This window comes from Sphaeramia orbicularis, chromosome 6 (assembly GCF_902148855.1).
Source record: "Sphaeramia orbicularis chromosome 6, fSphaOr1.1, whole genome shotgun sequence".
NCBI lineage: Eukaryota > Metazoa > Chordata > Actinopteri > Kurtiformes > Apogonidae > Sphaeramia > Sphaeramia orbicularis.
Genome location: NC_043962.1, coordinates 8,245,607 through 8,301,512, shown reverse-complemented (window position 1 = coordinate 8,301,512; position 55,906 = coordinate 8,245,607). Strand labels below are relative to the sequence as shown.

At 35.9% G+C, this 55,906-nt stretch overlaps 2 protein-coding genes and 4 non-coding genes across 6 annotated transcripts; 2 read left to right on the top strand and 4 right to left on the bottom strand.

The window, feature by feature from the left end:
- Positions 1-2,375: 2,375 nt before the first annotated feature.
- Positions 2,376-18,969, bottom strand: LOC115420758 (aminopeptidase N-like). The gene is made up of 23 exons (XM_030136259.1): positions 18,827-18,969; positions 17,368-17,465; positions 15,195-15,311; positions 13,059-13,245; positions 12,834-12,976; positions 12,629-12,765; positions 12,076-12,202; positions 11,464-11,618; positions 11,276-11,389; positions 11,043-11,186; positions 9,508-9,573; positions 9,351-9,416; positions 9,033-9,205; positions 8,591-8,670; positions 8,361-8,491; positions 8,128-8,183; positions 5,055-5,202; positions 4,870-4,961; positions 4,213-4,323; positions 3,966-4,133; positions 3,739-3,879; positions 3,364-3,445; positions 2,376-2,546 (listed from the first exon to the last, which is right to left on the bottom strand). Exons 1-23 carry the CDS (start codon positions 18,967-18,969, stop codon positions 2,397-2,399), a joined length of 2,829 nt encoding a protein of 942 aa, XP_029992119.1. The 3' UTR covers positions 2,376-2,396.
- On the bottom strand, positions 14,025-14,098 carry trnan-guu (transfer RNA asparagine (anticodon GUU)). The gene has a single exon. It is a non-coding gene; the product is annotated as a tRNA-Asn (tRNA).
- trnan-guu (transfer RNA asparagine (anticodon GUU)) lies at positions 15,609-15,682 on the bottom strand. Its single transcript has one exon. It is a non-coding gene; the product is annotated as a tRNA-Asn (tRNA).
- Positions 18,970-25,635: 6,666 nt separating the features above from the next.
- trnan-guu (transfer RNA asparagine (anticodon GUU)) lies at positions 25,636-25,709 on the top strand. The gene has a single exon. It is a non-coding gene; the product is annotated as a tRNA-Asn (tRNA).
- A 3,100-nt stretch (positions 25,710-28,809) lies between these two features.
- On the top strand, positions 28,810-28,883 carry trnan-guu (transfer RNA asparagine (anticodon GUU)). Its single transcript has one exon. It is a non-coding gene; the product is annotated as a tRNA-Asn (tRNA).
- Positions 28,884-31,017: 2,134 nt separating this feature from the next.
- On the bottom strand, positions 31,018-51,972 carry LOC115420733 (aminopeptidase Ey-like). Its single transcript, XM_030136214.1, has 21 exons — positions 51,639-51,972; positions 50,023-50,329; positions 48,872-49,020; positions 48,143-48,273; positions 45,185-45,311; positions 43,821-43,975; positions 42,554-42,667; positions 42,318-42,461; positions 42,134-42,199; positions 41,536-41,601; positions 41,230-41,396; positions 40,135-40,211; positions 38,628-38,761; positions 37,006-37,061; positions 36,778-36,925; positions 36,102-36,193; positions 35,140-35,247; positions 34,900-35,067; positions 33,516-33,656; positions 31,553-31,634; positions 31,018-31,173 (listed from the first exon to the last, which is right to left on the bottom strand). The coding sequence occupies exons 1-21, from the start codon at positions 51,970-51,972 to the stop codon at positions 31,018-31,020; spliced, it is 2,922 nt and encodes a 973-aa protein (XP_029992074.1).
- Between the last annotated feature and the right edge of the window lie 3,934 nt (positions 51,973-55,906).

The following is a 55,906-nucleotide window of genomic DNA, read 5'->3' as shown; positions in this document are numbered from 1 at the left end:
ACAGTAGAGTATTAATGTCAGAATGTTTTTCATAGTTTGTTTTTAACTTTTTTTTTTTTTTAATTTCAACAGTATTTAATTAATAATTTCATCAACTTTTCAACAAATACTCAATAACTGTCATATTTTTAACCCTTTAAATGCCATATTTGCAATGTAAACAAACCATTTTCTCCCCATATTCTACATAAAAATTGTATTGGTTTTTATTTTTTCATCCTGGCATATGTCAATGATTAACACCAACATTGGTTAACATATGTTATTATTTTTTTGTTCTAGGTCAAAGGTTAAATGCTAAAATGTGTCAGTGTGTATTTTGTACTCACTTGGTAGAAGGTGTTAGTGTAGGAATTTAATACTGTTAACAAGGTGATGATTTTAGTGGATGGGTCAGAATTTTAAAAAATCATGTAAAAAATCAACAACTTTTGAATACTGACCTAAAACAAATTGTGAAATGTAATTTGTCGTTTAATAACATGAAGTGTGAAGTGTGCATAATATGCTCACCTGGATGGCAGAGGGTTAAGAATCCAACAGCTCTGCTTTATCACATTTTAACTGCACTGTTAAAGTTATCTGTGTTATAATAGAAGAAACTGTATTCAACAGCCAGTATTTAATGTTCTTTCACCACATTATTTCAATAATAATAATACTAATAATATTATTATTCTCAGTCTCAGTTTGTCGCATTTGAACACATCACAGCATCTTTTCTAAATGTGTGGGATGGTCCTGAAGACGTTATGGTTTAATAAGATTTAGACACAAAAAAACACTTAAATTATAGTTAAGGTTAAAGGTTGAGGGAAAAGGCCAAAACAAGAAACACAAAAAAAATAAATAAAAACAGCATGAAATGGCTCAAAAAAGATTTCTCATGTGTAAAACCATAAAACCTGGTGTTCAGCCAACAAACCTACAGTGTTTTTTTTTTTTTTCAGTTGTAAATTAGAAACAGGAAATGGATAAAATCATTCAGATAAAAGTGATTTTAATTTTTAAGTGATAAACGGACTGGGTTGAACTAATGGAGGAAGGTTTTTGTGGTTTGTTTTCCTTCCATTATGAGTTGATTTTTGACCATTTTACCATTTATTCGACCCCCAGTAAGAAATATATAAACCAAAAATAAAAACAGATTCAGATTGGGTCAGATCTCCCATTTTATATAAATGATGTTAACATCATTTTAGGTCAGGTTCCACATTCAGACCAGTATGATCGATTATAAAATAACAGAATAAACTATAAATGACAAATACAAATAATCTCTTTGTTTTAGTGTAAAAAAGTAAAATCAAACAAAAATGTTTACATTTACAAATTATACAGATAATGTTCATTTTGTTGATTATTTTGTTAATTTTTGTTCAATTCTTTGATTACTTTGTTTTTGTTAAATTTGTTGATTATTTTGTAAATTGTGGTGATGTTTTTGTTAAGTTTGTTGATCATTTTGTAAATTTTTTGTTCATTTTGTTGATGTTTTTGTACATTTTGTTGATGTTTTTATACATTTTGTTTTTGTTCACTTTTGCTTCTTTTTGCTCATACTCTGGATCATGATTCAAGTACTCCAGCTTTACTCTCTTAAGACATTTCAGGTTATTCACATTTTTGCTAAATAGTTTGTAAATGTAAATAATTTCATGTAATTTTATCTTTTTACCCTAAATCAAAAAGAAACATTTGTTGTCATTATTTATACATCATTGTGTTATTATTTTACTCGTCTGATCCATTTTAGATCATATTGGTCTAAATGTGGAACCTGAACTAAAATGATTTTAACATTGTTAATTTCTTCAGTGTAATTTTTGTATTTTGGTCCGGATTGGACCCTTTGCCGGCCGGTTTTGGTCCATGGGCCGCATGTTTGACACCCCTGCTTTAATACTGATCCTCTCTAATGGTCTAAATGATCCTGTGTATTTTAACGTCATCTGTCAAAGCCTTCGCTTGTTTGAATATGTTCCAGTGGCTCCTGAATACAGTCAGTTTCTATTGGTTTCTTTGTTATTTTATTTTGTTTTATTTTTTGGATTTGTTGTCTGTGATGTTACTGTAAAACTGAAACAAAAAGCCATAATCTGTTCTGTCTAAATTATTTTATTGTATTTAAACGATTGTGTTTGTTGGTGATGAATGAGGAAAACGTCTGTGAAAACATGTTTCTGGTTCTGTTTCTGTTAAAATGTGTTTTTGTGGCTGACTCAGACCAAATAAAATGGTTTCATCAATGCACCGAGTTCATGTCACAGCCTTTGGTTCCTTATTCAGTCACTAAGATGACAACGACTACAACTATTACTACTACTACTAATAATAATAATAATACTAAAACTACCCTCTGTGTGTTTTCTAATACTAAACCCACTGGATCCTATTTAAATTGTCTTCTGGAGCCACTCGTGGATCTCCTGTTGGTTCTGATCCAACCACTTGATGTTGACTTTAGTTTTCTCCAGAGCCTGATCCACAGCTGCGGAGGCGGAGCCAAAGCCAGAGCCTTTATGCGCCTCCACAAACTCCTGCAGCTGCAACAACGAAAACAGACATGAGTTCCATGTATGTAGGTGACGCAGGGTTAGGGTTAACCCTGGGAACATGGGTACGGTAGGGTCAACCCTGGGAACATGGGTACGGTAGGGTTAACCCTGGGAACATGGGTACATTAGGGTTAACCCTGGGAACATGGGTACGTTAGGGTTAACCCTGGGAACATGGGTACGGTAGGGTCAACCCTGGGAACATGGATACGATAGGGTTAACCCAGGGAACATGGGTACGGTAGGGTTAACCCTGGGAACATGGATACGTTAGGGTTAACCCTGGGAACATGGGTACGTTAGGGTTAACCCTGGGAACATGGATACGTTAGGGTTAACCCTGGGAACATGGGTACGTTAGGGTTAACCCTGGGAACATGGGTACGTTAGGGTTAACCCTGGGAACATGGAAACGTTAAGGTTAACCCTGGGAACGTGGAAACGTTAGGGTTAACCCTGGGAACATGGGTACGTTAGGGTTAACCCTGGGAACATGGGTACGGTAGGGTTAACCCTGGGAACATGGAAACGTTAGGGTTAACCCTGGGAACATGGGTACGTTAGGGTTAACCCTGGGAACATGGAAACGTTAGGGTTAAACCTGGGAACATGGGTACGGTAGGGTTAACCCTGGGAACATGGGTACGGTAGGGTTAACCCTGGGAACATGGGTACGGTAGGGTTAACCCTGGGAACATGGGTACGGTAGGGTTAACCCAGGGAACATGGGTACGGTAGGGTTAACCCTGGGAACATGGGTACGGTAGGGTTAGGGTTAACCCTACATGTGTTAACTTAGACATACCTGTTGGAGGTCGGTGGGCGTGGAAAACCTCGCTGTGACGCCACTGATTAAGGATGCGAAGGAGAATGAGCCCACACCATATCTATACATAGAAACAAGTCACCGTAAGGCGTTTCCATAGCAACATGGAATGAAATGTTGACAAACAATGAAACTGGAATGTGTAATGGAGTAAAGAGACACCTGAAACAGTATGAAAAATACTACTACGACCAGTAATACTATCACTAGTACTACTACTACTGCAATTATATGCTACTACTACTACGACTACTATTTCTAAAATCCATGACTTTACTACATGACTGTGTCGATTAGTTGTGTTTGGTGTTTAGTGTCAGGTTTCTGGACACCGGAGGGTTAATTATGACTCACTCTGTGAACATGTACGTCCACTGGTCCCTGACGAAGTCCCACGCCAGACTCTGTCCCACTCGGTTTCCAGCCACAGACGTGATGACGGCGGTGGCGTCCTGTTTTCGGATCAGAGTTGGGTTCAACGTGTACGACAGATACCTGAAACAGAATCACATGACCAGTTCAACACCACACACCCAGGTGTTATCCAGGTGGGTGGGGTCCATATGGGGGTGGGGCCACACCTCTGCAGCAGCTCTGTGTTACTGGTACAGGCTAACGCAGACATGAGTTTATCAGCTTCACTGGCCACAGTCGCAGACTTGAACTGGACCCAGGTGAAATTCCACTCCGCGTGCCCTCCGGTCGCCATGGCGCTGCAGTAAACCGCCGACCGCAGGTTCGGATGGATCCTGGACAATGAGACAGTCAGGGTTCAATAAAAATATGGAAAAAGAATCAGAACTTACAGACAATAATCAAAGCACTGACGGGTTGTGTTGAGGGTCGTCCATCCACTGTCGGAACCAAGTGGACGTCAAGTTCTGACATTCAGCGAGTCCGGTTCTACAGGCAGTTCGGACAGCATTCACCTGGTTGTACCTGCAGGAAAACAAACACATGATAAACTAATGACAAAGAATAAAACTTGTCTGAAATTGGCCTTTTTACAGAAAATTTTAAATGTCTGATTGTTTTCTCACAGATCTATCTATCTATCTATCTATCTATCTATCTATCTATCTATCTATCTATCTATCTATCTATCTATCTATCTATCGACTGAACATAAGAACAAGTGTATTCAACCTGTTGCCTATTTTAATATTTTTTTTCTTCACTTCTGTTCAGTTTGTGGCTTATTTTGTTCATGTTACTTTTTATTTTATTGATTTATTAATACATTTTAGTTCATTTAATCAATCACTTTGGCTGTTTTTGTTAATTTCGTTGCTTATTTTATTCTTTTTTTTTTTTTTTTACTTTGTTTTAGTTCATTTTTTCCACGTTATTTATCAGTTTGTACTTTTTTTTTTTTTTATTCTTTTTTTTTATGGGTTGAATCACTCACCTTCATCCTGGTACAAGTCCTCCGTCCTACTTTTTTATGTGGGTTTGTGTGTGTCCAGATGTGTGTACTATACTCACTGGTCAGTATGTCCGTCTGGAACTTGAGTCCAGTTTCCCGTCATATTCTTGAAATACATGAAGAGCGGAGTCACCAGTTTCTTCATATAATCCTACAGAGAAGTGGACATGACCAGCAGCATGTGAAGATCAGTCCTGTTATTACAGATCCCACGTGGTTCCTGTCCACATGTACTTTTATTCACCTGCAGAGGCTGGTACACTTCAGTCCGGTCCAACATGAGGTAGTAGTACTGCATATTGTCCAGGGCTGACTGCCAGGGCATGTACTCGGTCTCTGCACTAAGGTACAGGGTTGTCCTCAGAGCTAAGGTGGTGGAGATGAGCTGAGCCCTGCACAAACACAACATATTCATTGTTTCATATCATCTTTACGCACCACTAGAGAGTTGTGTCTTTTAATTCCGTTGTATGTATGTGTAATGACAATAAAGGCATTCTATTCTATTCTATTCTATTCTATTCTATTCTATTCTATTCTATTCTATTCTATATTTAAGTGTCATTCCACTATATTCACTAAACATATATACATTTCTATATTGTAGTGATGTGACGTTCATGAACAAATTGAATCTTTTGAACGGCTCTTTGAAATGAACGATGGGAACTGAGTCTTTGTAAAGAGCTGTTCTTTTTTTTTCTTTCTTTTTTTTTTTTTTTAAGGAGGGAGTGTCTGATTGCCTGTCAATTTAGCGTCACTGGGGAAAATGCACTACAGTTGTTAAGGTATTTAAGTACAGTCTACTCTCGTTATACCGCCAACTTCCGTTCACGGCCAAATTGGCGGTATAACGAAAATGGCGTTACAACGGGTTGCGTCCATAATGTGCATGTCTTTACTATATGATGTCTATGCTGCCTCCGTTAACCCGTTCTAATTGCGTTTCTAAATAAATCTTTATTCTGTTATGTTGTAAGGGATCATTTAAAGTGGGGACACATTTTAAGCATTATTATACTGTGTCGGGAAATGACACCCCATCATCTTGAGGCTTTGGCTTAATCCCACGTCCTCTTCCCGACATCCTGACCTACTGAGTGTTCTGCGATAAATGAACGGTGGCCGTTCCGTAGACCTACTCATAGCTTGTCGCGATCAGCGTCTGGCGCATTTGTTTCAGTGCATTGTTAAAATTTATGTGTACTCGATGGCAATCACGCTGGCGGTATAACGGTCGGGAAATCAATGGTATAAGTGTTGTTTGTGCATGGAACTGGGCTGGCGGATGGCGATAGGCGGAAATGGCGGTAGCTAATGGAATAATGCATTGGGGATTTTTGTGCAATGGTTTTGGTCGGCGGTGAGCGAAAATGGCGGTATAACGGCGGGTGGTTTAACGAGAGTAGACTGTAACTGCAATGATAGATTGCTTCTGTGTTTTGAGCATTTTTTCTGTATGTTTACCAACATACTGTTCTTGTTCTGAGAATTACACTGTAGTTCAGGTATTTAAGTAACTGCAGTGATTAATCACTGTTGTGTTTTGTGCAATTTTTTCCATATGTTTACGCACATTTATTGCTCTTGTTTTGAGGAGAATAAAATGTTATTTCATAAGAAAATGTTTTATTTTATTCTTCATTTTTAGGCTACAGACTAGTCCACATAATGTACTGTGATGTTTTTTGTCAAATTCCAGCATTTGCCTAATGTCACCTCTCATGTCATGTATTTAGCCCACACATTTGAACTAACTATTCTTTTTTACAGTAAGATAGTATTTACTGCCACACCAATTAAACACCTTTAAAATGTAATGTCAATCATCACATGTAGCCTATTTAGTCATTAAAACATTGGTGTTTCAAAATAATGCTAAAAACACAAAAAGAGACAGTCTTTTCAACGGCTCTTTTCAGTGAACGGCTCCTGATTGAACGGCTCCCTTCAAAGAGCCAAAAGTCCCATCACTACTATATTGAACAGGTGATGCATTAATATCTTTTTTTTTTTCTTTTGAACAATTAACATTGAACAGTAAATATACATAATAGTATACAACAACAAGGGTAGAAAGTTCCATAATTCACAAAATCTTTTACATTATATAGAGAAATACATGTAAGTACAAACATTAGGAAAGAAAAAATAAATAAATAAAAATAATAAAATAAAATAAATAAAATTAATGTCCATATTAAACGTTCAAAATGGTACCTACTACCATGATTGTTTTTATTTTACATACTATTGGTTGTTGGTCAAGCCTGTTAATTAACTGTAGAATCTGATTGGCTGGTGGGCGGTTCTTAGAAAAGGAAGGCGAGATGTTGGAGTTTGAGAGACGATCGTGGGGCGAAGCGAACGAAAATGAGAGAGAAAATGGATTAAATTCCGAATAAACTTGGATTTTGCAGTCGTTTGTGAGTTTCACGCTGTGTGACATTAGAACAAAGAGGATGTGGACTTTCACATTGTAAGAGACTGTTAAGTTTAAGGTATGGTTGGTGCGTTAGCGGCGCTAGCTTAACCAGCTAACTAGCCTAGCTTACCCCGGGGATCCACGTAAGGGGTGATGCCGGTGTCCCCACGTCGGAACGCAGACCACCACCAGCAACGCCCCCCCCCCTCCTACCAACCCCCGAGGAGGTACAATACTGGAACTGAGTGACTCTGACCGTGGATTTGTGAGTATTCACCTTCACCTACTTCTGCTGTTTGGAGAAAACTGTACTGTACTGTTGACGTCATCAGGGGTAGGGTTAGGGTTTTTGGCTCATGCGGGTATATATCATTATTAACACTTAAATAATTTTAATACTTTTCTTTTAAGTCTTTAGCTTGTTACAGCCACCATTCTAAGTCTGACTGCCTGACAGGACTAACCCTAGTCCACATTGTTATGAATAACATTATCTAATGCTATAAATTGTTTTACACGTTATACCATCTAGTCTAACAATAATACTTTAACGGTGAGTTGAATTTAGCCGACGGTGTTTAATGTATCACTGTTAGTGTCAGGTTATGGAGTTCCACCCCCACTCCTTAGCAACTCCAAGTTCTTGTGCAAGTATTGTCACTTCAGGCTCCAAAATATGTCTGTTGTAAAATAGCAGTTTTGAGACATCACCAGGAGGTGAAGTATTGGGTGATATTGTAGAACTATTCTTTTTACAGCCTGTCTTGTCAACAGGTGATAAGACAAGGATTTTCTTTATTTATTTTAACTGTAACTCATCATCTAGCACATTAATGTGAAATAAATATGATTAAAGTATTGTAAAACCTCTACACTAAGCAGCTAAACTGACCTGGCAAGGTTGAAAGCATCATCCAAAAGCTGGACTCTGTTTATCAGTGGAATCACCTGGAAAATAGATTTAAATGTGTGTAAAAACATGGTAAACAATGGAATTACATTTAAACAATAATACTTGCAAATGCAAAAAGTTACAGAAACAGGAATAACAAAGAAAGCAGAATATCAACTGTCAAACAGAAGGAGAAAACACATCCTTTCTTTTCCTAAAGTCTGTCTTTGTACCTGATGTTCTGAATGAAGTTGATTGAGGAGTCTTTCCCAGTTTCCCAGGTCATAGTTGACCCGGTAATAACCAGTCACATTGATGTTTCCCAGAACCCACGAAGCACCGCTCCTCATCCCCAAATTCACCTCTGAACAAGAACAAATACGACTAATAAACCACAAAACTAAACATCGTTTCCACCACAGATATGAGTCTCTAATCTACAGCATCAGCATATATTCAATACCTGTCTGTTTTTTCAGCCACCACACGTCTGTCTGAACCTCACCAGACTTCATCCATCTGACTGGAACCACCCATTCATACCTGCTCAGAGGACAAAATATTTATTTATGACTGTATCAGGCGGGAATGGACACAAAACAGCAAAACAAAACTGACTCCTCTTCTCTTGTGACTGTTATTAATTCCTAATAAATATCCAAGCCATTAGAGGGTGGTTGCGTGTCTCATGCAAGCACAGATTTGCTCCATTGAGCTTTTTCCATACAAAACTTGATGTTTTTTTACTGTCTTTACCACAAACAGAGACCTTCTTGGCTCATACAGTTACCTTCAATTTGATAAAACATTATGTGTAAATGGTGACACATTGATTTATCTCATCACTTGAGGAGGTGGAACTTCGGCTCTTTTCTGTTTATGTGTTGAGAAATATATTTACATACTCATAGGGTGATATAACTGTAACGTTAGATTCTGGATCCAGCAGAAAGTGCTTCTGGGATACAGTTCCTGTGGCTGTGTCAATGGTAACTACCGGAAAACCCATCTGAAGGACCCAACGGTTCATGATGTCACGAACTGGACAAGGAAGGGACACATTATTGTCCATCACTGCCTGTAGATGAAGAAAATACCTACATTAATATAAGTTCAATAAATAATTTAGGCAACGGCAGTTAATAATATTACACCATTGTTAGTTTTGTGTGTATGAAACTGATACAGGTGTGAAAATACATTAAGGTTAGTCTTCAGCTCACCATTTGTAGATGGTGCCACAATTCATTCCCTACTGTATTACTGTAGGCAAAGGAATTGAGGTATGTCTACAAGGAAAAACAACAAATTTTAACATCAGGTCAAAACCGTTTTTGACCATAATGTGAATAATGCATTTAGAGAAATGAACAAACATACACTGAGGCCCTGGACAAAGACCGGCTCTGAGAGGAAGTCAGATAACATCCTCAACACTGCCGCACCCTGAGGACAAAGACAGGACTGTTAGCATTGGACGATCGTAACATGAGAACTAGAAACATATCAGTCCACATTTTCACCACCGTCACCCCTGGTCCAGAGACCTCATAGACATCCACCACTCAGCTATAACCATGTGACCAGTGACATCAGTAATACTGAAAATCTGATTACAATGGGACCGACCAGGCACCAAGTGAATATTTAGTCCTTGAAGATGTGTTGAAAGCAGCAAAAATTGGCAGTGTAAAGATCTTAATGACTCTAACAAGCTTCACTGGGTCAGAGCATCTCCACAACTACAGGTCTTGTTGGGTATTGCCAATCTGTGCTGGTTAACACAGATCAATCGTGTTTTAAGGAAGGAAAACTGGACCTCAATCTGATCAGGCATCTGTGGGAGGTGCTGGACAAACAAATCCAATCCATTGAGATCCACCTCTCTACCACCAGGACTTTGGGAATCTGCTAGCATCTTGGTCCAGGTATGACAGGACACCTTCAGAGATCTGTTGGAGTCCAGGCCTTGGGTGTTTTAGGTTCAAAAGAGGACCTACACAGTATGAGACTGGTGAGGGGCAGCTAATATGATGTTCCCACAGATGGTAGGTACTCATCACTGGAGACTGGGAACACCCAACAAGACCTGCCGTGGTGGAGAAACACTTGATATGTCAACTTGGTGTTTTTTGAAATCCCTCACATCCTCACACTCAGTACGTTTACATGCATAGCTTACTGAACCACTTAATTGTTCGGTTGTCTTTGTCCCAGTCTACCTGCACAGGAGTGTATTCAATTTATTGATGAAATCATGTCTTCTCCAGTACAGTAGGTGGTAATATTCACTCTTTTAGCTTGTTAACGTATGCCGTCACAGACACAATAGTCAATAGTGAGTTATCAATCATTAACCCAAAGGTAAACTGGAACCACAATGGACAGCATTGTAAATTTATACATAGTGTACTTTTTGTTAACTGTACTTCTTGTGCAAATGAGATGCATGATGTTGTCTTTCCAGGTTAGGATTTGGGTCAGAACACCTGGTCCCAGTTCCAGTCCAACTGGTCTGTTTATATGCAGGAGTAGATCTACTTTCAATCACAATATCTAAGTGTATTAATCTGAGTATTAGAACTTCAATTTCAGTCGAGCTAACACATTTATATGCACAAGTCCAGTTATAGTTGGACCAACACAATAATTAAGTCTTGTGAGCGTCATATAAATGTACTGACTGTTCTGCTGCTTCCAACACACCAACTTCAAGGTCTAGTTGCCTAATGTATCAATGCCACTGGAACCATAAAATCATCATTTTCACCACTTCACTGGTAAATAGCAACAATCATGTGGTTCATTGGTATAAATTGCAATGCAGAGTTTATGCTTACATTTCTGATTTTCTGCTCTTTGTGAATATTTATCATGAACTACAGCAAATTCAAACCTGGTCTTAGCCTCCATACCTTGCTGTATGAGATGGCATCAAACTGCTCAAGGATCTGGTTTGGTAGGATGATACTGTCCTCATCAGAAGACAGAGGATGAGAGGAGGCCAAGGCATCAACAGCAAATACTCTGTGCACGTCATCAAGGACGATCAAGTCTTTCTGGATCAGACAGGCAGGCAAATGGATGTTTGTAGACTTGAGGGAAGACACTTATAGGCCAAGAAGGTCTATGACAAATTTATCCTCACCACATTCCATGTAGGCTCAGCATAGTCGGCTCCAAGGTAAGAGACATAGGAAGCAAAGCCCTCATTGAGCCAGACCTCATTAAACCATCTGAGAGTGACCAGGTTCCCAAACCACTGTGACAACAACAGACCTGTTACTCATCGACTCATTTAGTCAGAATGTAGAAGACAAACATCGCCTCACCAACCATATGGGCCAGTTCATGGGCAATGATGGTGGCAGTGGTTTCTTTATTCCTGTTGGATGAAGTCACAGGGTCATAAAGCAGGTGGGTTTCTCGATACGTCACTAAACCCCAGTTTTCCATCGCACCAAAGTAAAAGTCTGGCAGAGCAATTTGGTCTGTGAAGCAGAGAACAGGTTTAATGGAAGGTAATGGAGCAGTGCAGTGTTTCCTGTGGAACTGATCTGTTGGTGCGGCGGTGTGTAATGGGTGTGCCGTGCCGCCCGCAGAAGTGAAAATTAAACTTAACACTCATTTATCTTTTCCCTACCTCCTGAAGCTTCGCAAACTTTCATTTGAGGGGGCAGGATGTCTGTCCTGTCCTATTATATATTATACACATGTATAATAAGTCTAATACGATGGTGATGATTGTTTTGCATGAAATGTATGGTGTTGTGGCAAGGATTTTGCCGTTGTGCAGCACCACAGCAAAACCTTTGTAGTGGAAGCGATGCAGTGGTTTGAAAGTGAAAACAAACGTGATCCAGTGTCATCATACAGACAAAATACAAACATGTTGAGTAATGTTTTGTACTTCTGCTGAGTCAAATTGTTCTTCAGGACAAGCCTCACCTGACTTGCTCAGAGGGTAAGAGATGTTGTAATAGTCCTGGAAGAAGTCCAGTATAGGTCCAGTAACATTGAGGGCGTAGTTTCCTTGCCCGGACTCTATGGCCTTCCTCCGAGCCCAAATACGGATCTGAACCAAACAAATGAGTCAGTCAGTTACCATGTAGTCAACACACAAATAGGCCAAGATATAGCATGATTGCAGTTAAATTTCAGTATAAATCTCATATTCCCACAGCAGGTAAGCGCAATTCAACACCCAGACCCTCAACTATAGGGAGATGGTGTTGGGGTTTTGTTTAGCTCAGGCCAGTATAAATGTATTCAACTGCATTTGAGAGGGAATGCCTGCTTTCTGTATTTAACCCATAAAGCTCCAAACATCCACCGTCGACCAAAACCATCTACTGATGTAACTGTTCAATACCTGTTGATCCACTAATCCAACCCAATAAATGGGAACCATGGACTCTTAGTATAACCTGAACTGAACTCTATCAGTGCTTCTGTTTGTTGTATTGGTTCTTCTTCATCCTACAGTTATAGACTCAGTTACCAGCTTGTCTCCTTGTGTCGCGCTGATCGATGTGTAGTCACAGACTATGACGGCCAGTAGGTAGGAGGACATTTTCTTGGTGGGTTCAAACATGGTCTGTGTCACAGCGACTCCATCAACGGTGGTGTTGAGGACGTCTAAAAGGACAATGACAGACTCAGATGGATCCTACAGTAGAATGGAGAATAGTACTGGTCTACCATACCGATCTCCATGCCGTTGGACAGGGCCACGGTTCCAGGAGGATGGATCAGGGTGATGTGGAAAACTGCCTTCATAGCGGGTTCATCGAAACAGGGGAAGGTCTTCCGGGCATGAGTTGGATGCATCTGAGACGTGGCAACGACCCTGAGAAAGAACATGACATTCAGAATCGAACCACTGACCCAGAGCACAGATGGGAAAAAAAAGAGGGGGAGTGGGGGTGTACTTCTTCATCCCGTCTTCTACATATTCACTCCTGTAGAATCCTGCCAAGTCATCAGCCAGTTCCCCGGTGAACTCCGTGTACAGATGATATTTCTGTCCATGATGTAACCTCCCATTCAGCTGCAGAACCAGATACTGGGTCTGCAGCTGAAACCAGGATGACTTGATACTTGGAGCAGGATCTTTACCTGGAGGCACATCAGGAAAAAACACTGAAGGAACACTGGTTCAAACTGAGATAGTCAGTAAAATATATATATCATGTATGTTAAATGATAACATTAGTTTGCACCTGCATTTTACTGAGACAGTTTAAGTTCTTTAACCCTTAATGACCTAGAATTATAAGTGTGACAACTTCCAAAAGCATTTTCCTTACATTTAACTTTTCGTAAATGATTATTATTATCATTATTACCGTGTGCTTGCATTTAATGCAAGGCACAAGGTACTATTGTTCGTCATATTTTATTTGTTGTTGTTAATAATAATATTATTATTATTATTATTATACAAAAACTTTTTTTTGGGGGGGGGGCATTGGAAATAGACCCAAACATAAATGAAATAGTTTGTCCTTTTTATTTAAAATTTTCCTTAAAATGGTTCGTTTTCTCAGTTAAAACATGTTTTTTTATGTTCTGTCGTGATTAGAACATGTGACCATGAAAAGATACAGTTCAAGTAGAAGCATAAAGAGTCAGTGCAGCTTAAATAGTAAATAAATCCAAGAATAAAAACAGAGTAAACCCAGTGTTATCAGCTTCAGTGGTGTTTGGACTGTGGACCATGGGATAAACTCTAGTCTGGTTAATAAATGTCAAAGATACACAATAAAAACACTATTAAATTATTAAAGTATTGAATGAAAAGGATGGACTGTTATGATATAATTGAATGTATTCAACTTAAGTCCATGTTTAGGCGAAATTCTACTATTTTTAATGAGAAAACCCAACTAAATGACCGTCCCTGGGTGGGCTCGAACCACCAACCTTTCGGTTAACAGCCGAACGCGCTAACCGATTGCGCCACAGAGACTTGGCTCGGGTTGCCAGGTCTGACGTTTTTTAGCAAAATCAGTACCTGGTTGGAACTGATAGAAAATGGGATTTAGTAATTATTAAACAGATCAGATTTATGTGTGATTTAATAAACTGAATATTTCAACACTTTTTAAACTCAGAGCAACTTATTTTACCCTTGTTTATCAGGATAAATACACCAAACTGGCAACCCACTGTGACCCCTTCAATAACAATAGTATAATCATTTTAAAAAATAGTACTAATAATAGTAATAGTAGTCAAAATACTGTTATGATGTGTAAATTATAATAGGCATCTGAAAAACCAAAAGTCATAATACTCAAAATGAGTAGTAGTTCTAATAATAGTAAAGATCAGGGTTCTCACTAGGATTTTTTCACGAGTTTTGTAGGGGGGTCCGGGAGCGTAAGGCAAGTGGTGTTGCCGGGCAGCCGTCAGACAATACCAAAGCCCACAAAGGAGTGATGATTATATTGTTCTCATTTCCTGTCTGCAGCGCTTTGCGCCAAGATAAAGGAAAATATTTTTTCAAATTCAAATCTCGTTATCATTATGCTGGACGATCACACACAAAAAAAAAACACCGCTATGCTGGTTGAAAGACAGCGCCGCAGGTCAAATCTCAGCATCGGGGCCCCCCAGGGACAGCATTGGGGGCCCCGACGTTCAATGACGCTAGCGAGAACCCTGAAGATGATAATAATAATAATGATTATAGTAATGACGATAATGGTAATAATAATAATGCATTTTATTTATAGTGAACTTATTTCAGCATTAACAGAAAACGTAAAGAAATAGGGAGCAGTTCTTTAACCCAGGTATTAAACAGTTCCATCAGTAGATGGTTTTGGTCACCAGCTGGTTAATAAAGGGTTAACATTTACAGCTGACTGGTCAAAATCCCATTCTGTATTTTGTGCTTTAATGGTTTTATTGTAAAGCCTGAAATACGTGAGATGTGGTCAATAACATTAAGGGGCATTATGGGTAAATAAACATCTACTAACCGTAATAATAAATGTACAGTAGATGGTGCATGTGTTCAGATGGAACTCTTCCTCCTGTTTCTATGTGAATTCATTTACCTGATGTAAAGAGCTGGGCTACATGGTTATTGTCCAGGCGGGTGTAGTTCAGTTTATTGGAGTGAATCAGGATCAAACTAGTGTCGCTGACACACTCAAACTCCACTGTGGATTTACCTGAAGGATAGAAAACAACAACAAAACAATCAGTTACAGTTAGTTCATAGTAAACAGTGTGTAACACTAAAAAGCAAATAACAAATTATACACTTAGTTTTATTTAAATCAATATTACACTAAAACGTACAAAGAATTAAATGCTTTGAGTATTTATAAAAGTGAAGTTTGTATTATAGATAATGATCTCTTCTAATGTAAATGTATTATTTTAATTGTAATAAGTGTACACTCAGCTTAAGGCCATGTTTTGGGTGAAATTCTGCTGTTAATGATGAGGAAACCTAAATAATTATCCGTCCCTGGGTGGGCTCGAACCACCAACCTTTCGGTTAACAGCCGAACGCGCTAACCGATTGCGCCACAGAGACTTGGAGAGGGTTGCCAGGTCTGATGTTTATACGCAAAACCAGTATCCAGTCAGAACTGATAAAAAATATGATTTAATAATAATTAAACAGATCTGTCTTTACGTGTGATTTAATAAACAGAATATTTAAACTCTTTTTAAACTGAGAATGGCTTATTTTACCCTTCTTTATCAGGATAAATGCACCAAACTGGCAACCCACTGTGACCCATTCAGTAACAATGGTAATAGTAAAAGTATATAGTAATAGTATAATAATAATAGTAATAGTAGTCATAATACTTTCATGATGTGTAAATAACACTAAAATTGTATGAATAATTTATTTTGTATGACAGGATAAATTTCCTTTTTTTGTTTTTCTTGTTTTCTGTTGATAATTTTTTTCAGGTGTCTGAAAAAATAAAACCGATAATACTCAAAATTATAGTAGTAGTAGTTATAATAACAGTAATGATGATAATAGTAATAATGCATTTTATTTATTGTGAACTTATCTGATCAGAAAACAGAAATAAACAGGCAGCAGTTATTTAACTCTTACAGGCTCAGATCTAGTTTTCTTGTGACTTCCAAATTATTATTTTTTTCTCTATATTTAACCTTTACTACATGATTTATCACGTTCTTATAATATTATCCTCTGTATTTTTAATTTTTCAGTGTAAATCTTTTACTTTCTATATTTAATTCTCTGATCATGTAGATCTTCATTAACTTTCAGAGTAAATTCAAACTATTACATCAGAAAAGTGACTTTTTCAGTCAAATTGATCATTAACTGAACATAAACCCAGTGTGTCATCAGTGAGTCCATTTACATGACCATAAAAATTTAATAACTGGGAGTAATCCGATAATTGCCGTAATTAGATGTGACGTGTTTACATGCACTTCAGAAATGTGATAATCAAAAAACCCTGGTTTACATATTTCAGTCCATTATTTGATTTCTTTCGGAGTATGTACACAAGTTATGATGTAAAACGAACACTTCCTGTCATTTTCAAAACATCCAGTCTTGTGTTGTCTCCATGGCAACACTTATGGCGTCAGCTGTCCTAATGTGGGAGCTAATAAGACTACAAAATAGGTCAGATGTTGCTGCTATCCTTCATTTCATTTCATTGTTTGTTTACCTTTTTTCTTAGGCTCACGTTGTTGCTGCGTAACTTCCGTTTATGTAGAATTTTTCTTTTTTGTTTTTTTTTGTTTTTTTTTTTACAAATATGCAGATTTAAAAAAACGAAAGAAGTCCAATTAACCTGTATACATACATGAAGACATCGGAATATTGGGGAGAAATCTAGGTGTGTTAATCCGGTTTCTCATAATCAGATAACTACCAATATTGGATAAAGCCTATCAGATTATCCTGTTTACACTTGAATATGATCACTTGAATAGGCTGATAACTCCAGAAATCAGATAATGAGTGGAATATTGGTGTGCATGTAAATGGGCTCAATGTCGTAGAAGATGATGGTGTTTCCATGGTAACCTCTAAACGTCCAAATGGCTCAGATCTGATGACCATAAAAAGATGACAAACTGAAATCAGAGGTGTCTAGTGTTAATGGGACTTCCTGTTTAAATAAAGACAGTGTGAATGGTGATGTCAGTGTGTAGTTATGGCCTTGGACAGTGATTAGACTGTGATAAGAGTGTTAAATGTGTTTGAGTCACCTGTGAAAATGTAGAGTCCAGTGTTGTTGTCAGGGCTGAGACGAGGCCATAGGGTGACATTATAGGACAACGGGGACAAAGACGTAGGAAGACGATACCTGACAAACAAACACACAAGTCATATAAAGGACTGGACCAATGAAGGACTGGACCAATAAAGGACCGGACCAATAAAGGACTGGACCAGTTACCTCCCAGACCCAGAACAGGAAAAGGTAGGGATGTTTTTACATTAAATAATTGTCCTGATTGGAAACACCAGAAAGCAACTGTGTTTTTCAGATATTTTTTTTATTTTGTTTTATGGAATAATGTCCTTTTTAGTGAACATTTTTCTTTTCCTTTTTTTTTGTCTTCTAAATTAAAGCTGTAAAACTCATGTCATCTACATAGGACAAAAATACATTGCTGGGTTTCAAGAAGATATGGAAAATATGAGAAACATTGCCTATAATATCATGGTACATTTAATTAATTCAGTCTCTGTCATACTTCATTTGATCACCAGAGGTCAGTATTGAACTGTACTGTCAGTGTTAGAACTAATCACAATACTTTAGTCCCAAGGGAAATGATTGTGTGTTACAGTTGTGTGTGTGTGTGTGTGTGTGTGTGTATATATATGAGCAAATATACATAAATGAATGTGCATAAATATAATGATAAGTCCTATAGACTAATATGCCTTTGTGTTTTATATTCTAACTGTGTTTTGTCATATATTTAACAGTTTTTATTATGCTTCTGTTATTTGCTGCTCTAGTTTTATTGTGAAGTCCTTTGTGACCATTGTGTGTATAAACAAATCTTACATATATAATGTGAGTTTTAGTTACATGAACAGAAACAGCTGATTGGGATACATTTTAAATCAACTCTGTTTACTTTAACTTTAGTAAAATTCCTTGTAGTTTACTCTAGTGTTAGTATTTCTACTGGATGGTTCAGACTTTTGACATCCCTGAACAAACAGCGACTCATGCTGCCTTCATGTGCTGTAGGGATTTTGAAAAACACTAGTTACAAACTCTAAAGTTCCACTTGAACACCCCCTCATGTTGCATTTTCCACTGGAGAACTGGGAAAACTGTAGATCCATGAGATGAAAATAACCTATGACCTTTTCAACATGGCAGAGATCAATGAGGCATTCTAATGATAAACAATGGTTTTATTAACATTCTGCTGCTGTTAGCCGATGACTTTACACAATTATAGTATACACAATTTAAAAATTTAAATTAATAATGCTTTAATATGTCCAAAACTGTTTTACCAAGTGTCAGGTACCTATAATTTGTGTTTCAGTCATTTTTTTTTTAGACAACAAAAGCACTTGAACACAACACACTGGTAATTTTGAATTCAGAGTGGAAAGCTCATGTTCCCAACAGCACCTGAAGGTTTCATCAGAGGTGATGATCCCAGACACTTCCACTTCCTGTTCAAGTGTTCTTACCTGTCCCAAGGAGCTGTGGTGTCGCCGCTGCCACCTCCCCCCGTCAGGGCAAGGGTCCACAGCGTGACAATGGTTGCCACGGAGACCAGGGCTAACACCATGAGTATGATGCACAGTTTACTGACCAGACAGCGTACTCCCATGTCCAGTGGCTAACATAGAGTCTAGGTCTGTGTGCAGTCAGTGGTTAAATACTTGTGTGGTTGGATCAGTCTGATTAAATCATCCTGACAGACACTGAGTACACATGCCTCAACCCCCCCCCCCCCCCCCCCATTGGCTGATGTACAGGGACAACATTCCAGGTGTCACAGGGCCACAGTAAAGCGTTGATAACAGTCTGTGATAAGGCTCCAATGACATCGATGAACGACTGTTTTACGGTTTCAGACTATGTTCACATGATCATAAAACCACGGAAACCGCTGATGGAGGTTTGTGTCGTCATTGTGTTCATGGGTCATGACGACAGTGTTTGTTAAAGGGTGTGAACATTTTAAGGTCTTGTCCTTAACCCATAAAGACCCAAACATCCACCTTTATCCAGAACCATCTAGTGATGTAACTGTGTAATACCCATTGATCTACTAATCCTATCAATCCATGTAAATAATTGGTGTAAAATACAGTTTGTCATCTTTTCATGGTCATCAGATATGACCATTTTGGACATTCAGAGGCTCCGTAGTGAACGTGGAAACACCATCATCTGCTACAACATTGATTCACTAGTAAAACCCTTTATTGGTTTTACCTCTTTTCATGGTTTTTATGCAGTTTTGTTGCTTTCCCAATTTGCGACCTCTGTCCATGAATTGAGGTTTTGTGGAAAGGAAGGTGGAAGAAGGTGGAGAAGCACCTCAGTGGGTTTAAAACAGCTGGGTAAATTTTGTTATAAAAATTGAAAGGCAACAAAACTAATGTAGTGTCAGATATCAATTTAATTATGATACCGGTGTATTTGGACGGGGACCCTCTACAACCATAAGTGATCAGGACCACACCCCCTTTGTGTCTGTCTCCATATAGAGCTGGACCCCGGAACATCCTGGATGCACTTCACATGGTGCTTCTGCGCACACCAGATATGCTCAATGTGCACCTGTTCCAGAGGTATCACCCTCTTAAGATCCCACCCACTTGTCTTTCCCAGTTCCTGCAGCAGCCGCTCAGTGATTTGGATGGTCGCTTCTTCGCCATGTGTCCTCTGTCTCTTTGCCCAGAGTGAGGTCGCCTGCATCCCATTCGAAAATGCAAGTGGACAAACAACCCCTGAAGGTAGAGTACAGGGGATGGGCGTCTGTTGTACTGCCAGCCTCCTCATAGAATGCTGAATGTCCAGTCCTATGTGGAGGTCTGGCCACTCCCCAGACCTAATCTTGAGCTGGTTGCTGCCCCCCCCCCCCCCCCCCCCCCCCACACACACACACACACACACACTGCAGCCACAGTCCACATACTAGAACTGGTAGTACAACTGCTCCCTGGCAATAACATGCCATCACACCAGCCACCATCCTGTCCAGTCCTAGACCCTCCTGCACCGTTACTGTTACACTGGTGAGAACTGACGCCGATCCCTCTACCGTGACCAGACAGTTGTTGACTAATCTGGAATTTGACAACAGTCATGTTAAAATTTCAACATTTGAACACACAACAGTATATGAAATAATTAAAATGAATTATTACTTATGCCTTCAGAATGTTTTGATTGACCAGATTTGTAGAATGGCATTTATATGGGGTACATTTATATCAGTTACAGAATATTTCTTACCTTTTTGGTTCGATCCATTTTTAATTTGAAGTGATGCTGGCCTTGATGTCCTGATTGCACACTGACAGCAGCTGGTGACTGGTGGGCACATCAGTGGGCTCTGGAGGCTCCAGACACCGCAAGGAAGAGGTGAGGCTGATCCACAAAGTTAGCATTCACCCAGATAGTGTACCAACCAGGACCATTCCTCCACGTGGTTTTCTTTAAGCTGTGATGGGATGGACTGGTGCCAAGACTGTGGTTGTGAAACAGTCAATTGATACTGATGTCATAAGCATACCTGATAAAGCATATCATTGATGTGATTAGTTACACATTAAGAGAAGTCATTTAAATGGGTTATGTCATCACAGTCAAGGATTTAAGAATATTTTATTGTCACATAATTACTGATGTAAAATATGTTGTGAAATTTCTGTGGTCACTTGCTTTGTGTGTGTGTGTGTTGTGAGAGTTTTGTGTCATAATATGCCACTACATATGTATCAGTAATGATAGTATTCTAATAGTATAGAGGGTAGTCACTGACGTCACACATCCTGGGCACTATGTCAGTCTCCACTAGGGCTGCTCGATTATAGAAAAAAAAAAAAAATCACGATTATTTTAGCAATAATTGAAATCACGATTATTAAAAACGATTATTTGTTAACCTTAAAGTTGTTTATTTTTTTCTTGCAAAGCAATGTAAAATATGCTCTTTAAACATAAATAAAGCTTTTAACCACTAAAACAAAGTATTTTCACTTTTGTACGAAACAAAAAAATCTTTGAAATCAAATAAGTGTACTGTAAATTACTGTAAAGTATGTTTCCTTTTGTAAACAAATAGTGCACTGTAATTAAACTGCTATAGACTTGCCATAGAACTGTAGCAATAAAAAAAAAAAAAAACCTCACGTAAAGTGCAAATTATAAATTCAAGTATGTTCAATGTAGTATGAAACATAGTAAATTCAGTGGCGTGCTGTGAGGTTTCAGTTAAGGCCTTCTGTATACATCAGCCATCTACAGGGTGTCCTATAAGTCTCCATACATAGGGGACATACAGGGGTTGGACAAAATAATGGAAACACCTAACATTGTGGCATCATAGAAGGTGTTTCCATTATTTTGTCCAACCCCTGTAATACATATGGTTCTAACATGTATTTCTTTATATTTCTTTATAGTTCTTCAGCAGTGGAGGACACGCATTGAAATGTGTTCCTGACAAAATGGCAGTCATATAGAGCATATTATATTAAAAAAAATGGTTTATGTCAAGAAACGTTTATTTTTCCTATGTATGGAGACTTATGGGACACCCTGTAGAATACGCACGTTAGGGTTATACGGGTTAGGGTTAGGTTAATACGGGAGTTGCAGCGTAAAGAGATTCGGAGACTGAAGATTGCATTGCGGACGAAGTTGTTTTTATGCGTTTTAGTTTTTCATAAGATAAAGAATATGATAAAGGTGGCAGTGGTTAAACTTTAGATGGTTCAAAAGGTTTGTTGTGTTAGCGGTCGGTGCGGACACAACTACGAAACACTTTTTGCACGTGATGTGTTTTTGCTCTTCGTCTTCTTCATCAAACCCAAAGTGATTCCATACAATTGAATTTGACTTGCCTTTTTTGTTTACTAAGCACTTCTGCTGTGATTCTCCTGCCATTTTTCCAGACCGCTAGGTACAACTTTCCTCTTGGGGTGGACCTGCCGGCTAGCAGGCAGCTGTAGCTTAGAGGGGGGCGGGGCAGAGCAGCTCATGGTAGCTTGCGTGCGTGTGAATTAAAACAACTCAAAAGTAATAATCGTTTTTTCTCGATTACATAATTTTTGTAATCGTTGCGTGTAATAATCGAAATCGTAATTGAATTTCGATTAATTGCACAGCCCTAGTCTCCACCATGTTGAGGGGCAAACAAATGCAAAGTTGACTGTGTATGTACATGTGCTTTGTTCAAACTGCGACCCGTGGCTGCTCCACTGCACAGAAGGACAATGGTTCACACCTGGGCCATTCAGGAGAGCAGGTCTTTTCGGACCCTGGATGTTTCACATGAGACAGTTCACACCCGGCCTGGACATTTCGAACCCTGGGATAAAGGCGTTTCGGACCAGACTTAGCTCAGTGATATACATGTGAATACAAGAAATATGTAGATGTGTACAACAGAGAGATTGTTTGACATTGTCAGTCTTAGGAGGATTTCATGTGTCAGTCTTTAGATCATTTGTATATTTCAAAATAAAATTAAAGTGTTTTGTCTGAACTAATAATGACTTTTATCTTCTTCTTTTTTTTTTTTTTTTTTTTTACCTTAGATTATTATGGTAATATCTTCTTCGAAACTAATTAATGTAACCATCTTAATAATTATAGAAGTGCACGTTAGGTTTCTGACCAATTCCTTATTCATACCCAGGATAAACAGGAAAAACTTTGAGCCAACCAAACACACAAGGATTTGTTGTGATCATTTTGTACAAGGTACTGTATTTAATTCTTCTGAATAATATTGTACAGTCTGTTGATGATACCCTTTGTAAGATAGGGTATGTATGTGGTTGTTGTGATTTTTGTAAGTAAAAATAAAAAGGATTTAAAAGAAATAGAACAAAGGATATGTACGTGGTCAGATATAGGTCAGCAGAAAAGCAGTAAGTGCTGTTTGACCCCCAAAATGGCGACCTGGGCGGGGTCCCGAGGGTGGTGACGTCAATGATCGCCTCTGACGGTTTAAATGGGTAGAAGGTAACACATGACCAGGTTATGGAAAATGAAATTTACTGCAAATATTTTGTACCTGCTTTATTAACAAGGGTTCTGTGTCTACTTAAACAGAGGGAAATAGCAAATGTGTTATTATTATTATTATTATTATTACTAATACACATGCAGTGTAATGTAGGTGAGAATGGTGTTACTTGACCTGGATGTGACAGACAGTACAGGTTAGTTTATCCCTTACTTTACCTAAAAGTTCGGCTCCTGCTACTCAGTTTGATTACATACACAAATAGAATGTTATCATGTCTATAAAGAACCTATGATATGAGATAAACTCCCTGGTTTCTGTTCAACTTCTGCACAACGTCACAGAGAAGGCGACTAGCATTAGGTGAGTTAGCATTAGCAACTTTAGGTAATGTGACTGAACATGTTTCATAGCAAAAAGTAATAGTTCACGACATGATGATGCTTTGTGTGAAAGGTTACAATAATCAGCACGTGCCTCTAATTGTAAAAAATATCTACTCAAAATGTTCTTACTTTGAGATGCGTTGAATCCGTCCCTAATAGCCGTCTGACCGGAAACAATACAGTATGGTCTCCATGGAAACGCCATGGATTTGTACAGTGCGTCTTCCAATCCGCAATGGAAACTAGCGCTGTGATTGGCTATGCCGAGTGTCATGTCACTACGTGATTGGATGGAATTCAATCTTACATTGGACAGGAACGTACGTGATAGGCGGAAAGATTTAATATAAACGGAGGTTGCCAGGTCTGACCTTTGAAAATGTGAAATATGAAGATAGTTGCCATTTCTTCAGTTTTCTCTGTTTTGAATTAATAACCTTTGAATTTACTCTTAAGTTTAATGAACATCAACATGATCAGTGAATTAAATATAGGAAAACACAGGATTTATACTAGAAAATGAAAAATGTAGAAGATAATGTAATAAATGGTGATAATTAGGGATGGAAATCATTAAGAATTTAACGATTCCGATTCTGTTATCGATTTTGCTTATCGATCTGATTCCTTATCGATTCTCTTATCGATTCCCATTGGGTGAGGGAATAAAAGAGTACAAACGGGTGTGTTTGCATTAACTGTCTTTTATATTTCCATCTCTGCACAGAAAACATAACATATACAGTATGCACAAATAATAATAACAGATGACGCCGGGCCCGGTTTGGGGGAGTGGGGGGCGGGGGTGGCGGCGTGCAGTGAAAGTGAAATTAAAGACGCGTTACTAATTCCTCTATTGCCGCATTTCTACTATGTGGAACCGGTTTGACTCGGCTTGGCTCGTCTCCCGTTGTTGTGCACCTCATTTCCTTTCCCCTACCTTCGGAAATTTGTGTTTGGGTACGACGTTTGTTGCCCGCACTGGAACCAGAACTGGGCCCGGCGTTCACACTGCTGCTACATTCACAAGCACCGCTGAGTATCAAATATGTGACATTCCTGTAAATGATTCACATGCTGTGGACAAATGTTTGAGGATATTGGAGGGATTCCACCCTTTTGAAGACATGGAAGCTTAGCAAGTGTTACAAGCAAGTGGACCTGGTGTAGTCTTTTTATACCGTTTCTGCATCAACACCATGTTGGCTATGTTCTGACCAAAACAGTGAAGCATATGTGTGACGTCATCGTGCATGTGCAACAACGGCAGAATTGATAAGCAGAGTCATTAAGCAGGCAGGCAAATGATTCCAAGGAATCGAGCTACTGGGAGCTGGTTCTCAAAAAGAACCGGTTCTCAATTCCCATCCCTAGTGATAAATGACATAGAAAAAAGTATTTTAAAAAATCATTTGGAAGTCCTAGCAAAACTAGAACCAGGTCTTTAAGGGTAAAATAACTGCTCCCTGTTTATTTATGTTTTTGCTCATGTGTTAAAATAAGTTCATTATAAATAAAGTGCATTATTACTGTTATTACCATCATTAATAGTATCATTATTACTATTATTATAACTATCAGTAGTATAATTATGAGTATTATGAATTTCATTTTTCAGATGCCTGAAGCCAATTATCAACAGAAAACAACATACACATCATAACAGTATTATGACTACTATTACTTTGACTATTACTATTTGCCAATTTGATTCATTTATCCTGATAAACGAGGGTAAAATAAACCGTTCCCAGTTCAAAATGTGTTGAAATATGCAGTTTATTAAATCACATGTAAAGACGGATCTGTTTAATTATTATGAAATCTTTTTTTTTTTTTAATCCGTTACAACCGGATACTGATTTTGGTTAAAAACGTCAGACCTGGCAACCCATGCCAAGTCTCTGTGGCGCAATCGGTTAGCGCGTTCGGCTGTTAACCGAAAGGTTGGTGGTTCGAGCCCACCCAGGGACGGTTATTTATTTATTTATGTCGCGATTCCACTACGTAGTCTCGACTCGGCCTTTTTGCGTTTCCATTACGAAAAAGGACCTGGAATCTGGTACCCAGTACTAGTTTTTTGTTATCACCTCCGTCGAGGTTCTAGGACTGGGGCCCAGATACTAAAAGGTGACGTGTGCACACTGCAGGTGACGTGTGCACACTGCAGACCACTGATTGGTCAGACAGTTGTCTATGTGATCCGCCGTTTTACAAAAAAACAGAGGCGGAAGTTGACAGTAAATATGTCAGTAGGTGAATCCACATGATGACAGCCTGTAAAACTACACCATGTTTTGTCGAGGAGGTTCAGACGTAAAAATTCAACACGAGCTTGACGAGACAACACACAACGAGTGAGTTTTATTAGCGACTCTGAGCAGACGACACGGAAGAAACGCAGCGCATCACCATGACAACCAGGTACTGCACTGTCTGCAGTATCTGTCATGGAAAGGGTCTCAGGAATAGGACCCGAACCGAGCCGAGTTGAGCCGGTTCCACGTAGTGTAAACGCGGCATTATTAGATTTTGTCATCATCAAAAACAGTAGAATTTTACTTAAACATAGACTGAAATCGAATATGTTCAGTTATTCCGTCACAGTCCATCCCTTTCATTCAATAGTTTAATCATTCAATAGTGTTTTTATTGTGTATTTTAGACATTTATGAACCAGACTGTAGTTTATTCCGCAGTCCAAACACCACTGAAGCTGATAACACTGGGTTTACTCTGTTTCTATTCATGGATTTATTTACTATTTAAGCTGCACTGACTCTTTTAATGCTTCTGCTAGAACTGATGTTTGTGTTGTTTTACTTTAGTTTACTGTAACCCTTTCATGTATAGTGGTAACCACGGTGGACAGCTATTCTCCAGCTGTTCTCTTGTATATTCATGGGTTTTGTTGTTTTAGTTCTATATCAGCCAACACAGTGGACGCTCATGCACCATCTCATACATTGCAATTCATACCATTATTGTAACTTTGATGTTCTTGATTAACCTGATCTGCACTAACATGTTTGAGTGTAAATCAATTGCTAGTTGTTATTAGACTGTAATTAACAGTTTTCTTAAACAAAAAGTTTTTTTTTTTTTTTTTTGCATATTATCTCCATGAAGTGAGTAATAAATATAGTATGATAAAAATGTAAGAAAACATTCAATTAGCTGCATTAAAATGTTTTTATTTCACGTTATTGTGTTTTAAATACATGTTTCTTTGCTTCAAAAATTAAATGCATGGTGTCCAGCTGAGTGGACATTTTTGTAACCCCATAAAAATTAGGTTAATTAAAAAAAAAAAACCAATCATGTTTTTTTCATGCTTAAAGAGGAGTAAAAACACTCAGGAAAAAAAAATCTTGACTAAGGTTCTACTAATTCATGCATCAAAGGGTTAACAGAAGCCAATGGAGTTTCATTGGCCACATTCATATAATGACAATAAATATTCATTGACAGTAAAGACAGATGTGTCTTTAGATGAAACCAGGATCTGAATTTACATATAATAGGATTTTGTATTTTGGTGTAATACAACCTGATCCCCAAATGTCAATGTCTGACATTTAATTTTAATTATGTGTTCATATAAATATTCAAATAAATACCAGATTTCTTATTTTTCTCTTTATATTTAATTTTTCACATGTTTGTTGTTGCTGTTAACTGTGAAATATCCCCACAGTGGAATAAATAAAGTCGTATCTCATCTTAGACATTCATATAATATATTCAAACTGTACATACTGTGTTTGTACATTTCTATCTTATATTTGATGTACATATTTGGTGTGTTTTTTATTTTTATAATTTTAGAACCACCTTTTGAAATGTCATTCTATTCACATAATGACCATAAACATTGTTGAGTCTTGAATAATGTCTGGTATGTTATAAAATACAGATTCATTACAGATGATGGACTTAACAGAAACAGGAACAGATCTATACTTATTACAATTAAAATAATACATTTACATGAGAAGACATTGTTATCTATAATACAAACTTCAGTTGCATAAATACTCAAACAAAGCATTTGATTCTTAATATGTATTTCATGTAATATTGATTTAAATAGAATTAAGTGTATCATCTATGTTATTTGCTATTCAATATTGCACACTGTTTACTGTGAACTAACTGTAACTGATTGTTTTGTTGTTGTTTTCTATCCTTCAGGTAAATCCACAGTGGTGTTTGAGTGTGTCAGCGACACTAGTTTGATCCTGATTCACTCCAATAAACTGAACTACACCCGCTGGACAATAACCATGTAGCCCGGCTCTTTACATCAGGTAAATGAACTCACATAGAAACAGGAGGAAGAGTTCCATCTGAACACATGCACCATCTACTGTACATTTATTATTATAGTTAGTGGATGTTTATTTACCCATAATGCCCCTTAATGTTACTGACCACATCTCATATGTTTCAGTCTTTGGAATAAAACCATCAAAGCCCAAAATACAGAATGGGATTTTTACAAGTCAGTTGTAAAAGTTAACCCTTTATTAACCAGCTGGTGACCAAAACCATCTACTGATGGAACTGTTTAATACCTGTTGAAGGGTTAAATAACTGCTCCCTATTTTTTTAAGTTTTCTGTTAATGCTGAAATAAGTTCACTATAAATAAAATGCATTATTACTATTATTATCATTATCGTCATTACTATGATCGTTATTATTATCATCTTTACTATTATTATAACTACTACTATAATTGAGTATTATGACTTTCAGTTTTTCAGATGCCTATTTTTATTATTAACTCATCATAACAGTATTATGACTATTATTACTATTATTAGTGCTATTTTTTAAAATGACTATTACTGTTGTTATTGAATGGGTCACAGTGGGTTGCCAGTTTGGTGCATTTATCCTGATAAACAAGGGTAAAGTAAGCCACTCAGTTTAAAATGTGTTGAAATATTCAGTTTATTAAAAGATATATAAAGACAGATCTGTTTAATGATTATTAAATCATATTTTCTATCAGTTCTGACTGGATACTGATTTTGTGTATAAACGTCAGACCTGGCAACCCTGACCAAGTCTCTGTGGCGCAATCGGTTAGCGCGTTCGGCTGTTAACCGAAAGGTTGGTGGTTCGAGCCCACCCAGGGACGGATATTTATTTAGGTTTCCTCATCATTAACAGCAGAATTTCAGCATTCAGTTATTTCACAGTATTATATTCACCCTTCATCCTTTTCATTCAATAGTTATATAATATCAGTAGTTAAAAAATAAGTTTAATAACGATTTTATTGTGTATTTTAGACATTTATTAACCAGACTCTGGAGTTATTCCACGGTCCACAGTCCAAACACCACTGAAACTGATAACACTGGGTTTACTCTGTTTCTATTCTTGGATTTATTTACTATTTAAGCTGCACTGACTCTTTTAATGCTTCTACTTGAACTTTAACTTTTCATGGTCACATATTTTCTTCATGACAGAACATACAAAACATGTTTAACCTGAGAAAACAAACCATTTTAAGGAAAAATGAGGAAAAGAAGGGTGAAATGCTTTTAAAATGAAGAAAAAATTGCCCAAAAAACCCTTAAAATGTGGTATAAAAGTGAACAAATATTTACAAAATGGGGAGAAAATAAACAATATACTTGAAAAATTCATTCATTGAGTTCATTGTTTTGTTACATTCAGAACCTGTATTTAGTCTGTTAACCCTCAAAACCCAAAACTGTCTACTGATGTAAATGTTAAATACCTAATAATTCAGTAATATTAAATTAAAAGATAAACAAAATGAACAAAAATGAATAAAAACTTTACCAAATCTTAAATAACATGAAAAAAATGAGCAAAAAACTAACAAAAATTAAGTAAAAAATAATAAAATAAGCAACAAGATGAACAAAAACAACCAAAGTAATGAATAAAGTGAACAAAAATTAATAATAAACCAACATATTTTGTTGGAAACATAAACATGATTTTTCCGACAACTATGAATCAAACGTTTGTTAATAACAGAAAAAAAAACTCTAAAATGGTCCGAAATACTGCACAGTCACACAAACACAACAGTGAAATTCTTACAAATGGATTTATTGTCATTTTTTAGAACAGAGAATATTATTACATTTGTTTATCTACAAATATTCACATTGTCAGTCTGATATATTTATGGTCCGTAAAAGGGGGAAATAAAAACGCTGTAGTTTTAATAATATCTTGTGTCAGTTAACGTTGTACTTTAATATATGTGAGTATTAGTTGTATTTTCAGGCAGAGTTTGTCCAAATAAAACCTGGAATTTAAACCCAGCAGCATCTGGCAACAATAAATAAAAACCTCTAACCCTCCGGTATCCAGGTGAGCATAATATGCACACTTTACACTTCATGTTATTAAAGGTCATTATTTTACACAATTTGTTTTAGGTCAGAATTCAAAAGATGTTCATTTTTGCCAGATTTTTTTTAAAAATTCTGACCCATCCACTCAAAATCATCACATTATAAACAACGTTAAATTCACCCGTCTACCAACTGAGTAAAAAATGCACACTGACACATTTTAGCATTTAACATTTGACCCAGCACAAAAAATAATAATATTTATTAACCAATGTTGGTGTTAATCATTGACATATGCCAGGATGAAAAAAAAGCAAAAAAAACAAACAAAAAAAAACCAAATCCAATTTTTATGTAAAATATATATATATAAAAAAAGGTTTGTTTACTTTACAAACATGGCATTTAAAGGGTTAAAAATTTGACAGTTATTGAGTATTTGGTATTTTTGTTTATGGTCAAGTTGATGGAATACAAAACAAATGTGAAAAAGTTAAAAACAAACTGCATGAAATTTTTTTTTTACATTATTACAGAATTGTGCATATTATGGGCTGTAGGTGGTTAATGTCAGGTTTCTGGACTGGACACTGGAGGGTTAAATAACACCATCAATTATGTGTCGAGACAAGAAATATGTGGAAATTAAAGATGTTTAACAGTAACAAAAGCGAAACTCGCACTAAATATACCAAAGTCTGTGTAAGTACTTAATGTGTTAGAATTCATTATTTTAATAGTTTACCAGTGACTTTGCGCAAAAACGATTCATCTGATTCAGTCGAGGATTAAATCTGTCAAACATACAAATATTATGTGTCGTAAAGTGTAGATGACGTGAACTTCAGTCAAATCTCTTCGTCCTCGGAATAAAAAATATTTTAGTTAAAAGAATGAACATTTAAATCACATGAAATCAAAGAAGTGTCGTCAACGTTCCGCCTCCGTCTTAAACCACGTTAGAACATTCTCCTGGTTCTCCGCCAACCATTTAATGTTACTGCGGGTTCTTTCCATGGACTGATCCAAGGCCAGGGTCCCAGAACCGAAGCCCACGTCAGCATTGTCCTTCTTGAACTGCTCCAACTGTCGCAAAAAAACAGGGAAAAAAAAGGACAAAAGTTAAATTAGCTGCAGTTGGATGAAGGAGATCATCTCATAGGTTTATGTTGTAGTTCATTCCTGGTTAAATAAAGGTTAATGGTTTTTAAAATAATGAAAATAATCAACGAAAAGAACAAAAATGAAAAAACTAATCAAAAAATGAACAAAATTATCTACAGATTGAAAAAAATATCAGCAAACTGAACTAAAAATGAACAAATAATGAGCAAAAATGTACAAAATAATTTACAAATCAAACAAAAACATCAACAAACGTTTAGTTTATTTGTGTTGTTTCAGGCAAAAATTTGCACTAGTAAACTAGAGGAAACTAAAGCGTTTAAGTGAAGTCGTTTCTAACCTGTTGAAGCTCAAACTCAGTAGAGAAACGTTTAGTGACTCCGTTAATGAGGTTGGAAAAGGAGAAGGATCCACCACCGTATCTGGAGGAAAACAAAAAAACATCAGCTGTTTGTTTACGTCAAATTTGAACAAAATGAAGGCGATCAGAAGGATCAACATGATCCACATAAAGACTTAAACTAAGTATATTAACCCTTTAGTATCAGAGGTCCTTTAATCACCTACAGCCCATAATATGCACAGTGTCATAAAAATGTAAGAATGTTTTTCATGCAGTTTTTCACATTTTTTCGTATTCCATCAACTTGAGCCATCAACAAAAATACCAAATACTCAATAACTGTCATATTTTAACCCTTTAAATGCCATGTTTGTAATGTAAACAAACCATATATTTTATGTAAAAAAACACAAAAAATGTTTTTTTTTTTCTCTTATTTTTTCATCCTGTCATATGCCAGTGATTAACACCAGCAGTGGTTAATATACATTATTATTTGTTCTAGGTCAAATGTTAAATACTAAATGTGTCAGTGTGTATTTTGTACTCACTTGTTGGAAGGATGTTAGTGTAGGAATTTAACATTGTTTACAATGTGAAGATTTTAGTGGATGGGTCAGAAATGTAAAAAATCATACAAAAATGAACAACTTTTGAATTCTGACCTAAAACACATTGTAAAAAATAATATGACCTTTTATAACATTAAATGTAAAATCTGCATAATATGCTCACATGGATTCTGGGCGGTTCAAGGTGTTAGATTTTAAGAATTCAAGACACAGACCATGTCATCTGGATATCGCCCTAGTTTATTATTATTATTATTATTATTATTATTATTATTATTATTATTATTATTATTATTATTATTATTATTATTATTATTATTTAAGGCAATAATTTCATTGAATTACGGTGAAAAACAGTAACACCTTCATTTAACTAAAGTCAGTATCTGATGGTCTACGTCTGGGCCAAAGGTCATGATTATTCTGTTCTGCTGATAAAATGACCACATGCAACCTCAGACCATAAACAGTCTGATGTTACTGATGATGTTACAGTTGTTTATGTCTGATTATGTAACGGTTTTACCAAAGGGTGTGTGTTATACATGTGTGATACATGTGTTCACACAAGGGGAATTATACAGGCAAACAGCTCCCCCTGGTGGACAACTGTAGAATAGGACCAGGTACTAAATACTCCAGTCTAGACCAGGGGTGTCAAACATATGACCGGTGGACCAAAACCGGACACTAAAGGGTCCAATACAGTCCACGGGATGAAAAAATGACACTGAAGATATTAACAATAAAGGATGTTAAAATCATTTTGGTTCAGGTTCCACATACAGACCAATATGTTCTAAAGTAAAATAATATAATAATAAACCATAAATACTGACAATTATAAATGTTTCTCTATGTTTTAGTGCAAAAAGGACAGTTATATGATAATGTTTACATTTACAAACAATGCTTTAACAAAAAATGTGAATAAACTGAACAAATATGAACAACATGAAATGTCTTCAGAGAAATAAGGACAATTTCAACATCATTTTGTTCATGTGTCTCAAATTTTTTGCTAATTTTTGTACAAGTTTTGTTCTTGTTATTATTTATTTTGTTTATATTTGTTTTTTTTTTTTCAAATTGTTCAAAAATGACTAAGTTTTAATGTACATGTGTAAAAGATAAATTGAGACATAATATTGTTCTAATTTTTCGTTTGTAGATGTAAACATTTTTATGTAATTTTTCTTTTTTCACCTAAAACACAGAGAAACGTTTAGGGTTGAGCTCAGTTATAGTTTATTCTGCTATTATTTTACTGGTTCTGATCCACTTTAGATCATACTGGTCTGAATGTGGAACCTGAACTAACATGACTTTGACATCCGTGGGTTCAAAAGTGTGTCTGAGGTCAGTAAATGGAATGGTTTCATACTCACTGGTTGAAAATATACTCCCATCGAGCCCTGACAAAGTCCCAGGCCAGAGGTTGACCCACCACGTTACCGGCGATGTAGACAATGGTGGAGGTGGCGTCCTGCTTCCGCACCAGCTTTGGCTCCAGTGTGTACTCCAGGTACCTGGAAACATGGTCCAGTGTGTATTAGTACATGTTTGTTGTACACAGGTGGACATACATTTTAATTCCCATCATGCATTTGTGATTTATTCCATTTAGAATCAGTCTGAAGTCATTAAACTGTGTCCAGTTTTGATCCATTAAACCTACAGGATCCTTCTGTATATTATCTAAGAATTAAGAAACCAGACAGTTATAGTATTTGTATAGGAAGAAAATGACAGAAAAATGTGTCAAACACAACACATACTATGAATAGAACATGTGTCATCTCTGATTTAGTGATTTCGTTCTTATTTTGTCTAAATTTAGATTTTGATAAACCAATGTGCACAAAAAATACAACAAAAATTAAAATATACAAAAAATATTCTAGAATACACAAAAGCACATTAAAATGATGTAAAAAAAAAAACCAAACAAAACACTAAAATACACATAAAATATAGCAGAATATATTAAAATACATACAAATACACTAAATACAACAAAATTCATCAGAAGGTTAAAAAATACATTAAAATGTGGAAAAAATATACTAAAATATACAAGAAAATATGGCACATTACACAAAAATACATTAAAATGCACTAAAATACACATAAATTTGCTAAATCCACCAAAATTCCCTAAACTAAAATATACAAAAATATGCTAGAATATACAAAAAATACACAAAAACTGAAAAAATACACTAAAATATACAAAAATGCTAGAATACACAAAAATCTATTAAGATACAAAAAAAGTGGCTACTGAAATACGCAAAAAATAGTAGAATGCACTAAAATAAACACAAATATGCTAAATAAACCAAGATTCACTAAAATGCCTAAAAAAGACATTACAATACTGAAAAAATACACTAAAATAAACAAGATAATATGCCACAATATGCAAAAATGCACTAAAATACAGTATAAAATACACTAAAATGCACTAATATATTAAAAAAAATAGGCTAGGATACACAAGGAATACACTAAAATACTATGGTGTATGGTGTATCTTTGGTGGGGTTTTTTGTGTATTGTTTAGTGTTTTTTGTGGTTTTTTTTTTTTTTTTTTTTTTGTATTTTCTGTGTATTTTTTTGGTGGGTTTTTTTTTGTATTTTTTGATGTTTCTTGTGTATTTTTTTGGTGTTTTTTATGTATTTTTTGCATATCTTTTTTGGTGTTTTTTGTGTATTTTTTGTGTGTTTTTTGGTGATTTTGTGTATTTTTTGGTGTTTTTTCCATCCAACCTGTTAAGGAGCCATGGTTGTTTTGTACACGACAGCGCGTATCGTAGTTTATCAGCTTCGATGGCGATGGTGGCGTTCTGAAACTTTTTCCAGGCGAACTCCCACTCGTCGGCGCCCCCTGCTGCGATGGCATTGCAGTACACGGTGGAGCGCAGGTTGGGGTGAATCCTGCAGAAAAACCACACGTTTCAGTAAGGAGTCCTTTAAACAAAGCCGCCGGTCGTAGACGCGACCACGTACTTGTTTTGTTCAGTTGTCATCCAGTCTTTGAACCATGTGGTGGCCAGAGTGATGCATTCTGGGTGGCCGGTCTTACAGGCCAGGGTGATCGCATTGACCTGGTTGTACCTGAGGAAGAGGAGGAAGGATGATGAAGATGCAACCAGATTACTTCAAGAACCAGGATCTGGTTTCTCATTTCTAACAATAATCTGACATTTCAGCAATTAGTCCCAATATTAAAAAAAAAAAAAATCATGATATTATAAAAATAAAGTAATATTTCAAGCAAAGTAATAAAATAATGAGAATAAAGTGGGATTATTATGGGAAAAAATCATTAATAAAATAAGTGGAAGACAGTTTGTCAAAATCAGCTGGAATAAATGCAATACTCTAAACATAAACTTCTGATAAACTTGCTTTTTAAACCAGGTTTATTACTTTACCTGATGTTAGTGATATGTTCACTTCTGTTATAAAATACTGTACTCATAAAATTACACACTTTATCGCCATTGGCTACAATTTGTTTCTTAAAAAATGTGAACTTTCTTTCTTCTTTTTTTTCTGGGTAAATTAAGGCTAATGATAAATTTAATAATGAAAAAAGAATGAAAATGAACAAAATGATTTGAAAAAAGATTGAAAATGAGCAAAATAACAAAATTAACAAAAATTAATAAAATAATCAGTAAACCTAACAAAAACATCAACAAACCGAACACCTTCTCCCCAATAAATCAACAACCAAATAAACAAAAAGTAATTACCAAAATGGACAAAAATGGCCTAAATAATCAACAAATTGAAAAAAATAACCAACAAACTGAACCAAAAATTAACAAAAAACAAAGAAAATACAAAATAAAACAAAATACTCAACAAAACAAGCAAAATGTATGCATATGTATGTTTTTAGTGTGGATGTTTGGCTGTAATAATAATAACAATTATTATTATTATTATTATTATGTACTCACTGGTCCAGGTGTCCTGTTGGGACTTTACTCCAGTTCTCTGTTATGGTCTTATAATAGTTAAACAATGGGGTGACCTGATTCCTCAGATAATCCTGTAAATGTTGAAGACAGAACCGAGTCAATCCCAGTGGTGACAGTGATTGTGCTGTGTTTTGGTTTTTTTTTTTAACCCATAAAGACCCAGTGGGACTTTTGTGTCAGTTCCCAAATGAATTTTTCTGTATATTTAACCTTTCTCAATTGATGTATCACCATTTATTGTAATATTATCTCCTTTATTTTGCATTTTTTTCAGTGAAAATCAGGTGTTTTCCTACATTTAAATTATTGATGATGTAGATGTCCATAAAAGCTCAGAGTAAGGTTGAGGGTTATTCAGCAAAGATATCAATAACTGAAGATAAAAACGACTGTGTCCATCCACTGTCATTGATCCAATTACTGAATCAATGTTGTAGAAGATGATGGTGTTTCCACGGTAACTAGGGAGCATCTGAACATCCAAATGGGTCATAACTGATGACCATGAAAAGATTACACCAATTATGTACATGTATTGATAGGATTAATGCATCAGCAGGTATTAAACAGTTTAGATCAGTAGATGGTTTTGGTGGGAGGTGGATGTTTGGGTCTTTGTGGGTTAAATGGATGTGACTGGTAGGATGAACCTCACCTGCATGTATCCGTAAACTTCACTACGGTCAAACATCAGGTAGAAGAAGTCCAGGTTGTCCAGCGCCGACTCCCAGGGCATGAAGTCGGTCTCCATTCTCAGGTATTTGGTGGTTTCCAGGGCCAGTTCTGTACGGACTATCTTGGCTCTGCGGGGTTACGAGGTACAAACGTCAGCGTGTTGACGTACAGTTATTTATCTGTTGGAGTTTTTCGGAGGTGGGTTTACCTGGCCAGGTTGAAGGCGTCGTCGATCAGCTGAGCTCTGTTGATCTCTGGGATGAGCTTTAAAAAACAACAGTCATACGGTCAATGACAATTTAGACCAGGATGTGTCGACTAGAGCTGCAACCGATTAATCGACTAGGTGCTTGAAGTCAATGCAAAAAGTCCCGATTTGATTAATCGACTCGAATTGATTGAAGGGAGATATTCTATTGCAGTTTTCCTGAATTGAAGCTTCTTTGTGCGTCACAATAAGTGTCCGTGGGAAACACAACAGTGGAACCAATGTTTAACAGCAGAGAAATGAAGGAAACAAAGCTTTGATTCAGGAGAGTTGTGGTTGAATGATTTTTTTGGATCACTTTGAGTCGATTAATCGGTTGCAGCTCTAGTGTCGACTTGTGTCTAAATACGATGTAAATGCAAAAAATAGTACCAAAAAGGACTGTTTATACATAAAGTACTATGTATATTTGACGGAAGTTATATTGTTCTACATTGCATTTTATGTACAGATTATTTATTACAAAAAAAATGTTTGCTATGACTGCGACAGCACAACAAGAAAGAGAAAAAATATGGATCAGCTGAATTATTGACACTGTTTACAAATCACACAAGATTAACCGCAGAATTTATAAACTGGATGAAAATTTTTTAAAAGGTCAATGTAACGACTTTGAAAAGATGTGAATTTAGAAGTGACCAAAATTAACATGGGAGTGAATGAGAAGAAAATCCAACGTGATACCATGAATTGTATAGACATGTACAGATAACACGCCTATTAAAAGTGGCGTGTTATCCATACGCAGTATAAGCTTTCTGCGTGTATGTTCATGCCTCGTCAAATACCACGTGATTAGCAGGTAGGGGTTAGGGTTAGCGCTTACGGATATGTAAACTGGAGATCTTGGCATACATTGACAGGCGATGAAATGGCACTGAATAACACGCAAAAGGATGAAAATGTGTACATATAGCACGCCAAATGCCCTGAGAAGTGGCGTGACATACAATGCGATTTCATGAGATCAGTCTGTAAAATCGTCACTCTGTTGCACTTAGAGGCCTGTAGATCGAAAACGAAAAGTTTTAAGATTAACATATAAATTAGTCGTTGAAAGAAAAGAGTTTTTCTGACAATTTCATGTTTAATTTAATATGTTACTGAATTCCCAGAAATGTGAGAGTTATGAAGAGTCGTTTGTAGAGTTTCCAAAAAACACAAAACAGTCTCTCCAAAAACCATGCATGATGTCGGTAACAAATGTCACACTTATTCTTTTGCTCGGCCACATTTTTTTTGTATTTTTGGTGTAATTTTAGATTAAATCCTGTGGGAATGGTAGCTAGTTTTACTTTTTTTTTTTGGAATGCTAGCTATTTGAAAATGGCCTTATTCATTTCAGAGAGACAAATTCAGATAATTTTTTTTGTTGCAATTTTTACAAAATCCGTGCATGAGTTAACTGAACTCATCGCACATCTTTAGAGACCAGTCTGCACATTTTTGTCGTTATATGTGTGGGTCCATTTCCAATGCTCTGGGTCACTTTTTTTGTTCAAAGTTTCGTGAAGTTATTACATGTATATGTAAAAAAAAAAAAAAAGCCAGTGTCTTACTAAACGATTGGTGTTGAGAATGTTTAAGAGTTTGTTCCAGTTGCCATCGTCGTAGTTGACTCTGTAGTAACCGGCCACCAGGTGGTTGGCCAACACCCAGGCATCTCCGGACGCTTTCATTTCCTCAATGGTGACTAAAGACGGAGAAACCACAGTTAGCCTTAACAACTGCCAAAAGTAAACTGTTCAACATTTAATCTTCGTCATTTATCCTTCCAGTATCCAGGTGAGCGTATTATGCACACTTTGCATTTCATGTTATAAAAGGTCAGATTATTTTTTTGTAATTTTTATTGGGTCAGAATTCAAAAGTTGTTCATTTTGATGTTTTCATTTTCCTGTCGTCAACCAACGGATGCCGTGTTTAGTTTAGTTCAATGAAGGTGTGTCTGTTTTTCACCTTAATTCAACAAAATTATTGCCTTAAATAATAATAAACTAGGGGACAACATCTAGACACTTACTGCTAATCACTCACTGTACATAAGAGATTATTATTCCAGCTTTTGTCATCGAGTTCAAGATAGGTAGCTGCACACTCTGTTTACGTTTATTTTTATATTTCTTATATTTTTTACTCTCCTTAAATATTTTTGATCTTGTAACTCTTTTCTATGGCTGCTCTTGTACTCTGCTCTTGTAATGCTGCAATGTCTCTATTGTGCGACAAATAAAGGTTTTCTTATCTTATCTTAGCTTAGTTTATCTTATCTTAGCTTATTTTAACACCTTTAATCTTCTGGTATCCAAGTGAGCATATTATGCACACTTTGCACTTCATGTTATAAAAATATTTATTGTGTATTTGTAATCTTTATTGAGTTACAATTAAAAAATTGTTCATTTTTGCAGGATTTTTTAAATTCTGATCTATCCACTAAAATCATCACATTTTAAACACTGTTAAATTCCTACACTAACACCCTTCTACCAAGTGAGTACAAAATGCACACTGACACATTTTAGCATTGCATGTTTGATGTAGCACAAAAAATCATAGTGTATATTAACCAATGTTGTTGTTGATCATTGACATATGACAGGGAAAAAAAAAACTAATCTAACTTTTATCTAGTATACTGAATAATAGTTTTTGTGGGTTTTTGCATCAAAAAATATGGTTTGTTTACATTTACAAACTTGGCATTTAAATGGTTAAAATATGGCAGTTATTGAGTATTTGGAGTTTTTGTTTATTGCTCAAGTTGATGAAATATAAAAAACGTTAAAAAGTTATAAACAAACTGTATGAAAAACATTTTGATTATTTTATTAATAGTGCACTGTGCATATTATGTGCTTTAGGTGTTAGAAGGACCTCTATGTGTGGATACCAAAGGATTAAACATTTAATCTTTGCTGTAACTGACCGATGATAATAGAAGTAGGGTAAAAGTATCTACTTCCTGTCACTAGTACGTCTAATTAGTCATATTTGCAGTTTGTGATTTGTGCTGCTTCATTGATCGTAGGTTGTTTCTGATTGGACCTCCTCCATATGACCTACCTGATTTGGCCTCCAGCCACAGTTGATTCTGAACGGCTCCTGTCTTCATCCACTTGATTGGAACAATCCACTCATAACTATAATAGGAGCAGAACACGTATTAATCTGACTTTTAATCTGTAGTTCAGGGGTGTCAAACATTCGGCCCGTGGACCAAAACCGGCTGGCCAAGGGTCCAATCTGGTCCACGGAATGAATCTGTGAACATCAACGGTGTCAAAGTCATTTTAGTCTCAGTTCCACATTCAGATCAGTATGATCTAAAGTGGATTAGAACCAGTAAAATAATATAACACAACATACGAATAATGACAAATGCAAATTTTTTACTTTGTTTTAGAGTAAAGAAATAAAATCACACTAAAATATTTACATTTACAAACTATCCTTTCACAATAAAATGTGAATGATCTGAACAAATATGAAAAACCTGAAAAATAAGTGTAATTTTAACAATATTCTGTCTCAGTTTATTATTTCCACATGTATATTATAACTTACAGATCACAGAGGATCTACAAATATACAAAACATTTAACAACACGTAGGATATTGGTTAAATTATACGAAGTTGTTCATATTTGTTCAGGGTATTCATATTTTTTGTGAAAGGATATTTTGTAAATGTAAACATTTTCATGTAATTTTACTTTTTTTCACATCAGACCATATACTGTTGTCATTATTTATAGGTTATTATTCTACAACAGCGTCGCTCATAAAGTTGGAATAAAATACTTTCCCCTCTTGTCATGAATTGATTGCGACCATAAAGTGTAACTGGGACCCAGTGTGTGATAATTAACCTGATTAAATAGGAATAAAAAGATGAATGTGTCTGAAACTAGAATTATTCCAACTTTATGGACATTAGTGTATTTTACTGGTCTGATTCACTTCAGATCATATTGTTCTGTTAATGGAACCTGAATTAAAATGAGTTTGATGCTGCTGATGTTGACAAATCCATCTCGTGGACCGTTTTTGGGCCACGGGCCGTATGTTTAACACTCCTACTGTAAATGTTTATGTCAAAGCAAACTGTGCATAATAACAGTAGGAATAAAAAAGGAGACTTTCAACAGGTAAACGTACTTGAATTCAGATTTAACAGTAACTTCAGAGTCTGGATCCAGGAGGAAGTGCTTCTGGGAAACGACACCAGTGGCTGTGTTAATGGTCACCACCGGGTATCCCATCTGCAGAACCCACGTGTTCATGATTTTACTGACGTTCAGCTTTGATTCAGTTAAATCAACAGCCTGTGGAAACAGTAGAAGGTGGAGTGTGTTAGTAGGTGAAGGAGCTCCACAGATCCATGAAAACGGAAATAAATGAAATGAATGAAAGAGGAAATAAAGGGAAAAAAAATAAATAACAAATAGGAACTGAAGTTCTTACCATTTGCAGATGATGCCATAAGTCTGTGTAGACGGCATTTTGGAACTGAAATGTTTTCAGGTAGGTCTGCAGGAAATAAAGATGTAAATTTAACCTTCCGCTATCCAGGTGAGCAAATTATGAACACTTGACACTTTATGTTATTAAAGGTCTTATTATTTTTCACAATTTGTTCTAGGGTCAGAATTCAAATTTGCTCATTTTTTCATGATTTTTTAAAATAAGATTTCTTAATAATAAACACATCCATAAAGTGTGTCCACTGTGGTGAATGTCATGAATCAGTGATTATATTATGAGACAAAATGACCAAAACCATAAGGATTATACTCAACAAACTATTCCCTAAACTGTCAGTTATTACAGAATTTCTCTCTAACCACATATTTTGGATTGAAATATATATTTGAAGAAGTATATGAGGATAAGATAAGACTTTATTTATTGTACTTGTTTTTCTTAATCTGCTTATAATTGTTATTTTTACTGTTTATTGTTCAATGAAAATCCAATTAAAAGTTAAAGTCATTACTGTAAATAATGTACCTTTAATTATAGAAGGCATGAAAGGGTTAAATGTAATTTCTAAGATTGTTACCTGGAGTCCATGTTGGAAGACTTCTTCTGTCAGGAAATCAGACAACATCCTCAGAACAGACGCTCCCTGAAGATAAAAAAAACACAGATGTTAAACGGACTTGAATATGATATTATATTAGACAATCAGAATGTATGAGGATGAAGATGAAGATGAGGATGATGATAACGATGAGGAGGCTGACCTTGCTGTATGAAATGGCATCGAACAGTTCACTGATCTGCTCTGGTCTCTGGATGTCTTCTTCTCTGGAGGACAGGGGGTGGGAGGAGGTGAGGGCGTCGATGGCGAACACCCGGTGGACGTCGTTCAGGACAATCAGGTCTTTCTATCAGAACATCAAACACACAGAGGTCATGACTCCGCGGGCCACCGTTGTATTAACCCTCATGGACAGACTCAGGTGCATGAAGTTCTTACCAGCTTCCATTCGGGTTCTGCATTATCGGCTCCCAGGTATTCAACGTAGGACGCAAAGCCTTCATTCAGCCACAGGTCGTTCCACCACCTCAGGGTCACCAGGTTCCCGAACCACTGAACACAGACCACAAACAACCACCACTGAACATCTACTGAGACCATCAGAGGGCTGGTTTGTATTGACTATATACTAACCCTATACTGACTGTAGGGGGTGTGGTTTATATGGTGGGGGTGTGGTTTATATTAACTATATACTAACCCTATACTGACTGTAGGGGGTGTGGTTTATATGGTAGGGGTGTGGTTCATATTAACTCTTTACTAACCCTATACTGACTGTAGGGGGTGTGGTTTATATGGTAGGGGTGTGGTTCATATTAACTATTTACTAACCCTATACTGACTGTAGGGGGTGTGGTTTATATGGTAGGGGTGTGGTTCATATTAACTATGTACTAACCCTATACTGACTGTAGGGGGTGTGGTTTATATTGATGATATACCAACCCTATACCGACTTTAGGGGGTGTGGTTTATATTGACTATATACTAACCCTATACTGACTGTAGGGGGTGTGGTTTATATGGTGGGGGTGTGGTTTATATTGACGATATACCAACCCTATACCGACTTTAGGGGGTGTGGTTTATATTGACTATATACTAACCCTATACCGACTGTAGACTAGTATCTATACTGTAGGGGGTATGGTTTGTATGGTGGGGGTGTGGTTTATATTGACTATATACTAACCCTAGAGTGACTGTAGGGGGTGTGGTTTATATTGATTATATACTAACCTTAGACTGACTGTAGGGGGTGTGGTTTATATAGTGGGGGGGTGTTTTATATTGACTATATACTAACCCTATACTGACTGTAGACTAGTATTTGTACTGTAGGGGGTGTGGTTTATATAGTGTGGGTGTGGTTTATATTGACTATATACTAATCCTATACTGACTGTAGACTAGTTATCTGTACTGTAGGGGGTGTGGTTTATATGGTGGGGATGCGATTTATATTGACTATATAACTAACCCAATACTAACTGTAGACTAGTATCTATACTGTAGGGGGTGTGGTTTATATGGTGGGGGTGTGGTTTATATTGTCTATATAACTAACCCTATACCGACTGTAGACTAGTATCTATACTGTAGGGGGTGTGGTTTATATTAACTATGTACTAACCCTATACTGACTGTAGTATCTATACTGTAGGGGGTGTGGTTGATATGGTGGGTGTGGTGTAGAACTTACCATGTGAGCCAGTTCATGTGCGATGATGGTGGCGATCCTCTCCTTGTTGGAGTTGGACGAGTACTCTTCATCGTACAGTAAAGCGGTTTCTCTGTAGGTGATCAGACCCCAGTTCTCCATGGCTCCGGCATTAAAGTCCGGTAGAGCGATCTGATCTGCATGAAGGAGCACGTCATCAGCATATTTATACCAAACAGACTCGAATAATAGCACGAAAACATCTCATTCTTGGCATATGAAGATATGATGATGTTCTAGCAGAAGGAATGACCCAGAGCATTAACCCTTAAAGACCCAAACATCCACCTTTAACCAGAACCATCTACTGATCTAAACTGTTTGTCTGTTCATCCACTAATTCAATCAATACATGTAAATAATTGGTGTAAAATACAGTTTGTCGTCTTTTCATGGTCATCCGATATGACCCATTTGGATGTTCAGAGGCTCTGTAGTAACCATGGAAACACTATCATCTTCTGCAACATTGATTTACCAGTAAAACCCATGGAGTTGGATCAATGACAGTGGATGGACACACTGGGTTTATGATCAGTTAATGATAGATTTTCCTGAAAAAGTCACCTTTTTTATGTTTTCATACAATAACCTTCGACTTTACTCTGAGCTTTTATGAACATCTTCATGATCAGTTAATTAAATATAGGAAATACATGATTTTAACAGGAGAAAATGCAAAATTCAGAGGATAATATTATAATAAATGGTAACAAATCACTTAGGAAAGGTTAAATAGACAGAAAATTCATTTGAGAACTGCCACAAAAGTCACACTGGGTTCTTATGGGTTAATTGGGCATGTGACTATTTTTGGTAATTTCCGCAAACATCGAATATGGGTCCAATCCTGTGCCTCAGTGAGGTCCAGAAGCATGTGGTTTATATAAAACTATACAGTGATTTTTGTCAGTATATGACCTTGTAACAGTTGTTTCATTGCATTCGTTTACTTTTTACCAAATGCTGCTTGGACGTTTTATTGTGAGAGAAGGGAAACTGTTGTCACGACAACCGACGAGGCAGTAGAAGACGATGTCCAATAACACACTAAGGTTGACAATTTCAGTTTCAGCGTATTTCAATGAGTGTCCTATAAAGGGTTAAGGGTTAATGTTGTCACGTGTTATCATGTGTTTCATAAGCTCTGTCATAAACCTGGATGGATCTGATAAGTCCAGTCATGAAAACAGATAAGGACACAATAAAGGATGGTTTATATGATCTTCAAACAGCTGCTTTTATGAGCGACCTGTATACCTGTGGTCGAGTTCACACTAAAAACGGCAGTTTTATGGTTAGAATCATGACTCAGGACATCTTCTGTAAATGTGTGTGTGTCTCACCTGACTTGGGCAGAGGGTAGCTGGAATTATAATACTGCTCAAAGAACTTAAGGATGGGTCCAGTCTTGTTCAGGGCGTATTGTCCTTGTCCTGCATCAATAGCAGATTTCCTTGCAAAGATCCGAACCTAAAGCACAAAACAAGACGACAGACATTAAAAAGTATCCTATTATTACCCTTTCATTTATGAATTATCAGAACCTTAGTCAAGATTTTATTCTTGAGTATTTTCTTTTAAATTCCTCTTTAGGACTGAAAAGACAAAGCAATTAATTTTTCTTCCCTTTTTTTGTGAACCTGTTTTTTTATGGAGTTACTAAAATGTCCACTCAGCTGGAAGTAAATAAATATGTATTTAACAAACCAGTGTCAGAAAATGATGAACTGTGTGAAAACTATGAAATAAAACACTTTTAATGCTAATAATCTGATGTTTTCTCACACTTTAACATATTCTAATACTAGTTGTTGCTCACTTTATCCTACTATATAATGCACCTTGTCCGATCCATGTTGCAGCACGGGAGGGCATTTGTACAGATTTTCCTCAGCCTTCACAGGCCCGATTGCCGCCAAACCCGCCAAATTAATAGAAACATTACCTGACTATCTACTAGGCACAATTTTATGTCCGTATTTAAATGTTGTGAGGTATTCTGGGTGATTTTAGCCTCTCATGCTGTCATACAATGGCACCACGGGTACAATGTTGCTAGTGGAGATAATATTAAAAAAAAAAAAAACATTGCTAAGTGTTAATTCCACTCTAATGCCAATTGTCCATTGATTTCCACTAAAACCTGTTAGTGGAAATCAGGTTTATCCAGAACAGTAAAGTTACAATATGGTATGAATTACAGTGTAAATACAGACACTGATGCATGGAGTCCAATTTAGTCGACATGGGATTAATTGTACATTTCTTCCAATATCAAATAAATCTGTTTAATTTTGACCAATGATATTAATCTTTAGATGTTACTTGATGCTTCCATATTTTCTATCTTCAGGGGTGTCCTGATATAGAAGGATTTACAAGATATTCCTGGGATTTTCAGCATTCCTAACTTCCTGTCGGCCATCTTGGTTATGAGTAAAAAAAAAAAAAAGAAAAAGAATGCACTCCCACAACTGTCCAATAGGTGTCAGTGTGTAGGATGATGCATCAGCATCCACTGTGTTTGGCTGATACGGAACTAAAACAACCAAATCCACAACTATACAAGAGAACAGCTGTAGAACAGATGAACACTGGGAATGAAAGGGTTAAACCGCAGTGAATCCGTTATGTAAAGGTTTGTGATGAAATGGAAAACACAAAATGGAACCGAAGTCTGAAATTTTGGATGTTTTTCTGCTCAAATCATGGTTGAAAGCAAACATTAGGCTTTTATTTTACTTGGACTGAGCTGTTTTTAAAGTTTGATAAATGGTTCAATAGAACTCAACTCCACTGTAACCTGGGTTTATTCAGGTCTCTGATGGTTTTACTGACAGTTTAGGATGGTTATAAGATCTGTAGTAACACTGTGTACTTTCAGATGAGATGCTGCATACATGTACACGCACATCATTTAGAACATAAATATTTGCCCGTTGTATGTGATTAATGTGAAAAGTTAGCGTCTATTTATCCATTTCTGAGGCACATCCTGGTCTCTTTAGTCCATTTCCTCCATGACTCCTGTACATAGGCTGAATTTGACATAATTCACCTGTCACTCATAATTAAGGGAGTGGCTGCTATAATTGGCTTTCATTGACAACTAGCATTAGCTTGGCAACTCTTCTTTAGTCACAGCTCTTATTTAGTAAAAAAACCCCTGCTTTTTCTCCCGAATTTCAGCTCCGATATAGTGGAATTATACAAAAAAAAAAAAACATCAGGGGATTGTGTCATAACGTTTACTGGAGATTCATTCAAGAACCATAGGAATGTAGCTGCATTAGCTGATGTTAGCATTGATTTGTATTGAATTCTATGGTCTGTGTGCTAGCCGCTAATTAGCTCAGGTAACTGTTATTAGTTTGTTTGTACATTTATACTGTTATCAACACAAGTGTATGTGTTAACATTTATTAAACATCTGAAATGACCTGATGGGGTTCATTATGACACTTGTAGAGGTTGTGGGTGGGGTTTATTATAACACTGTTAATGGTTGTGGGCGGGGTTTATTATGACGCTGTGAGTGGATGTGGGCGGTAGGGCTGTGTATTGGCAAGAATCTGGTGATACGATACAAATCCCATTACTAGGATCACGATACGATATATCACGATATATCATGATACTGTTAAAAAAAGCTTTTTTTTTTTGTTTGTTTCTTTTTTTTTTAAATGATTATTTCCTAGTAGAATTGAATTACACCAGAAATATGCACAAATACTAAACACATTTTTATTTGATCACAACAGGATCTAATGCTATATCACAAAATGTTCCTCTTAAACTTTAATTATGTTTTACAGACATTACAGTTTAAGATCCTGTTCAAATGTTGATATTCTTTTAGTTTAGAACTAACGTCAGAACATTATTTTAGTTCAATCCCAACAACGGAACTAACATTATTTAATAAAAGAGTGTTAAATAATAATAAATAAAATATAAACAATAAAGAAAAACAAAAATGAACCTCCACAATATCTGCATTTGAATAAATGTCTAAAAATATCGATACAGTACTTTTAATATCAATTCAGTATTGTGAAATGAAATATCGCGATATATTGCAGAAACGATATTTTCTAACACCCGTAGTGGGCGGGGTTTATTATGACACTGACACCAGAGGGTTCATGAACTCTAGTTACCTTACAAAGTACTGTAACCTATGATTAAATTCTCTGTTCAATTTGTGCTTTTTACGAACAAAAAAAAAACTTGTACTTTTTAGAACTTCAATATGTTTTCTCTTCCATAAAAAGTGCCATCGTACTCTTGTTGTTACTCACCAAAACTCCGTCCACTGAGTTCTGTATGTAGCCAAAGTCACTGACGATGAAGGCCAACAGGTACGTGGACATTCTCTCCGTCGGTTTAAAAACTGTCTTCAGCAAGGTTTCACCATCAATGACGATGTTTTCTGCAGAAATATGACAAATAAGTTTTAGTGGAAATTCAGTCTTCATCTGAAATGACCTGTAACTAAAATGAAGTAAAAAATAAATAAATAAATAAAATAAGTAATAAAATGAAGAAAAACAGGCAATGTGATAAATAAAATGAACAGAAATTAAAAGTAAAACAACAAAATAAGCCACAAACTGAACAAAATTGAAGAAAAAATAACAACATAGGCACCAAACTGTAGAAAAACAAATGAAATAACAAGTAAAATGAATAAAAATGAACAAATTGAATTAAAAAAACAAACAAAAATAACAAGTGCCATGAACAAAATAAAGTCAAATACACTTTTTTTTAATCTTCAGTTGATATTTTGCTAAAAAACAGTCCCTTTTTCTTCAGTTTTCTCTGCTTTTAATATAATAACCTTTGAATTTACTCTGAGCTTTTATGAACATCTACATGATCAGTGAATTAAATATAGGAAATACAGAATTTACACCGAAAAAATTTAAAATTCAGAGGATAATATTTGAATAAATGTTGATAAATGACTGAATGAAGGTTAAATGTAGGTTAAACGTCTTCTCCTCTCCTCTTTAATTGCGTCTAACCTTGGGAGGCTTGTTCGCCGTTGGACAGGGCAGTCGTGTTAATGTCGTGGATCAGCGTGATGTAGAAAACTGCTTTCATGGCGGGTTCGTCGAAACAGGGGAAGGCCTTTCTGGCATCCGTCGGTTGCATCTGAGTCGTAGCAACGACCCTGAAAGAAATGGCACCAGATGATGTTTGAGGAATCATAGTGAAGTAATGGTTGGTGCTTTACCCGATGGTTTTAGTTTAGGCCAATGGGCTCTCAGATGGGTCAGAACAGTCAAATAATAAGACAATAACCTGTAAATAAGAAGAACTACAAATTATAATAATGTGTAATAGGGTCATGACTGAGGACACATGGGTGTAATGTGCTTTATTCTTTTTATTCTTGCATTTATTTGACACTTTCATTTCACTATTATTGTTAGACGTGATCTGTTTTACCCTGGGCTTAGAATTATGATGTATTTTTTATACAATGACAATGAAGGTAATATAATATAATATAATATAATATAATATAATATAATATAATATAATATAATATAATATAATATAATATAATCTAGGCTAGTCTAATCTTATCTGATTTGATCTAATCCGATCTAATCTAATCTAATCTGGTCTAATATGATCTAATCTAATCTAATCTAATCTGAGGAGCCACAATGAGGTAGTTGTACATTGTGTTCTTTTCTTTTCCTTACCTTTGTTCTTGCCTTCGATACTCTGGAAAGTTTTATTTAAATTTTTGGTTTCTCTTTACCTTTCTTTCACCTTTGTATTTTGTTTCTACTTTTGTTTGAAATAAATTTAACTCTAATCTGGTTTAATCTAATCTAATCTCATCTAATCTGGTTTAATCTGATTTGATCTGATCTAATCTAGTGGAGTCTAATCTAATCTAATCTGATCTCATCTAATCTGGTTTAATATAATCTAATCTGGTTTAATCTAATATGATTTGATCTAATCTGGTCTAATCTGATTTTTAATGAACATCCATGTGATCTTTGAATTAAATATAGAGAAGTACATGATTTATACTGAATAATGGAAGATGCAGATGATAATATTCGAATAAATGGTGATAAATGTGTTATAAAAGGTTAAGTGTTAAACAGGTACATTTCTGTTGTTAGTGTTGGTTTATTAGAAATGTTCATACTTGGTTTCTCCGTTCTCCTTGTATTCACTTCTGTAGAACCCTCCCAGGTCGTCGGCCAGTTCTCCAATAAACTCGGTGTGGAGTTGGTACCTCTGGCCCGCCATCAGGTTCCCATCCAGTTGTATGACCAGATACTGGGTTTCTGTCTTGAGGAACGTGGACTTGATGGACGGGGCGTTGTGTCCCGGGTCGACGGCCTTGAGCGACGCCATCTGACCGTTGGTTTGGTTGTAGTAAATCAGTTTATTGGAGTGAATCAGGATCAGGTCAGTCTCACTCTCACATATAAACTCCACACTGGAGGATCCTGAAACAACACAGAACCAGACATTTACAGCAGGGGTGTCCAACATACGGCCCCTGGGCCAAAACCGGCCTTTAAACAGTCCAATCCCTCCCATGGGATGAATATGTGAAATGCAAAAATTACACTGAACATATTAATAATCCATGGTGTTAAAATCATTTTAGTTCCAGATCCACATTCAGACCAATAACATGTAAAGTGGATCAGAACCAGTAAAATAATAACAGAATAAACTATGAATAATGGGAAAAAAAATCTCTCTATGTTAGTGTAAAATTACATTAAAATGTTTACATTTACAAACTGTCCAAACAATGTAATTTAAAAAAAAATTTGTTCATTTTGATTACATTTTTTCTACAGTTGTTGATTATTTTTTTCATTTTGTAGAGTATGTTCTTTTTTTTTTAAACGATTTTGTTCCTTTATTTGATTATTTTGTTAATTTTTGTTAATAAAAAAAAAATAAAAAATATTTATTTATTTATTTTTACATTTTTTGATTATTTTGTTCATTTTTTAATTATTTTCTTTATTTTTTTCCCAATTCATTAATTATTTTATTGATTTTGTTCATAATTAGTTCATTTTGTCCATCATTTTATTCATCCTGTCTTAACTTTGAAAAGAAAACGATGATCCTTTCTAAAGAGGATTTTTAAAATAAGGTAAAATTATATTAAATTTTTACATTTACAGATTATTAATGTGAATAACCTGAACAAATATGAACAGCCTGAAACTTCTCAGTGTAAATCAGTGTCATTGTACTTTTATTCTGCCTGTTATTAAATGTTTAGTGTATTTGTAGATCCACTGTGATCTGTAAGTTATAATGTACACGTGGAGTTGATAATTGATCAATATTGGTAAAATTACACTTATTTTTTTCAGGTTGTTCATGTTATTCACATAGTTTGTAAATTTTCATACATTTTTATAATGTAATTTTACTTTTTTCAGTCTAAAAAATACATTAAAAACCTGTATTTGTCATTATTTTACTGTTCTGATCCACTTTAGATCATATTGGACTGAATGAACAAGAACAAAAATGATTGTAACACCCCTGGTTTCACGAATAACCAGTAGAAATGTCCATTAATGGCCAAGTTTAGACTTTTATACATTCAGTGTATGTTCTTTTGGTGCAGAACAGGAGTCTGATCAGTGCTACCTGTTGTTAAATGTAGTATGTGTGGACCAGGCTTGGAAGGATTAGACTTCCATGGTGCGTTATGGGTCTGTAAAGGACTGTAAAGGTCTGGTGATGCTCAGGGTCCAGATGTTGGTTTCCAGGTGCCGTTACCTGTGAAGTGGTAGATCTGGGTGGTAGGGTCGGGCTTCAGATGAGGCCTCAGGGTCAGGTTGTAGTGGTCCGGCTTCAGGGTGGTGGGGAGGCGGTACTTGTCCCAGGTCTCGTTGGACGGCGGTGTCGTGGGTCCACCGGTCGTTGTTCCTGTTGTTCCTGTTGTTCCTGTTGAAGTTGTTGTTGTTGTTGCATGTGTTGGTGACACTTCATTATTTTTTGCCTTTTCCTGCGAATAAACGACAGACAGAGCGATGATCGTAGCCAGGGCTCCGGCTCCGACGATGATGAGGACCACCCCGACAGCTTTACTGATGAAGAAGCCCTTCCCCATGTCGTCCACGCTGCAGCCTCACAACCACACAGTAAATACCCAGGTGCACTTTCAACCTGTATATGTAGCCGAGCCCCGCCCCCCCCCCCACCCCCACACACACACACACACACACACACAAGCTCTAAACCAGGTCGAACATTAACAGTGACATGTAAAACACACCTAACCTAAAGGTAAGGACGCAACACACAGATTAGACTCAACATTTCACTACAAATACACACTTTACATCTTAATCTATCAGTTTAAGAATCACATCCACAAACAAAGATGGATAATTAACCCTTTCATGCTTGAAATTTTAATAAACTACTGATGTTTTGGACATAAAACATGTCATCAGTATCTTATTTCTTTATCATAATATACACATATTCACTGAAGTGGATTCCATTCATCAACAGTTTGTGTCCGGAACGTCACAGTTTGAGGCAAAAAAATGTATCCAAGTCATTTGACCTTTGTTTATCCTAACACTAACCACATGATGGTACTCTACAGTGTACAAAAAAAAAAATCAACAAAATGAACAAAATAATAAATAAAATCAACAAAATGAACAAAATAATAAAATAAACAAAAAATGAACAAAATAATCAACAAAATTTAAAAAATGAACTAAATAACTGTCCAAATGAATGAAATAAAAACAATTTTAACAAAAACAAACAATAATGAGGTTTGATTCAACTTTCGTCAGATGTTTCTTTTTGTTCTGCTTCTAGTCATGGGGCCAAAAGTCAAACTAAATAGTCACTTTAACCTTTACAACACATTTAGTTGTTTAGTGTGATTTATTGGTGTTTTGGAGCAGGAAGTGACCATATTTGGATATTATTTGGGGCAGAGTTGATAGAGTGTGAAGGGTCAGAGTTGGGGTCATGGGGTCGTAGGTCATCTAATGCTAAACTATATCAAGAGTCTGAGATCAGCTTATTGGAGTTAAATTTACTCCTGGATCAGTTCACATATTAATGTGAACTAATCTAAACTGCACCTGTTTTTTTTTTGTTGTTGTTGTTGTTTTTTTTTACAGTGAATCCTTGATAGTAGAGGTGAAATTATGGACCATTCAAACTCTATTTGCTGTTACTATGGAGACTAAAAAACACCATCCTCATGAATCTGTTGTAGCTGAATTCATGGCTCATAATGAAAATGCATTATTATATTTCTACATTTATTTATTTTTCTTCAATTTTTATTTTATTTTATTTTATTTTATTTTATTTTATTTTATTTTATTTTATTTTATTTTTTATTTTTTAACCTTTATTTTACCAGGAAGGTCAATTGAGAACCAGTTCTCATTTTCAGTGATGACCAGGTTAATTATGTGTTAATGGGACTCTATGGGTCTGGTACCACAGGGAAAATCAGATGAAAACTTTATCAGGTTTGAACAACACGGGTCAAAAACTGTTGAACATTAAAGTTGGACACAGTGGATTTCCTGTCATTGTGTAAGTCTGAGGTTACGTCATAATAAAATCACCAGTGACTTCAAATCCCAGATGCTTCAGTTACTAAACCTTCTGTCAAAGTTCAAACTGTCGCAACATATGAGGCAAAAAACAGCGTGAAAGGCTGATGAGAGTGTCCCATCTGGAAGGCCATGAGGTGGTTTTACAGTGGAAATCATCTTTCATCAGTTGTCTCCATCCGAATCATTATGACAGTGTTTTTACAGCCAGCGAATCATAAAAGATCTGTTCATAAAATGATAGGATTATAAAAATCGGTTAAACACTAACTATAGGAGTGTGAATAACCTCAGAAACTCTCTGTCCTTCAGCTACATATACCATGAAAATATTAAATATTAACGCAGACATTCACCACAGAATGAAGGTTATAAATGTACAGAAATGGAAAACCTGCTTCTATATGTGAGAAAAATGACCATATGATGAATAAAAAGGAGCAGAAAGAAGACAAATCTTATATTTTCTGCCTCTTTAACAGAATACTTGTGGATTTACAGAAGTAATTATTATTATTATTATTATTATTATTATTATTATTATTATTATTATTATTATTATTACGTGCATAGTTATATTACTTATCACTTATATATCATTGTTATGACTACTGTTACCACTATCACTTTATTCTAATATTTATCCTGTGAATATTTATATATATATTAGTGCACTAGTGCATATTCTCATATTATAACATAATTACTTATTTATCATTAATTAATATCATTAATACTTTATTATTTATTATTTCTATTAATGCTTTCCTGTTTTGTTTTTCACTGCTGTTTTTATTATAGTTATTGTTATTACTATTTTCTCATAATATTTCTTATATGTGTACATTCCATGTTGTGCTGATACTGGAACCTTAATTTCCTGAATTAATAAATACATAGCTCTATCTAATCCAATCCAGTGTCTTAATGTGATATCTGCATCATGTACAGCCAAGCACTTTAGATAGAAAAAAAAAAAAATCAAAAAGCTTAAAATAAGAATAAAACATGCAAATAATAAAGAAAAATCACATTTTATATAATTTTAAACATGCAAACAAGCAAGTTTTCACATATTAACCACCTAAAGTGCATAGTCTGCAGTGTCGTAATAATATCTAAATGTTTTTCATACAGTTTGTTTTAACCTTTTTGTAAAATTTGTTTTTCATCAACTTGAACCGTAAACAAAAATACCAAATACTCAATAAATGTGCACTTCATGTTATTAAATGCACACTGACACATTTTATTATTTAACATTTGGCCTAGCACAAAAAATAATAATGTATATTCATCAGTGTTTGTGTTAGTCATTGTCTTTTTCTGTTTTTCCACCTGTTTTGACCCTAAAACACACAGTAAAGCAAAACCACTGAAGAGAAGGAACACACACACATACTCACAGCAGCTTTTATGACCCTGAAACAGACGACAGTACACAGCAGCACGTTTACCTGGAATCATGCCTCAGGGGTTAAAGGGTTTTAAAGGACATGAAGACATGTTTCATGTGTCATTTTGACCCATTCTTTCATTCTGTGATTTTCCAAACATCCTCTACTTCTGACATTAAACTGTCAGATCTTTGTGCTTTACTGGATGTGATTTCCATGTCTTTAACCTCATACTGCTCTAGTTTTAGTTTCTTTTCTTTCCTCTGTTCTTCATTCTGTTTCGTTTCTTCTTATGAAAGGTTTCGATTTTCATCTATGACTTAACTTTCCAGTATCTAGGTGAGCATATTATGCACACTTTGAACTTCATGTTATCATTTGTTTTAGGTCAGAATTAAAGTTTTGGGGTTTTTTTGCCTGATTTTTAAAATTCTGATTAATCCACTAAAATCATCACATTGTAGACATTGTTAAATTCCTACATGAACACCCTTCTACCAAGTGAGTACAAAATACACACTGACACATTTTAGCGTTTAACATTTGACTTAGAACAAAAAATAATAATGTATATTAACCAATGTTGGTGTTAATAATTGACATATGACAGGATGAAAAAATGAAAAAATAACTAATGCAATTTTTATGTAGAATATTGGGGAAAACAATCTTTTCTTTAGTGTTTTTTTACATTTAAAAATGGTTTGTTTACGTTACAAACATGGCATTTAAATGGTTAACCCTTTCATGCATGAATTATGAGAACCTTAATCAAGATTTTTTTTCCTGAGTGTTTTTATTCCTCTTTAGGCATGAAAAAAACAATGTGATTGAATTTTTTTTAATTTTTTTTAAAATTTTTTTTTAACTCTTTCCCCGCCATTGACGAGATATTCCGTCAATTGCTTCCCAACGCTTCCCCGCCAATGACGAGATTTTCCGTCAATCCGTGTTTTCACTGTTATACTGTAGTTGGAGGTGTTGTGGATCATGTGAATTACTTTCCTTAGTCCAAAAACAAACAATTAAGCAACTTTTTCGGAAAAATGAC

Bases quoted from the DNA above. Each gene is read 5' to 3' on its own strand.
- LOC115420758 (XM_030136259.1), bottom strand. From the start codon at position 18,969: ATGGGAGTACGCTGTCTGGTCAGTAAACTGTGCATCATACTCATGGTG. The intron at 17,466-18,826 runs GTAAGAACACTT...TTTGTTTGTCAG, and splicing joins ACCACAGCTCCTTGGGACAG to GTATCGTCTTCCTACGTCTT. The intron at 15,312-17,367 runs GTGACTCAAACA...TCTATCCTTCAG, and splicing joins TGGACTCTACATTTTCACAG to GTAAATCCACAGTGGAGTTT.
- LOC115420733 (XM_030136214.1), bottom strand. From the start codon at position 51,972: ATGGGGAAGGGCTTCTTCATCAGTAAAGCTGTCGGGGTGGTCCTCATC. The intron at 45,312-48,142 runs GTGAGTAACAAC...TTTGTGCTTTAG, and splicing joins ACTCAGTGGACGGAGTTTTG to GTTCGGATCTTTGCAAGGAA. The intron at 41,602-42,133 runs GTAACAATCTTA...TATTTCCTGCAG, and splicing joins TCTTCCAACATGGACTCCAG to ACCTACCTGAAAACATTTCA.